Source organism: Strigops habroptila, chromosome 1, assembly GCF_004027225.2.
Source record: "Strigops habroptila isolate Jane chromosome 1, bStrHab1.2.pri, whole genome shotgun sequence".
In the NCBI taxonomy this organism is placed as follows: Eukaryota; Metazoa; Chordata; class Aves; order Psittaciformes; family Psittacidae; genus Strigops; species Strigops habroptila.
This window is the reverse complement of record NC_044277.2, coordinates 141,238,267-141,300,240: the sequence shown is the minus strand read 5'-3', so window position 1 is coordinate 141,300,240 and position 61,974 is coordinate 141,238,267. Positions and strand designations below refer to the sequence as shown.

Below are 61,974 nucleotides of genomic sequence, written 5' to 3'. Positions count from 1 at the left end.
CACCTGCCATACAACAGTCATACACTGCCAAGAAGCCTGGCCAGTCTGCTTTATTCAGTGGACAAGCCCTAATTGCTTAGCCTGGCACAACATGAGCCACCACACAGCACCACATCCAATTCCAATGGCTTGTGGCACAGTTTCTCAGGGGTACAATGCTCCAGCACAGCCCCAGGGGCAGCTGTGACCACCGATTAGTTCCAACATACAACAGACGTACTTCCATTCAACTTCTGTGAAGAGAGGAGGGAGCGACCACTCTGTAGGCCTCTGGATGCCTTTTGTTCCCAGTTTCACGCTGGGAATGTGGCAGCAAAGAAGAGACCATGAGGCTGGGAGTTGAGCAAAGCACTAGACATCCTGGATACAAATTGTCTACTGTCCTGCCTGGTGCTAGAGAGTGCTGGAGGGGTGGGGAGCAGGAAGGCTGGGTGTATGGTGCTGCCTCTAGCTGTGTATTGGATGCAGCTTCATCCAAGGGTACATGCATATCAGGATCATCCAACAAAGGACAGATGCCAGTTTTAGTACCCTTCTTGCAGCCTGTATGGCTGTTGGGTCTGAGCACCTGCTTCAGTGCAAGCACTTGTAGAATGCAAGCATCCAGTCTCATCCTTCTCCGTTGTGAATTGGCCATCGCTCCTCAGAGCTGCAAGCAGTGACACAGACCAAGCTCCCAACAGCGACACCACAGTCTAGGGCATGGCTCAACATCCCTGATCCACTGGTGTTTCAATGTCTACTGAAAAGAGATGCCACAGCTGAACACAATCCTGTCCTAAACTTCACAGTCCCAGAGTTCTGTGACACCCCAGCAGCCTGTGTTAACCAGAAAGGGAAGACTTCTTGTCCTGCCCAATTACACCAGTATGCTCTCAGCTGGCACCGTCTCTGGGTCTGCTGCTCTCTCAGTCTGTATGCACACATGAATGTTATACGACAATGACACTTTTATTTTCGATCACTGGCTATTCAGAGAGGAAGTGGTAGGCCGGATACTACTTCTACCCAGTGGAAATCAGGACAAGTTTGGTGTACTGGGAAGGAAGAATAATAGAATGTGCTAGGACCCCAGTACCACACTATTAATAGTCACTTGTAAACCCCCATCACAGTTTCCCATTAAAGAAAACTTTTCTTGAAATGCCTCAAGGCCCAAAGCTGAGGGATGCCATGATCCCTCCATGGAAGTCATTAGAAATTGATGGTAGAACTCAGCACTTTGCAGGATCAGGCCCCTGGTGATAAATAAGGCGGCTCTGAGCAAGAAAGCCCACAAGATGACTTAGTAGATAGACAAGACTGCTTGGAGAGAGGCTGGGAAAGAGGTAGCCTGTGGGACGACAGTCCTTTGCAACACTTCTCGTGGGCTGAACACACTTGTTTAGTCCCAGTCACCACTGTCCTGGGAAGCAGGAAAAAGCAGCTCTCAGTCTGCTCCATTTCTACCTATCACCAAGTTGCTGGGAAGGAACCATCGAGGATACAGCCTCTGTGCTTTGCTTGGTGACAGATTTCACTACAAAGAAGCCTTTCCATGGACCTCCTAAGTTTGGGACATACAGATCCCCTTCACTTGTGCAAAAAGCAAGGATTAGCCAGTCCTAAATAAAAGAAGGGAAAATGTAAGAAAGGCAAGGAGAGGAGCTGTGTTTTTACAAATGGGTTTCTGCACTGGCAGATAATTAGCATTTGCACTAATTCAAATATTTAATATCCAAAAGAATTACTGTTGCATAAAACGCAGTTGAGGCAATTTTACATGTAGCTTATTAGTGGTAATGGATTATATGAAACACACAATGTTTAAAGCAAGATATGAAGCCAGCAAGATGTAAATGTAATTTTATTCTATTCTTCCTCTTTCCCTTGAAGTGAAAAGGGCTTGCTGGAGACAAAATGGGGATTACTAAAGTAGGAGAAACTGTAAAATGGCAAACTAAACTATAGCTGACTTCACGCAATGATTAATGAGAGAGATACAGCCTTCTGGTCATGTGCATCTTACGCAGCTCTGCTTGAATGGCTGCTCTACTGGGGAGCAGCTTACTTATAAAACAAAAGAAATGGGAAGAAAATGGGAGCAGTTCATATAAACAGAAATTTGTCTAATATTTGTGAGGAGTTAAAAAAATACAGTATTAAGGCCGTGCATTTTTAAATCTGTATCTTAAGCGACTGCAGTTTCTAAGGTAACAGTTTAGTGGGACTCAAATTAAACAGAAACTGCAAGTTGTCAATGCAACAAATTATTGCCTCGTGGATAGAGGCAATCAGGATCCCAGCTGCCATTAACAGTAACAGTATTTCACTTTCCCTCCCACTGTGTTAAGAACGTTCCCTTTAAATAGCAAGTATCTCTGAGATTGTAATGAACTGTATTTCATTCAAAAAAAAAAAATCCAAAACCTTTTGTTTTCTTTCTTCAAGATCCAAGAGCTATGCAAGTATACAAAAAGATGATTTAATGGCATATAAGATTCTAGCTGGCTTGTCTGTATTTAATCATTACCACCTCTTCCTACCACTGTGTTCAAGATTCAGACAATTCAGTGCTAGGGTTAAAAGGAAGATAGCATTGGTTAGTGGCTAGTGCCATCTTGTGAACAAAATCCCAAACACCCTTCCTTTTTAGTCAAACTAAAACCCACCCTTTTTAGTCAAACTGTACCTACGCAGCAGGGTAGAAGGGAAAAAAATCCGAATTTTGCACAAATAAGTAACTTCATTACAAGAGCTCTGTATTTAGGCATAAAATACGACTAGGCCAGATAAGAGCTTGACAAAGTAGGGACAGTCTATAGAGAAGAAAGTTATTTTACAGTACAGCTGATGGTAAGAGAAGCTTTTCCTTTTTCACTGCATTGCAAACAATACCTCATGTTAGCCTTACTCAAGAAATACACATCATGTCAGCCACAGACTTTGCTAACCAACACGGACAGACAAACTCCTTCCTTTTTTAGGTCAGTTTCTTTTTTAAAACCTGTATTTCTTCTGTGCCTGGCCTTCAGGAGGAGAAGAGGAGAAGGTTGCATTAAAATTCTTGAATATGGGGGGGTTATGCTATAAATCCAGCACCTGCCAAACACAGGGATCACAGACTCTCCAACCTCCCTAAGGACTCCACAAGGCTTGGATTTGCAGTGTTCTGATCAAGAACAGAATTGAAAGACAGAAGAGTTTAGGCAAAGAGCAGCACTGCAACTTCCTGTAACATACTATCATTTTTATTACCATGTCTGCTCCTGGCACCATGCAATTGTAACTGAAACACTTCTGCTTAAAACAAAAATACTGATTTCGTACCTCATGGATTTTGAGTACCTACTTCATCAGTCTTTATTATCAGGTTTGACTGTATCAGTGGATCCTCTTTCCCCAACACCTAGGGTCAGCAAGGGGAGGGATGCACTAAATCTCTCATCCTAAAATCTAAGAATCAACTTGTAAGATCATCAAGTTCAACCATTACCCCAGGACTGGGACCTCCAATCCTCTGGGACCTGCCCACTAGACCAAGACTGCTGATAAATGGAGAGTGGCTTAGTGAGCTCCTCTGCCAGCTCCTTCAGCACTCTTGGGTGGAACTCATTGGCACCATAGACCTGTGTACCTCTTAAATGGAGCAGGAGGTCACTAACCCTTTCCTCCTGCACTATGGGGACTTCAATCAGCTCCCCATCTCTGTCACCCACCTCAGGATGTGCAAGTCCCTTTGCCATCTTGGAGTTGCAACAGGTCTCAAGGAAGTCAGATGACATTTTCCCATTGACTTTGACAGAAAGAGCCTTTTACCATGTCCATTTGCAATCTGGGAAAGTACCTTCCAGTGTTGTCCTTTCACTCAATCTTTTACTTTTCAAGGATGCATTGTGGTTACCTCTTCATCTCCTAGATTTTGGAAAACTTCATGGTTGTAGCAGTAGGAAAATAAGATGACTTACAACTCACACCAAACATAGCTACTGGTTTCTTATGTACCATTCTTCAGTCCAAGATTCTTCCCACTTCCTTACAGGGCAGAAAGTGAGAGGCAAGGCTTGAAATCACCCAGGAAAACAACAGCAGGGTTAGGAATGTTACTCTTGTCTCTCAAATTGCAGTGACAAGACATTCAGGAACCATATTTTCCTTCATCAGAGTATCTCTCATTAACAGAGGATCTGCTCTGCAGCTAGATGGCTTGCTATTTAGATACTGAACCACAGTATGGGAAATAATTTCTTCAGCCTCATATTTACAGTAATTTCAACTTGAAGTAGGGAAAATATTAATCCCCTGTCGTATCACAAATGGGATGTCTGTCCTTCCTCTTCTTACCCATCTTGCTTAACTGAATGGTTACAGATTTTAGGACAGAGATTGTCTCTTAGTCTCCGTGTCTACAGCATTCAGAAAAATGGTGTCCCGTTCATAGGTTTCCAGATATTGCCACAACAAGCATGCACTGAACATTTTTAAAGGGGTTTGTTCAAAAGAATCCTCTTTGGAAGATGCCATACGTTGAACTTGACATTTGGGCTCCATTCACCCTGGTTTCAGAGACTCGCCTGTAGTCCTGTACATTCTACCATTTCAGCACCTTATATTTCTTTCCTTCTCCTGTAATATGCACCATAAAATATCAATAGCAATAAAAACTTAGCTGAAGTAAGGATATATCATGTCAAAAGCTCCAAGAAATGTCAAATGAAGACACAAAAGTGAATTTTCTCATACTTTACTCATATTTATGACTCATACTTGAATCATTTATGAACACAGTCAACAGTAACATATTCTCAACTCTCTAAAAGGCTACATGAAAAAAACTGTATCATCGCAGTATTAGGCAGTTATGCTACTGCTACCTGTGCTACAAATCCATTTGAGTGTCCCTGGAGCAAAGTCTGGCATCACACATCTTTAGTTTTATTTGATATTTAAATATGAATAATGCCACTGTTGCAGCTTCAATGTATTTTTATGTTCCTGTGAAATTTACTTTGATAATAAAACAAGTAGAACAGAACATTTATTGTATTTATGCCGTGTGGGAAAATGGGGGAAATTAGAGACCCAGTCCCCCAAAGTTCTACTGTAACACTAAGGAAACCTCGGGGTAAAACGCAGCTGCTACTCTGAGGGTCGATGCAGTTGGATGCACAGGATCTACCTAGTGGGAATTCCCCAGGCAATCCTATAACCTTGGCATATGCTGAGAGACACTGACTGGAGGGTGGAGCAGAGCAAGGGCCCCACGGCCAGGCTCTGTTACAGTCCCTGCAGGAGCGGGAACGTGAAGGCACCATGTCCCAATGAACCACACAGCAGCTGCCAAACAAGGAAACTAGAGGTGTATTTGTAAAAGCAAAGTGAGAGGATCTTACACTCATCAGTAACAGTGTGTGTGACTGGAGCCACTCCAGCTCCATATGCATGGAGGTAAAAATGGAAACTTGTGTGAAACTATGGAAAAGCCTGGACAGAGCCAAGGGCCTCCTACAAGGTCAGGATGAACAACACTGCCGAACAAAGAACTGAGAGCAGGAGAGGAGGCAGGTTAAGAAACAGAGCTAATGAATCTCTAATGAAAGACTATCCTTGAAGCCTGGTACATCCTGGAAGCACAAGGACATGGTCAACATACAGCTTCACACGTCAGCAAAACATGACTAGGGTGTCCTTTCAATGGAAATGATGTAACCTCATGCAAATTCACTGGCCACTCTGTACATGGTGGGAGGGTAACAAGGAGTTCCTGACCTGAATCAGATTGTATGAATATGTGAAATTAGGAAAGGGAAAGCAGGGAAGGCTCCATCGTAACTCCTGGGAACAGTTGACAGGCTGAACCTGTCCTCTCCCCCATGGGGATGCCCACTGGGCAAGAACTTTATCTTATGCACGCTCAGTAACTAATGGTAGCTGTTATGAGTGATTATAGCCTGGTTGTGTATCGCTTCAAGCTCATTTTTGAAGACAGTCCCTATCACTGGCAATCCACGAACCTTAATTTGTCACGATTTTATATTAATAAAGAGTGTTATTCCATAAACTGTCAGTGTTGGTCCTTCATGGGTGCCAGGAGCCGCCGGCAGTGGATAACATGAAGTGGGCAGACCTGCTGAGGGGTCCTCGTGATGCTAGTGGCGTGTTTCCCTGACCAAGTCCATTGAATTGCTCTCCAATCCAGCAGGACTGTTCAGTGAAGGGTCCCTATAATGGGATGCTGACAGACTGGTTGGCACAAAGATCTCGACTTTCCTGGGGCACTGATAGACAGAGCAAACACTAGGGGTTGAGAAAATCTCCCCCCTTTTCATGTGATGTGCAGTAAGCACTCTCTGTTCCTTTCCCCCTATCCTCTTCCATCCTGCTTTTGAATACTCTGATTTTAGCAAAACAACAACAGGTCTGTTACTTAAAAGAAAAAGGCTTCTCTCAGATGATAAAAATTCCAATTAAGTGTCATTTTTCACACAAATGTTTGAAGCTGAAGTTAGAAAAAAGCCAACAAAAAAGGCATATCAAAATTCTTAAATTTCAGATGCACAACAATCCCATACACATGAAGATGTCATTACCCCACTGAAGAGCAGTTTCTCTGCTATTCAAAATCTACAACAGATATCCAAGGGTCCAGAGAAGATGACTGTAGAAAAATACTGAGTGGAGCCTAGACAGTAGGTAGACTGTGCCTTGTCTACTCTCGGACCCTACTACCCTCAGTTATTCCTGTTCTAGGTTCTTTGGACACTACAGGCATCAGAAACCTGAGCTGGATTTGATATGGTGCTTCCAGTTTAAAAAAGTATAACACAGCACAGACACCCCAGAGGGAAAACTCTGAAAAAGCAGTGGAGTGACAGTGAAGTATAAAGTTTCTTACAAGTCAATGGAGAAAAACAAATGTGGATTTATCTTTTCAGTCATACTGCCTTTCCAAATCTTTCACTTCAAATATTCTACAAGCATGCAATGATCTTCAAAAGCAACCAAATTTTCCAAGGATGAGACCTAAGACATGCTGGAAGATGGGAAAATGTTCCCAAACATTTAAGTTCTCATTTAAGTAGAGGTACACAAAATCACTAGATGTTTGGAAGAATCGCATAGTCTTTTTCTTGTGTCATTGTCTCCACTGATTTCACAGCAACAGTATTTTCTCCTCACTGCAAACACAATAAATGATGCAGATCAGCCTGGGAGGTGGGAATGAAAAAGGTTCTCTAATGGAACATCTTACCTGGCTAATAGCTTTTATCTTTGTAAGCAATGCCCCTGTGTGCCACATGCACACACACACACACCCCCCAGCACAGGCTCACCATCTGCCTTGGTTCTAATAAATGAACTCACATTACAACATACTCATATCCTGAATCTACAGCATCCAAGGGGCAGATGTTTTTGCAGAATGTATAGCTAGAAAATGTATGCTCCCAAATGTTTGAAGAGGCTTACAATCTTCCCCAATACCAACAAGCATAACCAGTGAAAAATTAATCATAGCTACACTATTGGAGGTAAAAATCCATAAACAAAGAACTATTCTCAGTAACTGTACCTTAACGTTACCTCTCCAATATAAAATTCTGCCTCCCAGATAGTCTTGCATGAATTACTAATTTCACACCCATACAGATGTCACTCTTCTGCCTGTCTGTAACAATAGTCTAGTTTTGGAAGCTGCAAGCTTTCATTCCCATAATGTCACCTTTTAGATGAACAACTTACTAAATCATGTGTTGTCCATGGCCTGTGAAACTCAGAAAACTTTTTTTCCTCAGAAGCTTAAACATAATCTTACCTTTTTTCCTTCACATTCTGATGCTTACACTGATATCCACTCCAAATATATATTACTTTTTTTCAAATAACTCTCCCAGTAAAACGCTTTCTAACTGGTAATTCTTATCTCTCAATATATGCAGATGTATAAACTGTACAACAGATCAAGAAAGAAAAGAACATCAGTTAGGCCTATAAATGACCTTTCAGATGTCATGTACCAGTTTTCTCCTATGAGACCATGGCTGTGTGTTTTAGAGTTGGCTGCTGATACTTACAGATGCTAGAGTTTCAGGTCCCACTTTTATAGCGCTTTGTTTCATAGAAGTGATGCGCAATCAACCATGAGAATGGTGTTGTATTAAATGCTTAAATATTCTGCCTTTGGAACCCAAGAAATCTTCAGATACCTGGAAGATGCACAGAAATAGCCTTTTAGCTATTTAGTTGTGATCCCACTATTTTAAAGTTCAAACGGATTTTCTCTGTAGCTCGTATTACTAAGGAAAGAAACCCATGCATACAGTATACACACAATCCATGTGTGGATTTCTGTCTGGTCTTAGCTTGTTGTCAAACTCATTGGACAACATCAAACAAATCTGACAGAACAGTATAGGACACGAAATGTCAGAAGACTCGAAAACATATTTCTGTAAATTTAATGAAAATAGCCAAAAGACAAATCTTACTCATGTCCTCACTGAGGCACTGCCCCATTAACATGATCCCTTAATATAAGCTGCCTAATTCCAGAGGAGACATCAGAGAATCCCACACTCGAAAGTGACATTTAGGATTCCTTTATTGCAGGAAAAGCTTTAACCAGAGTTCATAGTTTATTAAATATCAGTGAATGTAGTTACAGCACACATAGTAGCTTGTTCGTGCAAGGTGCACATGATTCAGTGCATGTGTATTTTTTTTCAAGTCCTTATTTACCCTGATTACTACTTCTCCGTAAGGACAGTTCTTCCAGTAAGGATCGTAGGTACAGGTATCCTTGGCATGTGCTATCTCCGGTAAGCTTACATGAACTTGGAAAGGCTGAAGAGTTGGGGGGGATGTATCTGCTTTACTCAGCACTACAACAGCCACATGCACCCCATCAGTTATTGTGTCTCGCATGATGAGGCAAGGATTTCTTAAAGCTGACTCAACTTCCTCGAACTTTACCACAGTTACAAAACCTTGCAATGATTTAGAGTTCACAGAAGCAAGAGGCATAGAGACCTAATAAAGCTTTCTGACTATTCATCTCAACATAACATCTCTTTCATGACAGCTATAGCTGAAGGCCCTTCTGGCAGGGGCACTAATGCATGCTACTTTATTTTCCAGGTCTGACTGGAAATGAGACTGTATGAGAAATAAAAAAAATTAGAAATACTGCTCTCAATTGAATGTGTTGCTACACAAAAAGCAACAGTAGTTCCTCAAGCAGAAATACACAGAAACACTGAAGTTACAGCCAGCCACAAAAAGGTGTATTATTGTTCAGCAATAGTTCAGTGTAAAAATGAAGTCAATTACTGTCTGCAGCTACGTCTATTGGGTTGACTCAAATTTCCTAATTAATATTTTTAATACTCGCCTATGTTTCATTTCCATTTGGGGATGTCCAGTTCAGTGCACTTGCCCTTGCATATGCTGACAATTATATGACAAAGTGACGAGGTGCCATGCAAAGGAATCGTTCAGTCTCATTTATGTGCTGTACACTCTGAAAGGACCAAACACCCAGTTCTGTAAGGCATTTGGTGTTTCAGGGTTCAACCCCACTAAAAATCAACAGAGCTCAGGCTACATGCAGTCATTGTAGAACTGCTGTATGGAAAATTAACATTTGCTGAGGGAAGCCACAAAATGATTAGAATAACGTTATAATTGTTATAGCCCTTTTTAACATATTTTTAAATTTACTATAAATGTTACTAGATATTTATTACTAGCATGACATAAAGTGCTAATGGGTTGTGCGGCAGGGGCCAACAATGCATAAATACCCAGGATAATACTCTCCATAAAAAAAGGAGATGTCATGTAATAACCCTTCTCAAAGAGTCATTAAAAGAATTGTGTGGTTTAATTGCTTTTTCCTCTGAGGCCAAAGTTTGATGATACTATAAATCCAGCTTCGGGGCTCATGGTATCAGACCAAGAAAACAACTGTGGTGCCCTGACACAAAGCAATGATCTGCTGCAGATTTATTTATAAACATATCAACTGAGTAAGACCTCTGGCAGTTCAAATTTGTTAAAAAAAAACCCCAATAATAAAAAAGACAAAAAAACCCCCCCAAAACCCCCAGCAACCCTGGTTAACTTTGTAACATTAGGCTTTATGCTGGAAAAGTTATTACTTCTTTCCCTCCATGCATTAGACTGCCAGCATTAGGAGTGCTGAAAAAAAATCATCACATCCTGTGGCTAGTTTGTCATCAACAGAGGCAAATACCTCTGGTCCATGTCAGCAACACACAAGTCCAGTGGAATGACAGCCTGAGTCAATCGATCATATATTAAAATATACTGCAAGAGATGAAATCCCTACTCAGAATAGGGCCACCCTCAGATAAAGCCACAGGTTGCTCAAGACCTTTCCCAGTCTATTTCCGAGTATTTCCAAAGACAAAGGTTCCATGATCTCTCTGGGCCCTGTCCCAGTGTCTGACCTCCCCTTACACACACAAAAAATTATTAAAAAAAAACCAAACCAACCAAACAAAAAATCCCAAACCCCCTTATTTCATTGGAATTTCCCTTGTTGCAACTTGTGTACATTACACAAGATCAGCACAGCCCATTGCACAAGTGACTGGATACGACTGAGCTTCCTCTGCTGTAGACCAGCTGTTCAAAATGCAGGTTAAAGATCCAGACACGGCTTTGTGATCATATCATCCAAGAACAAAGAAGTTCTGAAGTGTAAAGCACGAGGGCTGTTGAAGGGAAAGGAAGAAGTTCCTTCAAGCAGTTAAATCTGTGGCAGGCTATAGTGTCAATCGAGTGGCTTTCAGCAATAGAACGGCAAAGACCAACACCTTCCCTGTGAGTGATGGAAAAGAATTAAGACCTCTGCTCATGAAAGAAGCAGCTGACTACCCTTGATATAAAAGAAAGTACTTCTGATTCACCAATTTCTGTTTCAAATGGGAAACTGACTTGCAAAACTTCAACTATTTCTGCTCATCAAAAGAAGAACGTCTGGAATTAATTAGGGATAAAGACAACCTGATCCTCTAACAACTTTCGTCAAGCACGAAATCAGATAAATTAGGATCTTATTTAGGATATAAACATTTGTTTACATATCTAAATGCTGAGCACATTAAAAAGATACCATTATTAAAATATCAAAGCAGCTTACATTATACCATTCACTGAGTTTCATTCCTGTATCTGAAACATTATATGCCAAAGTCCTACAAGTACTGAAAGCACATGAAATACTGTAACTTTAACAGGCCCCCAAACCCCTGTAAAGTGATAGGAAACACAGGATACTTATTTAAAAAATATTTTTAATAAAAATGGAAATAACAATTACAATAACTAACGAAAACTAGTGCTTAAAATTAACCATATTTAGTGTGCTCTATCTGATCCTCTGCCAATGCTGCACAGGATTTACTTTAGAAGCAGGAATACAGATACTGAACTGCATCACTAAACCATCTTAAATTTGAATTAGAAATAGCATTCATATTTCGTATCTGAGGATGTAAACCAACAAGAGGTACTTGATGCAGCCATTTCTGGTTTACCAGAAAGATGAGCACACACAAGGAAAATCTATGTGCCAGCCTCCACTTCAAACAAGCAATGTTGTTGCTAATCAGCCAGAACTTGTGTCTTACTGAAAGGCTTTTGAAATTTGCTTTGAAGAAAAACTCTTGGAACGCGCAAGTCCTCTTTCCTATTGACGGTTTCTCGTCGCACGTATTCATTGACCACTTGCTCATATCCCTCAGCCTTGAAAAGCTGAGACAAGAACTCTGGAAAAGAATTTAAAAAAATAAGATGAAATATTATGTTTAAGCTATTTTTAAAACACTAGTCAGCATTTATATAAGCATATGTTCTTATGTGTTACAGCATGAAAATCAGACAGGCCTTCAGACTTCAAGCTGTTCTATGCAGGCAGACTGCTGAATAAAAATCAGTACAGATCTCCTTTAGAAACATCAACCCAAGCAAAACAGCTTGCAAATCTGGTGGTAGTGCAGGCTTATATCAACCTAAGACACATGAAGTCACATACACTGGCTGTAAATAGGGTGTTCATGTAAAGTAGAGGACCCACATCAATGAAATATAAACAAACAGCACCTAATTGTGGATCTACTCAAATCTCATTGAGAGGAAATTGCACACATTCCATAACACAAAATTACAACCATGCCTTCATCTACAAATTTAATAACATTTCAAACAGTGGAAGAATGGAATTTTTTTTCCCATGGAAGAAGTTCAGTGTTATTGGAGACAAGGCATATTAATAAATAAGCATTATTCAAATCATCCCAGGCAGCAATTACTTGGTGTACCAGTGTAGTGCTAAACAAATGAAAAATAGCATGGGTTGCAAACTGTGAAGAAATGATGGGAGTCATGTTTCCAGTAACAAAAGAATTATCAAGCATTAAGCAATATTTATATGAAAATTAGTGAGATGAATGAGATCATAATGATTAAAAATGGGAGCAGAGGTGGTCCATGAGACAGTCACAGACCAGCCCAAAGCAAAACAATTGCTAACACGAACAGTGTAAGATAAATTTTCTCTTTCCTCCTTCCTTCTTTCTTCTCCCTACCTCAATTCTTTCCCCAAAGCAAGCATGCAACTAGCAAGCAATTTCTCATTCAGAAACAATTCTAACACACTATAAAAATGTGATTTAAAATTCCACAGCTAGGTCAGTCTCTTATTTGTTCCCTTTAGCATCAATTCTCTTTGTAAAAGCTAATTGTTTAAACAGAACTAAAAATCACTTAATACGTAGTAGTTCTAGAGATGCTTCAATGAAGCTGTTGCACAGCCACCACTATCTTAGATTTCATCATTGTCCTACAGAGAATAGAGAGAGCTCAGATAAGGTTAATGGGTTTTATATATCAGGAGCAATTAGGTAACACTTTGTGTCATAAAACATGCATAACATTTACTTCACTCCAAATCAGTCTCTTCAGTGCCTGTATTTTACTTTAGAAGAAGAACAAAGAGCTCCAAAGAAATAAACACATGGCTCTTATTACGCAATGTCCTACACTTGATAGGAGGAAGTCACTGAAGTTTAGCATGAAGAATTGGGAGTTACAAGACAAGCTATAAGCCCAACTCATTGTGAGACTTTATGCAAATTCCTTCATGTCTCTCTGCTTCAAATTCCCCACCAGAAAACTGCAATTATTCCCTTCCTTCCTAAATCATTATGAGCTCTGAAGGAAAACCTGTTTAAGTGCTGTATCACATGGAAATGGTTTTGCATCATCTACATTAAAAAACAAACAAACCAACAAACCAACAGAAAACAGAAGACAGAGTGACCACAGCTACTCAGTGCTATTTCAGCAGGATTTGTGCACAAGCTTCTCAGTGCTGTAGTCATGGTTCTGCTTTAGAAGTCACCAACTTCTTTAGTAGATCTTACACACCAGGAATAGCCTTGCAAAAAAAACCCCCAAAAAACAATGCTAAGATAATTGCTTAGTTGCTTCTTGAAGATGGTCAGTTCTGTTACTGAACATTGGTCTTCTTCCCTGAGGTAACAAACCTGAATGGAATTCTGCAAATTCAGAAACTGCTTCTCTTGGCACATTATAGCACATACAAAAAGCTTTAATGCATTAAAGCACACACAAAATGCTTGTTAAGCAAGAAACTGCTCCAAAATTCCTGCCAGTCTAGATAACCTCTTCCTCCCAAAAAGGATGGCAAATGAAATACACCACGATTTAACAGTTCATCTGTGTAAACAGAACTTCCATGGACATGCTGCCAACTCCCTGAAGCAAGTTTAAACAGAAGATTCACAGAAAACAAAGCACTCTACAGCGTATCTTACCTTCAGTAAAAAAATATGATCTTGTCCCATCTTGTCTAACATAAAAGTTTTCTCCAAGTTTGCTGCCAGATTTAAACCTGAGCATTGCATGATCATATAGTCCATAGTCTCTGAACAACACACACTTGCCTGGTTTTAATACCTGTCACATAATACATATATGCTTTAATAAGATAAATGGATTTAGCCATATATATATATACATATATATACTTGTATACACATACAGACACACACACATACAACTAAGACAAGGTATCCTAACACATTCAATACAGAAGTGATATATATACTGAATTCATTCCCTGTGCAACAAAAAAGTTGCACATAAACTGGACTTTTGGCTCTTAAATACATTTCCTTATGAACAGTAGACTACAAATAGTTTTAAGATATCTGTTCAGGTGCTGATCTGCTAAATAAGCTTTTTTTAATACTCTTGAAACTCAGAGGAATGAAGAAAATATACAGTATAACAATAAAAAATTAAGTCCTAACAGGGCATTTTCTTTGTTGGGTAGTATACAGTCTAGCACCTGATTTTACTTAATGATTAACAATAAAATTTAGAATACTATGACATTTCTTTTTTCATGTGAGAAGGAAAAATGTTGCAATATAATAAGAAATAAAAAAGGAACAATTTAGGAAAATGGGTTGCAGGTTTGGCGCTTTTTTAATTGCTCTTTGGTAAAGAACTAAAGCCATAAAGAGTTTAATATGTAGAAATACATGGTCATTGGCCACGCTGACTTTACACATTTGATGCATGCAACTTTTCTACCTCATCAAATACCAGCTGTATTTGTTAGAGTAAAAAAGGAGTACTTGCCACTTGCAAATTTGTGCAGAAACCTACAAGCCAGTTAAATGAGCCAGGCATCTCCACAGAGAAAACAATAATTAGCCTTTTCATGTGCATGAACTAAGAACCAATCCTGACTTTGAAAAACATCTGGAGAGATACCAAAAAATCCCTTTTCAAACCAAGCAGGATAGCTGATAATATAACCCCCCAAATACACACATATGTATAAACAAAAAATATGTTGACTATTTCCCTCTGCAGTCAATATATGACATCTCAGGGAAATTCAGAACAATCACAATTCAGGTTGTTTAAACCACCTTCTGGATGGGCCTACCCTGGCCTACTGACTAACAAAGGCAGCCCAGGGAGATGAGTCTCTCTAGATTAATGTTGATTTCTGAACCCCACTTCTAAATCACCACAGATCAAGTGTGTTTAATAATAACAATAACATCCTAGCTGCAAGTCACTGAATCTTCTGGAAGTCAATTTTGGTTCACTGTCACTCACACCTTATCAACACAGACATTTCTGCAATCCATAAACATTATTTGTAGCATACAACCTAGGAGCCCAAGTAACAGGCAAAGTATCTTTGTTATGTTGATGGCACACATTAGGCCAGAATCTGAACAACTTCACAATACCAAGAGAGGAAAAAACCCCTTGTAAAACTTATTTTAGTCCCATATACTAGGTGAACTAACTAAATACATCCATTAAATATAGCATTAAAGATCACCATTACAAGAGGAGTTATTTTTTCAGAAGAAAAATGTACTTTCAAGCTAAAAACAGGGAAAGTGCTTTAAAGGCTGTAAAATCAGCTGGTTTTACCTTGTAAATGTTCTTCAAGACAAGATGCATTTTGTCGGGATGAATGGCAGAAAGCACAAATATAAGTGTGACAACATCCACAGAATTTGCTGGTATATTTTTTAGAAGATCATCTTTGGTAAGATCACACTGGAACACTTTACATCTTTCAGTACTGTATAAGGCATTTTTCTAGGGAAGTGAAAAGAGTACACTTTCATGGAAAATGAGCAGCATTTGTTCTTGCAAAAAAAAAAAGTAAACTTGTCAGTAGACAAAAAGAAAAGAAAGAAACAAAAAGAAACTAGTCAGTAAAGCGACACAAAACATGGTGGCAAAAGGACATTCACTTCCAACAAGTGACTAACGCAATCAGCAAGCCTTTGCTGCCTACTACAATAGTGAAACTACAACTAGTAGAATAGTCTGTTCTCAGGAACTTGAGAAGGAACACATGTTAAGGCAACTCAGAAAACAACACTTCTGTTTTACTGCTGCTTCTACTCTTTAACAATACAGAAATACTATTAAAATAATTTTAGTAATTCCAAGTGATCAAAGTACAGCTCTTGAGCCACAAGTAGACTGTAAATGGCTCATGTCACGTAACCTGCAGCTGGGCTGCTCTAACCCACGATTTTGCTGGTTAAAAGGAAACCTGGTCTTGACAAGAAAGAACTTCAGCAAGAGTTGTGGAGGCAGATACCACTAAGTCATCCAAAGCCCAGGGTACACACTCAGCCCAACCTAATTTTGCAGTGCAGCTGTGGCAACTCAGGGAGCTGCTCTCCTCTCCTGTTTGCTACACATATTTCTTCCCATCCTTCCCATGAGACATGCAGTATGTGTCCTGTGGTTCTTAGTGACAATTGTACCACAAGAGAATGATTTCACATAACAGATACATTGAAATTTACCTGTGATTACAAACTTAATAAACCAGGGGGCTTTTAAGGCCCAAAGTCCCCACTAGCCTTGCTGGAAAACTTAACTTTGCACTGGAGTACCACCTACCTATGAATAAGTATAAACACACCTATTTCTAATCAGACTACAAATTTCCTTTACAGTAACTTTCATAGCTCCACAATATCAAGGGCAAGCTTCCACCACAAATTTTGCTTGTACTGCACAGTCAGCAAAGACATAGTAGTTCTCCCAAAAACCATAGTCTTCGCAAATCCTTCAAGCAATATATGTGCATTACCATAATGCTACAATTTGATGCTAAAAAACCTGATCTTGAGCAATGATTTGGCTTCTTGCATCAGAGCTCCACTGAAATGGATCAGTCTCCATTTTTTTGTACAAGCTATTCTACCCTTTTTACAAAAAGGAAGGCAAGAGAAGTCTGTCATTCCAGGTATGTGCAATTTCAGAAGCTTATAAAGACACTCTAAAAGAAGTTCGAAATATCACACCAACCTTCACATACTCAACAGCTCTAGGAGAGAAATCACAGGCATATGCAAAAATATTCACATCTTCTTCTAAGAGTGGAAACAAGCAGTTCCCAACCCCACAGCCTGCTTCCAGAATGGTCAGTTTCTGATCTGCAAACTGGGGAGAAATAAATCCAAAGGAAAGCACATCATTTTTGTTTTCCTCATGATATGAGCAGAGACACTGCTCAATCAGCATTTTACAAGCTATAATCAATTTTAATTACCATTGATTCAAAAACCAAAGTAGGCATCCATTTGATAATCTGACACTGCAAAACAGAAATCTTGATTTCTGCAAAATTATGAATCTTTTTAGAATACATTAATATATTTCTTTAGTCATCTAGCCTTTAAGTAACCAACAACAGATTGTTGTACCATTTCTCTCTTGTATTTCATTGAGCTATAATGAACACCAGCTACACCTGGCTATTCCGCTTAACTGTGTTTTGCAGCTAGCTTGTAATTCTGGATGCTTTTCTTTAAAGTAGTGTTCTGAAGTGCACCAACTTGCATCTGTGATCTCACATCACAGAGACAAGTTGTCTATTTAACACACAACATTCCAGATTTTGTTCTTAGTATCCAGTATGGGCCAATTATAAACTGAAACCAAGCTGATGCATCTGATTCTGAGGAGGTGTCCTAGACTTAAACCACAACAGGAGGTATCTTTGATATTAAGAGAAACTACACAGGGCACTGCACACTTAACATGTGACAGCTCTTATCCTAATGGCTTTGTTCTAAGTATTATTAAATCATTTGGAAACAATCAATCCCATCTTTTACGGAGGAAGTGTATAGATCTCACCTCCCGACATCCTTTTAACTCTTCAAACTCTCTTGTTGTCCAATGTCTGTCTTTGAAGAAGTTGATGCTGTTTCTTTTGTAAAATAAATCCCAGTTCTTCTGTGCCTCTTTCTCTAGTTTTAATTGTTTGAACTCGGACACTAAAACCTGATCTTTTGCCAGTTTCTCAGCTTCTTCTGGGCTAAGGATTCTTGCACCATGGCCACTTTCTTGGAAAGCACCATCTTCAGTAGATGTTGTTACTATATTTAAGCAATTGTCTGATGTATTTTCTTGGAACATCCTAGATTCTTTCACACAAATATGAATGTCAAACACCCAAGGGTGATTTTCTTTCTTTAGTGTATGTTTCCATCACTTAACTTTGGTAGGATCTAGAAGCAGAAGAAAGAATGAGAAAGAGTTGCAATGTGCACTTATGATTTTACAGTGATCTATCCTATCTGATGGACTGTAATGTCTCCAGATTTCTCTTATTTTCAGAAGTCCTCTATCCAAACTAAGAACTGCATACAACTAATGTCACACTAATGTCAAAGTTAAAGAAGACACTTAGAAACTGCTGGGCTTCCCTCTGCATTCTAGAAAGCTACCTAACAAAAGAAAGATGGTGCAGCTCTAAGCTTATTTTCACTAAAACTGACTTTAAAAGGAAAGCAAGGGCTTTGTTTCTTGTTAACCCCAGTCAGAACACCTCATAAAAATAGTAACAGGTGTCATTTGTAAGTCCCATTAAAGTAATGAAACAAACTGTATTCATGTTAGCATCTCTTCTTCCTGCTCTCACCTCTGTGAGAGAACACTGGTGACAACATCGGCACTTATAAATCACCACGTCACTCGAACAAGGGAGCAAATCAAGTACTGTGGCCAAAATGCCTATAGCAGGCCTGCGTCAGCATTTCTTCCACTGCCTCCTCCTGAGGATCCACACCGGTTTTAACAATCACAGGTGGGTTTATATTCAGCAGTTAACAAAAATGGAGCAATGAAAAGAGTCCTGCATAGGCTGGGAAAGGATCCAAATTTTATCTCTGATGTTAAACTAGTTCTGACCCCTGCCTTGCCACAAACATGCAGATCCTGGATCTGTACATGTGAATTAAACACTGCATCATCCAGTAACTGCCAGGGAAGCCCAGGTAGCCAACACATGCTACTTGTGTATGTCAGTGCTCAGGACCAGGCATTGGTGTCATTGTGCCAAAATGGAAATAAGACAAAAAACAATACCCTAATGCAAAAAAAAAAACAAACAAAAAAACACCAAACCAAAAAAGAAAACAAACCCCCCAAAACCCCTTACATGATACAAATATAAAATAAAACGTGTGCAAATGAAATAAAGAACTGTCAACGTTTTGTCCAGCTTCACTGGAGCAGACATCCTTGTTTTCCTTCAAAAACAACAGGAAAAGGTTGCAGAGAAAGGTTCCCCTGAAAGAAAGTCTCCTCAAGAAGACCACATTTTCCAAATAGAAGTTTAATCAGCAAAATGTCCACTATAGGCCTGGCATGATCAATGTTTATATCTCTTCATAAGACAAGCTAGGAAAAAAAAAATCCAAGCTCTTTTCACTTGACCCGTTTACACTCAGAAAACGCTGAGGCAGGAAGTTAGCACGATGACAAAAACACTTTTAACAGCCTATGCTTAGGATAAAGGCCCTTTTAAAGATGTTTAATGCAGCCCTAAGACCGCAGACAATAGCCCCCGCTGCCCCCACAGTCAAACCGGTTTCCAGGCAACAGCTACGAAACAGAGGGGCCGCGTCCGACGCCAGGAATACCCCGGCAGGGAAGGACCCCCCAACCCATCCCTGCCGTACCCTATCCTATCCTCCCTCCCGAGGGCGGGGAGCGCCGGGCTCCCACCTCTCCTCTCAGGGACGCCCCTCCCGGACCTGCGTCCCCTGCGCGGGGACAGCAGCCCCCCTCGGCCTAGCAGCCCTTCTCAGCCCAGCGTCCCGTCCCGTCCCGTCCCGCCTCGCCTCGCCTCACGCCGCTGTATCCGCCGCCGCCGCCGCCGCCGGCGGCCCCGGAGCAGTTTCCCGGCTGCACTCGGCCCCCGGAAGGGCACGAGGCGGCAGCGCACGGAGAAGAGGAAGGGACCGGCTGGGCCAGAAGGGGACGGGACTGGGGCCATGAACGGCTCAGCGAACTCGCTGCTGGACAAAGAGGAGCACCCGCTGCAGCTGGGCGAGAGCTTCGAGCGGCGGCCCAAGGCCTTCTTCCACACCATCCGCTGTGAGCACCACCCCGTCTGTCTCCCGGCGGGCCCCGCCGCGGCCACCTCCTCCTCCCCTCTCTCCTCCCGCTCCCCGCGACCCGTCCCTCTGCTGCCTCCCCCGTGCTCCGGCGGCGCGTTTCCTTCTGCCGCACTCACCGCTCCTGCCGGTGAGCCCCCCGCTCCTCGCACCCCTTCCCGCGGGGCGGCCCGGGAGCGGGCGGCGGTACCTGCCCGGTGCCCCGCCATCCTCTCCAAGGTCTCCCCCCACGGTCCCGCCGCGGCTTCTTACTGGTTAATGGCCGTCCCCTCCCCGCCAGTGTGCGTGGCCCTCCGGTCCTCCACGGCGAGCAGAGTCGCTACCCGGCCACTGCTTCGCGCCGCCACCGCAGGTCTTCGTCCCCCCTCAGCGCCCGTCTTCCCTCCCCGCTACCCCCGCGAATGTTTCCCCACAAAGGTGTCCCCCCACGGCGGGCAGCCTGAGCGGAGATGGGGAAGGTGGATGTCGGCCGGGAGCGCTGGTGGGGAGGCGGTGTGAGCGAGACAGGCCAGGGCAGGCGAACAGCTCGCCAAGTTTGTTAGGAGGCGTATGTGAATCGCTTGGGAGCATAAAGCGAACTCCCTCGGTGAGGAGGCGGCTTGCGATTTTATTTATTATTATTTTAAATGGTATTTGCAGGACAAGTCGCCACAGGCTGGTCAGCAGCTAAAACACCCACAGTTTGAGTTTTAGCTGGCTATTTCGTGGTGAGGCAACATGTATCCCAGCAGCCCTGTCCCTGGCTGTCCCGACTCCAGCAGCTGTAATAAGGAAAGCAAGCAGAAGCCACTCAGACACATACAGTACTGCCCAATAAGTGTTAGATAAATGTTGAGGTAGAGCCTTGAGCAGTTAGGAAGTTTCTGAATCATTGGAAGAATATGTGGGTTTTTTTAAAGATACCGTATATTATTCCGTATTCTATTTAGCACTGGGTACGTTTAATTTCTTAATAGAAAATTGTTTAGAAGAGAAGCTCACTCTCTGTCCTTGAATTCTTTGGGAAGAAATTGCTTTTTCTTCCTCTAAATCAGGATTTAAAATGAGTAGTGAATCACCAACAGTAAATGAAAGTAGTACTAAACTTGTATTTCAGTAGCTTTGTATTAAGGTAGGAAATTTATACAGTTAACAGTAGGATTTTTTGTTTTATGGTGCATAATCCTAGGCCCAGCATCACAGCCCGTGTTCATATGCTACGACTAAGGATTTTGGTGATATTAGTCACCTGAGTGCGACTTGAAAGAACAGCTTTCTAGATGGAGCTGTTACTCAAGCAGATGGTCAATGATTGAGGCAAAGCTGTTTTGCTCAATAGTAAATTCTGTCTCATGGATTAGCACTGAAATTTTGTGTGTTTCACCCCTTTGGTTATACATAATTCCATGATGCTGAAGAACACCATACCAAAGTTTGGTACATTTAACTGTTTGTAAATAACACTGAACAGTATTATCCAGCACTAACATACTAGCAAATCTCCATTTATAAATCAAAATTTTAAAATATCCGAACTATGAAATGAATGAAGTTGTTGTCTGATAGTTTATGAATTGAACCCAAGCCATATCTAGATGGAAATACACTGAATTGAAAGTGCTTCAATAATCAGTTTCTTAAGGGATTGCAAAGCTAACACTTTTCTGACTACAACTGGAAGAATGCAGTTTTGTTTCAGAAGACTTTTCTGCGTGCTGTGTTTTCCATCCATGACTTTCAAGTGAGATCTCTTCATTTTGTGGTTATAATTTTTTTTTTTCCAGCTGTTAATCTGGACTGATTTATCTGGGATCTGAGCATTCTATTGTTCCCATAATCCTTTTCACACAAAGTGCAGTAAGAGGATTTTCTTAGGCTAAATTTGTTTCGGCCTTCTTAAAATATTTCAGTCCGTAATGTTTATGAAATACTGTGCAGAAAAACTGGATTATCCCTGTAAAACACATCTTAAAAACATTTGGCTTTTGCAAAAAGAACTGTGGGTATGTTTGGAGGGACACTTGATCCAGGAAGATTAGCCAAGCGCGTACGTCTAGTAGGCTAACCAAATGAAAATGGTTTGTTAAGTGTTCGTTTAGAGTAACAATATTTTGCTGATATCACTAGCACTTCTTTCTTAAGCTAGTGATTGCATTGTCAAAACTCTATCTCTTTTTGGTAAAGACACTAGATCTTGTGCAGCTGGTTTGTTTTATTTGGCAAGCTTGCACATAAAGTAGGTGGGAAAAATAGCTAGAAATAGATTGCGCAGATGAAAATTAAGGGTATGATTTGGTCTGGCAGTCAAGGCATGAGGATTAAGTCAAGTGTGCCTGATTCTGCCTGTGGTGCTGTCAAACTAAAATGCAATTAGACATTAACATCGTCTTAATGAGAATTTATTACAAGATGGGGTTTTGTTGGTTGGTTTTGGGTTGGGGTTTTTAGGTTGGTTTGGGATTTTTTTTTTTTGTTTGCAGGTTTTTTTTCTGCAAGTGTGCTTTTCATAGTGGAATTATGTTTTACATTTGTTCTGAGATATTAATTTCTTAACTCATGCAGTAATTAAAAGCCTTGATTGTGAATATAATTGCACCTCCTTATATCCATATCCAGAGATGCTAAAATTGGATGGAAACCAATTTTAAAAACAAACAAAGCAAGCCGACTTATATCTGTCTGATCTTATTTTACTTTGTCTAAATCCTTTGTCAGAGTGTTACTGGTTCTGATAGGGGTTTGGGACTGGGGGGTTTATGGCTCATCAACACAACAGAATAACGAGCGGAAAATGCTTTTAGGTTAAAATGTTCTTAGTTCAAATAAATACACTAAACAGAGTGCCTTGTTTGGGAGACAAAGCATTTTGCATTTAAAATGCATCAAAAATAGTTAAAGCCAGGGTTAGTTTAAAGCCAGTAGTGTCTCACCATAGTCATGCTTTCTATCTGTAGTGGCTTTGGAGCATGGAGCTTGCTGAAGTGAGATCAGCACCTTTTTTTTTTTTCCTCATAAGTGAGATATGAGGTCTCCTCTACTCTTGAGGAGGTAGTGTGGAGGCAAGATAGCTGTTAAATAGACAGAAATAGCAAGAAGACTTAATGAGTTGGTATCACTAAATTAGTCTTGGTCACAGAGAAAGTCCTCAGCTTTGGAATTGGCAAGAGCCATGCAGAGCCCTCGGTCTTGAAGTTGATACTCTTTTGAGATGCATGGTACAGTTTTACACTTGCCTGCAAAATTCAGTGTCAGTCAAAGCCTGGGGTTTGGAGTAGTCTGCTTTTGGGCTTCTAACACAAGGTCTAGAACCTTATTTCCATTTTAAAAAGGAAGTTCAGAATCTGGTATTGTCATATGGCTGGGGCACATTGCCACACACATTGTACTGGTGTGTTATTCCACCCCTGCTGTAAACACTAGCATGTATTTTAGCATTCCCTATAATCACAGTAATGTGCAGTAACTCTTTGCAGGGCAGGATGACACTTCTGAATACTCTAAGAAATGTAATTGTAATTGTTTTCCTCTTTAGATGATTTTAAGCCAGCATCGATTGATACATCTTGTGAGGGGGAGCTCCAAGTGGGTAAAGGAGATGACGTAACGATCACTTTGCCACATATTCCAGTAAGTGTGTTATGTATGTCTTTGTTTACTGTCCAAAAAATTTGCATTGTAGCTACAGTCTAATATAAATGCTACTTTCACTTTCATTTTTATTAATAGAAATGGGTTCAATAATTGAGCAGCCAGACTTGTACTGTGTTACCCTAGGAAAGGGCTGTACAATTGAATCGTAAAGGGTTATATTTGTAAGGTTGCAGTCCATTCTTTACTTTTAATTTCTTCCTTCCTACTCTTCCTTGAGTGACTATAAGACTTTTACTGTTAGCTGAAGTTCTGTGCCTGGTTTCTAGCCATTTTTGGTGCAATGGCTTAATGAAGAAAGGCTGAGTAATTTGGACTTTAGTCAAGGTTTGATGTTCAGAAGTCACAGGTATGCCTGTAAGCATATTTTTCCCATTACTAAAACCTAGAATCATAGAATGGAAAAAATGTTAAGATCATCCAGCCTGTTCTTGCCATGGGCAGGGACGCCTCACACTAGACTGTGTCACCCAAGGTTCTGTCCAACCTGGCCTTGAACACTGCCAGGGATGGAGCATTTACCACTTCTTTGGGCAACCTGTGCCAGCGCCTCAGCGCCCTCACAGGGAAGAACTTCTTCATTATATCTAACCTGAACTTCCTCTGTCTAAGTTTGAACCCATCACCCCTTGTGCTGTCGCTACAGTCCCTGATGAAGAGTCCCTCTCCAGCATCCTTGTAGCCCCCTTCAGACACTGGAAGCTGCTCTGAGGTCTCCACGCAGCTTCTCTTCTCCAGGCTGAACAGCCCCAATGTTCTCAGTGTGTTTTCGTATGGGAAGTGCTCCAGCCCCTGATCAATCCTCGTGGCCTCCTCTGGACTTGCTCCAACAGCTCCATGTCCTTCTTATGTTGAGGACACCAGAACTACACACAGTGCTCCGAGTGGGGTCTCACCAGAGCAGAGTGGCAAGATCCCCTCCTTTGACCTGCTCATCATGCTGCTTTTGAAGCAGCCCAGCATACGGCTGGCTTTCTGGGCATACAGATAGCATAGAAAGTTCCATGCCTTTATCTTTATGAGTGGAAGCAAGGGGAGGTCGGGCCTGGTGAGTGGCAATTAAGTGATTTCCCATCCACTTCCTCCTGAAATTATGCCAGAAAGATCTACTGTGTGAGGATGATGGTCAAATGGCAATAAAACAAGTGATTAAACTGTTTATAGGTGCAGCTGTTTTGTAATTGAAGGTTCAGTGGTTTCCTTACCAAAACAAAGTGCTTGCATGCTTGAATTGGATTTGTTTGTTAGCTGGAGTTAATGCTCTATGTCAAGCCAATAAACCAGAACCCACAGACATTGATGGGTCTGCTGCTAGCAGGGGGGCAACAGTCAGTTTGGAAGCTGTGTGTTAGATCCTTTTGGTATTGTTTATTCTAGCATGTTGGTGGGTTTACTTGGTAGGTGATGGTACTGTGACAATTCTCACTGAATGAGGCTTTAGCCTGCTTCTCCCCACTCCTGTTTTTTATACGTTTTTGATCACGCTTAAGTGCTCCAGGAGGTCATATACTGTTTTTTGTCTATAAAAACGATGACCATGGCAGTGCTATTTGAGAGCAGGTAACAATACGATTAATAGTAGAGGCATTCACCTTGGAATGATTTGGAACAGTGTTGTTCATTCATTTTTTTGTGTTGAACAACATCACTTGTAATGTCTCTTTCAGAATCTCTGTACTCTTAAGTTTAATTTTATTGTCTTCCCATGAGTATGAGCAACTTTAAGCTTATTGTATGCTTTGGAGGCTTAGGCAGCTAACTGCACTCAGTGCAGCTACTGTGTGTGTATTGTTCCAAGGCAAGTGATGCCTGTGTTCTGGACAGAAAGCTGGAAAATACTAAACATACTGGAAAAGAGTGAGAAGTTTTGAGATCATTTAATCCTGACAAGATTTACTGAATTTCTTGGATTCTGCTTTTGGTTCTCAGTTTTCCAACAGCTGGATAAGATTCAGATTCTAAGTTGGTTTTTGAAATTGCTTGGTCCCTGAGGATATCCCCAAGAATTTGTTCAGTGCAGGTATTTTGGTGTCCCTTGCTGCTTGGATAAATTGAAGTACATGTGGATTTAGTGGCTTTAGTGTTTGATAAACAGTTTTGGTTGGAGAAGTGAAGAATTCCTGTTTATTTAAAAAAAAAAACCCCAAGCTTCAAGCATGAAAACAAATTGATTAAATGTCACCTGTTTCACCTACCACCTTCTTTTCTCCTGTAATCAGCAGAATCTGTAAGCCAGTGTTATTTAGGTACTAACATAAAACCTAAACATTTAATTTTATGTAGAAGGATGGGACTGTTAATTTGCTTAAGCAGCATTCCATTTCTGCTTATTTCTTCAGGCAAAATCATTCTTTGCTGAGGTAGGAGGCTTCTGGGTAGCAGAATGATAGCAACAAACTTTGATCAATTTTCCTTAAATTTGTCCATTATACATCTCTTCATTTAGTTGTCAACAGCAAGCAGGATTTGACTTTCAGTTTGCTTTTTCTTCTCAGCAATGTTGCTTTCCTCTTTTAAATGCAGGATGCTAAAAATGTAACATGCCTTTGAAGACATGACTTTCTTGAGACATATTTTCTGAATCATATCTCTATCTCTTACTGATCTTTGTTGGGAATTCAGATTTTTCACCCTTACGGTTCTAAACCCATTTTAAATTCAAACATGTTCTATTTTTAGCAACATGAAGAAAAGGAATTGCATTCTGAGTGGTTAAAGTATGATATTCCTTTTTGCTACTCAGAAAAAATCTGTAGAAGAGCGTGTTTTTTCCTTTTCTCCTCAATTTTGGTTGCTTTCCTACAGCATGTGCAAATGTGCACATGAACATTTTCTTTTTAAATTCCTTTTCTACAGTAGCTATGCATTACAGAGAAGTCTGAGCAAGTTTCGCAACTGAGAACATACTTCTCTATATCCCCCTTGAGTAATAGGTCCTTTTCTGGCATGGCAACATGTGTGTCCATGCTGCTGTGTGCAGATAGACCATGGATTCTGCACCTGACTTTGAAGAAGACAGCTGTTCTTGCATAGTTAGTGACAGTTGCTTGTAATGCACTATGATAACACTGCCCTTTTTTAAAATACAAAGCAGTTTAAATTCTTTTTTAATTGACCACATATTTCTTTAGGAAACAGTTCTGCTACACGAATAATTGGAATTTTATTTCTTAGCCAAACCTAAGATTTCCAGAGCAGAAATGTCAAGAAGATTTCTGACACTTGTCAGGGCCAGCTATGCAAATTCAGTGACGCTACCATTTTGGGAATGAGAACTGTAAATAATGGCAACCATGAAGAACATGTTTTGTCACTGCAGAGACACTTAAAATGATGAAAGGCATAATATTGCTATGAGAAAACATCTGATCTACTGCATATAACTATTTTTCCCTTTTCATGAATGAACATTTTCTGTAGGAACTAAGTGCTTAACCTCTTGGTCAGAACAACACATATAATCACTAAGAGAAATGAATATAAACTTTTGAGTAGGGGAATATAACCAAACAAATGTGTGCTCTTTCTTTGATACCAGGGTTCGACTCCACCAATGACTGTATTTAGAGGAAATAAGAGGCCGTATCAGAAGGACTGTGTGCTTATTATCAACCATGACTCTGGGGAATATGTGCTGGAAAAACTTAATAGCAGCATTCAAGTCAAAAAAACAAGGTAAACCTAGGGACAGGGCTGTTGATAGGATTAATTTTTGCTGAAGTTTCTTTTTCAGACTGTCTTTTGAACCAGAACTCAGTTTTCTTTTGTTTTGTAGTGATGTTTAATTATTAAACCTTATGGGCTTTACATGTCGATTTATCTTGCCTGAAAATGTGAACAGGAGTGTAAATTCAAGAGTAAAGAATTTGTAAATTCTCCAGTGCTGAAAGAACATAATTATAGCTTGCAGTTAAGCACCTCCCATGATTCGAAGCTTTGGAAGCTGCCTGAAGGATGGGATGTGTTTCAGGAATCTGTAGTTAGCTGAAAAAGACAATAGAAATATTAGGCTGTCTAAAGGATTGCTGAACTTTCTAGGTTTGTACCCTACAGTTTCCTGTGGGAGCCATGATCTTTAATAATACACTCCTAGGGAAGATGAAACACTCATCCCTGTTTTGGATCAGTAATATATAAAATAGAACACAATCTAAAGCCTCCAAATGGGGAGGGGGGAGAGGGGACGGGGATGGGCGGGCACAGGGCCTGTAGAAGTAATAGTTATGAGATTTTGCCTAGAAGAATTGCTAAGGCCAGAAATTTACTCTGACCCGATATTGTTTCTTTGCTGCACAAACACTACAAACTGTGTAGCTGGAACATTTTTCATAGTCTTGCTGCTCGGCAAGTACCTGAAGTCTCTGGATTATGTTCTTTCAGTATCACTGGACCACAGGCTGTTGAAAGGGAAAGCAATTATTCAATTGTCTTGTGAAGAAAAGCTCTTAAATAATTCTACAGGTTTTACATTTTAAAAACCCCACACGTTTATTGCAGGGTAGAACTTTTAGCTGCTAAAACTACTAGAAATACGAGTTGCAGCTCATCAGCAGTTGGCTGAAAGTTAGCCAAGAACACCTTGAGTTCGAGGCAAATGGACCGTAACACTCCTGAATCAGTGATGTGAAAACTCATCCATGTGGCATTCATCTTGTTCAGTGGATACGAGCACATCATAGATGAGATATGAATTCCCAATTTAAGTTCTGCTGGACTTTGCCCAGGTGAAGCTTAAGTCAGAACAGCGCAAAGTGCAGGAGGGCTTAGGCTCAGTGGGGTGTTTGGATCCACCGAGTTTTGGCTCTGTGAGGTGAAAAATATTTCCACTTTTCTTAAGCAGAGGCAGGTTAGTGAAAAACTGGGGATCCCTGTTTTGAGGAGTAGTGCTTTGCAAAGTCATTCACTTGTCAGCATCAGAAGTGTCTTTTTTTTCATGGCTACTTTGATCTTTAATGACCTGGTGACACTCTGTGGGAGCAGAGTTTTTAGTGTCAACATCCTGATGACATTAATGGGGGAGTAATTGCACTTGTTGTGCATAAAACCTTTTGTAGTTCCAAGAGCATAATTAATACCGGAAACAATCTTTTGCTTTTACCTTTCATTTGAGGCAGTGAGTATATACCCAAATCCTCACTCCTATTGTAAATGTGGTATCTAATAGCTGCCTTTCAGTGATGAATGAAAAAGTGGTTCTGTGCTTAATTTTTGAGGTTGCATCTACAATTCAATGAAGCACAGAGATACCTGAGATAGTGCTAAATGTGCTAGTTCAGATACCAGAAGCAGGTTAGGTGAAATCCCAGAAGTTCCACATGGACTAGTTCAACTTGTTTTTCAGTAGGATGAGCTTAAAGGCACAAAGTGTCACACTGCTGAGCTGGGACCCTCCTAGAACTGAAACTAAGTTCTAATATCCACATAAGCTGCTTCCATGCTACACTACATAAAGCCATACCCCAAAAGGCTTTGGTGTTACATGATAAACTACACCACAAACTTTAATCTCAATATGGTTTGCCACAGAAGGACCTGAATAAGTAGGTTTTATTCTGTTCTGTTTTGGTTTTCTGCCAAGGATGTTGACTGTCTGACAATATCAGTCACATCACTGATTCAGTAGGAGGAAGAGACACTTGATTTCAAGTGAAGAGCTAGGCATAGCATTATTGTGGAGACTATTTCCCACTAAGGAACAGCTTAAACTATTTTTAAGGGATAATAGCAAATGAATGAAAACCAGGAATTAAATGCTTTTACATACTGTATTTAGCAGGAAGAACAAGTGTTCTAGTCAGATTGACCTCTAAGAGAGTTCAATCTGAGATGATTTAATTGCAAGTAAGAAAATTGTTTCTTTTGCCGTGATTTTAAGCAGGATTTTCTTATGAGTGGATCTATTTCATCATGTACTTACTTTAAATTACTATGATTACTTGTTCTTTTTTAAAAAATACAAATACTAATTGCTAAATTACTAGATACAGATTACTAGATGAAATACAAATACTAATTTACTAGACCATCTTTAAGGTCCTTTCCAACTCAAACCATTCTATGAGTCTATGAAATTAAAGTCTTCATTGTTCTTAGAGCAGCAAATTTGGCACTGCTGAACCACATCTGGATTTGAAAATTCATTTTGTAAGAGTTGCAGTGTAGCTGTATATGCTTATTTGTCACTGAAAGCAAGTGTTGCATACAGAAAGCTGTAATTCAATGTTTATCTTTACAAAACAGAGATTTGTACAGATGATGAATTAATTCAAGGATATTGAAAAAGCTGAATATAGTCACATAGTACCATTGAATGACTCTGGTTATTTTTTCAGAGTGGAAGGTAGCAGTAAGATCCAAGCCCGAATAGAGCAACAGTCTGCCCGAGCATCTCAGCCTCCTTCACAGTTCAGAGCCCCAAACAAACCAGCAGTTGGACCTAAAACTTCTCCTTTGAAAGATAATCCCTCACCTGAGCCTCAGCTGGATGACATAAAGAGAGGTAAAGAAGGGTTTGTAGTTTCCTGAGGGTTGGTTGGTTTTGTTTTTCTTCTTTATAATAAAAACTGTAACTGTGCAATTTATAAAAACATTAGAATGTTCAGGGATTAAAAGATGTTACTTGACAGCTGGTTTGTCATCTTTATATCTCATTTTAAGGCATCTTAGTGAATTATTTATACTGTTCTGCCAGCATAGATATTTATACTGCAGTCTTCTCTGGCATGAGAGAACTTCCTCTTTCTGGATAATTTTCTCTCTTCCAGGCTATTCCTCTGTTCTTAGAAGACAAAATAAGCGTAAATTCAGAAACCTGTAGCTGAGTGCTAGACGAGTTGAATGAGTGTCTTAGGCAACAACAACAACTAAAGCCAAGATCTAGCTATGCAGTCAAGTAACTTGGACGAAAGTTATTCCTACAGTGAGTAAGTTTGGAGCCATTTGCCAGTGGGTTGGAAGGGCTGGGTAGCTATGTTCCCATCACAAGACTTGGAGCTTGTGGCATGCCAAGTAATGCTAATAGGGGAGGGATGAGAAAGTGAAGAACCCTGCAGCTTCTCCTTTACCGCAGCCACTCCTCTGCAGCTTTGGTCACATCTGCCATATAGTTGCTCTACTTCTGTTAACGTACTTGGAAGAGATGATGGCTCAACTCAGTCTCATGCCCCAGCCACGCTTTGTCTTAGTATTTCACTGTGGGCAGGGCACACTTTCTTTGCCCGTGTCTTTCCTTTCATACTGGTGTGATACCTGATTTTGCTGTGGATTACACGGTCAGAATGAGGGAGATTTTAAATTTCAATTTGTATTTGGGTCTCTTGTGTTTGTCTGGCACCAGATGCAATTATTTTATTTTAAGATTGTTCTTTCTGTCTAGGTTTGTTGGGTTTTTTCTGGGTCTCTCTTTCGTTCTCTTTTTTCCTCTGTCCCATATAGCTTTTTTTTTTCCTGTAGACTTAGCCTATATTAATTGCCCAGACTATGTTAATTACTTAGCAGGGTATTTTTTTCAATTCATGGTAATCACTAAGTGACATCTTTACTGCTAAGCTATCTGTGTGTTTGCATAAGTGCTGACTGGTCTCACTCTTTCACAGCAGTAGTATTATCAATACCTGGACGTGGTCAGCAGACAGAATCAACATCTGAGAGTCTGTTAGCTACAGTTCCCTTAGCTGCATTGCCATTTTTATTTTCTGTGTAATAGGTAAGGAGAAAGATAACACATGATATATCAATTTAAATATTGAATTAGTTGTGAATTTTAAATGTGGTTTGTTGTTTGTTTTTTTTTTTTCTTGTAATAAGTTACTTAACCTTTGGGGCACTCTTTTGTATACATACAGCAATTTGTAAACATCATGCTGTAGTAGAGTGATTACATTTGTCTGGTGTCACATCTGTTCTACAGTGACCATTTTCTAGTGGTCTGAAATATGTCATATTGTTTAGAACTGTCCTAGTTTGTGGGGTTTTTTTTGCCACCTGATCACCTTTTATTGGAAAGTACCTCCAAATATATAACCTGTAGAGTTCTATTTCCAAACTCAAGCAAAAGAACACCTGACTTGTACTAAAAATAGGACTTCAAGTTGGTGTTTTATAGGGAGAGTTGTTCAAGGCCCCAGGAGAACACAAATACCTGAGCAGGAGTTTCTTTGCTTACCGTATATACTCTTTATAACTTTCTCCTAGCAGTGATTATCTAGAACATTAGCATTACTAAACCATGTATATCATAAGAACCTACTTTGGAAAAGTAGAACTAAAATGACACCATTCTGCAATGATAATAATTAATAAAACTTAACGGTAGAAGCTGTGAGGTAATCTTCAGCCCTGTCTTTTATGAACAAAGACTTATAAGTTCTGAAGAGACTGTTCTTTCCATTCAAGCAGTAGCTTTCTGTTTAGGGTGAAGTACCTCCTATGTATGAAAGAAAGATAAACATAAAGCTGAAGTCCTGTGAGGTTTTTTTGTAATGGACACAGCACAGAGCTTACAATCTCCAAAGGAGATGGTTGAAAGGATTTCTGGTGCTATGACACTCTCTTGCACCCAGTATACCCTACTTAAGAGTGTGGTAAGACACACAGTCCTCATGATGTTCAGTAATAGTTTTAAGGTACCCTCCAGCTGCTCCCCTTTCCAGGCATTCCCATAGCTCCCCTTACAGAGGAGCTGGGAAGTGAACTTTCAGGTAGGTCAGCTCTCTGTCCCATTACACAGCTAGCTCTCTGTCCCATTACACAGCTGTTCAAACAACAGTGGCCAAGGACAGAGGCAGAGCATGTGGGAGCTGAACCAGTCATTTCCTTCATGCAGAAAAGCCTTTGGGAGGCTGTGTCTAGGGTCCTGCACCAGAGGAATCTTTTACCCTATAAGCTTTTATATTGTCCTCCTACCTGAAAGGAGCAAAAGAGAGGGTAAGAGCTTTTTCTGTTTGAAGACTTCACTACATCTGATAACATTTCATTAAGCAGTGAACATTTGCACACATATACCACAATGCAACCATTTATGTGCCTGAAATAATCAGCTTTTATGAGACATATTTGACCACAGCAAAAATGTTTTCAATAACATTGACATAATTACAGCATGTTGGACTTGGGAGGAAAGGGCCGGGGGGGAGGGAGGGATAAAACCCACAGAAACATTTCTGGTTTGGGAGACTGTAAATTCAGTGCTTAAAAATCGGAGCAGATCTTGTTTACCTAAATGCAGCTGTGGTTGGTAGGGATTATGCCCTAGTGCTGTGTTTGTCTCTTAAGGACATCTCAATCAAACTTTTTGCACCTCAGTGTAAAATATTGCCTCTTCTAGCTGTCATCTCCACATGCATGAAGTGCCAGTATTAAGTTGATTTCTCTCCACCTTGCATACCATTATTAACAGTAAGCATTCTGCTATAGGCATACAACCTTATTCTCCCTAAAGCTGAAAGACTTTATTTCCAAAAGTCCTTGGTGTTCTTGCAGCCCAAGGTTAGAGCTTTAGTTAAAAATTCTGTAGAGCCTATTGGAATCGAGAACCTATTATTGGTTCTTAAGTAGTAAGAACACTTAGAAATGATTATGGAAATAAGTTAGGGCATTTGATACTGAATATATACAGACGACATTCCTGTTGAGAAAGGCTGTTCTGTTTGTGTAATGATTTCTGACCTTGAATTTTTTTACTCTAAAAACTGCATTGACTGCCAGTGTAAAACAGTAAGCCCTTTTGTTTTCTTCAAAGAAAGCCTACAGTTGTAGCATGAAATGTGCAAAAGTTAAGGTTCCCCTAACAGTGTCAGTCTTTTCAGATGATACAGACTCAATTAAGGCAAGTGTTCAAAACTATACTGTATGAAAAGCTTTTGTAAAAGTAACTGCTGCACATTCTAACTCTTGTCATCTTTTAAACCTTTAAGGCACATCAACATCAGGCATTTGCATCTTACGGTGCAAAAAGATCTAGGAAAGGCCTAACTCTTGTTGTTCAGCTTGGCATATATGTACACATACACACGCACAACTATTTTAATTGGAGGCACTGCAAGGAAATGTTTAGCCAGGGCTTCAGTACCTATAACTGCACTAAGCATAACAGGCAAATAGGAAAATGCAAAATCAGTTTTAAAACACATGTAGTTTTTCTGTAGAGCTTTGGTGTCATCATTGGCTTAGCCACTGTCTTTGACAGTGTGACACAAGAGGGTTTTGAACAGGCTTCCTTAGTCATCCTGCTGGAGTTCTGCCTAGCAGATTTGTAGTGATGCAGCAGCCGCCATAACATTAGTGAAAATCATTACTTTTTTCTCATATACACAGACGAGGTATTTAGAATTCTGGGCTCAAGGAATTAAGAGACAAGAGAGACCTGAAAGGAAGCTGACAGCCTGTGAGGCAAAAGTTGGCCTGAAGATGGGCTTGGACTAAGTTTCCACCAGTGACCACTGTCACTAATAACACCCTTAACTTCCCAGTCCTTGAAGCTTGTGACACTGGTGCTGTTTTGCTTTTCCTGCCTGTATTCAGCATAGTGAGCCTTACCACTTCTTCCAAAGCATTCTCCCTTTCCCCCCTCATAATCAAACCTCTTTCATGGGCTCTTAGTTTTCTGCAGAAAACCCTTACTTTTCAGTCTGACACTAATCTCTAGCTCTGTTTAAAATTAGCTAGGCTAATCTTCCTTTCCCATTCATCAGACCATTGCTTACTTCATTTATCTTCTTGCCTGTTGTATCAAGTTCAAACTTCTTGTTGAGATTTTTTTCCTAGTTCTCTTAAGTGCATTTCTTGTTGCATCTTTTCCCTATCACCACCAATGGCTCTTAGATTGCTTCACCTTCTTCACACTGTTTTATATGCTGCTTTCTGGGATGTTATGTTCTCAGCCTGTGTGCCAACACTCTTCCATTTCAGCCATAGACTAGCTCTATAAGCATTACTTCTCAGACATTTGTCCTTTATTAGACTTGTTTACCGAATCTTTCTGCAATAGGAACTGTGGTCTGTATGTGATTGTGCTTGCTAGAATCCAGGATATTTCTAGTAATGTATTATTAACATCACTATAACTTACAACTCCATCACTAGAAGTATGTGGAAATTTTATGTCATTAAGCTAGGGAAAAGAATCTTAAACCCAGACATTTTGAAGTGAAAGAACCCTTATTCCTGTTTACCTTTTTAGCTTTCCCCTATGAATTTCTTAGCCTCGAACACTGGGAACATTTGAAGTCCTCGATATGGGTAGACTTATCCTACCCATAACAGAACAGTACCTTACAGGTGCTCATTTGCCTGTCGAGGAGTCGAGGCATGAAATGGATTTTTAAAGCCTGCATCACTGTGTTGGAAGGGAATAAGGGAAAAAGATACTACAGTACAAAGTAATATCTTCTGCTGGCCTAATCATATATTCTTCCTTCCTCTTCCAATGGTCTCTTAACTATGTCTTCATGATGAAAGAGTAATTTTTAAGTGGCATACTAATAAAGTACAGGGAGTACATGCAGTCTAGTCAGGGATCTAGATTTAGGAAGAAAGTTAGAGGAACAACCACACTATCCTTAATACCCAGCTGGAGCTAGTCATATGGTTGTTCCTTTCAATGTGCCTTCCTTGCCTCTGAGTCAGTATAACTACAGCATTTGAAATTGAGCTCTGAACTTCGAAATTGAAAAATAGTGGGTTTAAAACTGGCAAAAGAAAACTTAATTTCTCAAACCAATACACGCTGAGCTAGAGGAACCCTCTCCAGCAGATAATGTGGAGGCTGAAAACTTAGCTGTTACTCTATAGTGTTAAGCAGCTCAAGGAAAATGTGCCTTATTAAAAAAGGAAAGAGTTCTAGTTGCTCAGACTTGCTCCTGCAAGGGCAGGAGATAAGAAGCATTAAAACTGTGCCATTTTTACATAAAGGAAAGACTCATTTTATGTGATCTGGCTATGCCATACACAAGAAAGATGTCCCAGGCTGAGAAGCTGGGGTTCATCTTGCTTTGAAAGACATCTGACCTATGGTGAATTACTCCTGGCATCAGTTCTCCATTTGTCAGGTAGAGATGATATCTCGTCTTTCTCTTCTTTCATTCATGTCCCTTTAGCCTGTGACTTCTCCAAGACAAGTGCTGAATTTTAACTTTGTGGCTGTGGAACTACTAGCACAACAAAAGCTTATATTTTGAGGGTTTCACATCCTATGCTTAACATATGTGTTCTCTTATGGAAACCTGCTTAGGTGAATTGAGTCATTAGATACTTGACTTCAGGTGGGTACAAAAGAATTGTCCTCTAATAGTGTTTAGGCCACTTAAAATTATTACAAATTTTAACAATATGGTATGATTTGGGGTGAGTTACCATAATAGCTGTTTAGTAACCAGTTGTTCAGCCAAAACTAGCTATTGGAGCTGTCACGGTGCTGTCATGGTATTCCAGTGTTTCTTTGCACTGGAAACTGTGAAGTGGGGTGTGTCTGACTTGAATAGCTTCCCAGTTTCAGAGTAGTCTCTGTATTTCCCTGGCTACTTGTAAGCTCTATAGCAGGTTAAAGTATTATTGCCACTCCCTACCATGTGAATATTCTCATCTGCCCCACTGCAAAGTTAATCTGATGTCATCCATCTGCTTCTGAAGTTTAAAATGAGACGTGTGACTTTGCGCTGGAGCAATTTCATACGTATCCAAAGTCAGGGCAGTATTTGTTGTGATCATGTGCCTATGTCCATCCCTACCCCCTTTTTGTGTTTTCCAAAAGCCTAAACACCACTGATACCTAACAATTTAGATTCTCCCACCTTAAAATGCTTTTTAAAAATGGGCTGGCTGTTGGCCTGTAAAACTCAATCAGAAAATGTACTTACTACGTATGTAGAGCAGATAACCCATCAAAAAAAAAAAAAAGCAAGAAGTGTTTTCAGGAGTGTAAAGCATATAAATAATAATAGTGGAAGTGAAGGTTTTATGATACTGACCTGAGCTGTTGCTTCTTTAAATTTAGCTACAAGAACTGAATAAAAAGGTTTTGGGAATTTTGTTTTTCCTTCATCTCTTTCATGTGAGATATTTTGATGTGGTAAATTACACTTGACAAAACTATTGCATTTTCCAAAATTCCATGGGGCACTGTTTATGGTTTCAACCAGATGAATGTCCTTTTATTTCAGAGCTAAGGGCAGAAGTTGAAATTATTGAGCAGATGAGCAGCAGCAGTGGAAGCAGCTCATCAGATTCAGAAAGCTCAGCTGGGAGTGAAGATGAAAGCTCCAGCAGTGAGGGGGAAGAGCCAACACAAGTTTCCCCTTCCCAGCCACCGCACCAGCAATATAACAACAGGAATGCTATTGCTAATGGCACCAGCAGGTCACAAGGAAGCAATCAGCTCATGAACACGCTCCGTAAGTAAAGGCTTGTGTCTTATTACTGTGGGAAGCTGCTTGAGAGCACTCCTTTTCTTAGCATGTTAGGCTAACTCCGTGAAGTGCAGTTTGCCAAATAGGAATCCCAGGGAGTTGCACTGGCTGAAATATGTGGGCAGCTTTTCTGAACAGAGGGCCAAGACCTCTCTGAAGGTGTGGAGATGGCTTCAGTTTGGTCTAAAGTCTGTGGGCATCAGTGCAATGGCCCCCATTGACCATGCTGAGCCTTAATTCAGGCATCCAGGAGGAATGAGTGGGCAGAAGAGTCATCATTGTGGGAGGATCTGGCGCACCAGAGAATGGGAATTATTTTAATGTGAAACCACAGATTAGACATAAATAGTGGGATTGGCACATAACGTCAGTTAAAGGTCTGTATAGAATCATGAATGGCACAAGGCTGTCCTGTGGTCATAAATGCACAGTCTCTATGGTCTTCATTATTAGCTGCATTGCTTTGTCCGAGTGTTTACTTTATATTGCCTGTGTTCGTCTCAGCTGCATTTTCACAAATACCACATTTTGAAGGGAAATTTAAAGTGACATGTATTTGGTTAAAATATTACATCTATGGTGTTTGCAAGCATTGAATCAGTACAAACTCACCTCCACCCTTTAAAACGTGTAAAAAACATTTTTGAAACATAGTTTTGTCCCATGAGACTCTCTCTCAGGGGAAATGGTGTACATCTCTGTTGCTCTTTCCTTACGCTGGATCAGGTAGATTTTAACTTAGTGGAGTTAAAATACTGTATTTACAAGAAACTAGAACTTAGCTGTCATAAATAGCTCTGAATTCCTCCTGAGGTATACTTGCATACGTCTCTTGGCACCCATACAAAGGAAACTGGTGGAGCTTAAGTACAGATAAATGTAAGGTTTCCAGCTTCAAGAAGACAAGTATGTTATACAAACAATACTGCAAAGGCCTGCTGTAAAACTGGAGAGGCCTGTTGGTCTTCCTGTCAGTAACGAACATCTAAGTGAAATCCAAAGTTTGACAAAGTCATTAGGACTCTCCATTTGCCTGTTTTTGGTTGTGAGCTGCCTCTTCCCTGCTTCTCCTGGGCCATGACAACAATACTGCAGAAGTTATTGAACATCAAGAAGCCTCTGACTCCAGGAGAATTTGGGAGCTGGTCAAAACAAGGGTTTTGCTCCTTTTTTCAGGCAATGATACTTGTCTTTGGATTTCAGATCCTTTTGCCAAGGATTAATATGTCCTTGAGCATTCAAATCACTGGTGACCATCTACATGCGTAGATGGAACCCAAGTTCTTGTTTGATAAAAGAGGAGAGGAGATGAAGAAATCCAGGGCATAGGCATTGCATTGCTGCTCAGCAGCTGTTTGGGGCAGGGCAATGAGAGAATGCTGGAAGAGCTAGGTTTAGTTACCAGAACACAAGCATTATTCTGCCTCCTTTTAACCCCTCCACCTCACCAAATCACAAGTGTTCTGCAAAACAAGGTCTGAGGCTGTAGGTTTGATCCATATCCTGGCTGCCTTTTGTCTGATCTCTCTTTGCACTTCGGAGGGGGGCCCTCCCCAACACAGCATGTGTCAGCTTAGTTCAGCCGATAGCCTTGAGCTGTGATGGCTTTAACATTCCTTTTGGTTTATTGACATGTGGGGGCCTTGCCTTGGCTACCCAAATGGTCTTAAAGCAAAACAAAAAATCTATTTTAAAAGGGCTGAGAAAGCCAGGGAATTCCCCAATGCCTTGTCCCAGCAACTCCATATACAGGAGTTTGGCTGGTAGAGGCTCTGGAATGCCTTCCACAGCTGCTAGCATGGGGAGTGCTATTCTCCCACCAGTGAGCAGCTTTGGTGGCTGTGGAGCCAAGGACACTCCATCTGGCCTGGATCCCACTGTATATTAGCCCCATGAAGCTCTTAATGTTCTTGGGCATGGAGTTCCATTAAATGACAGATGATGTTTGCGTTCATTTATCATGTTATTATTATTTAAATCTTCCCGTGTAAATGTGACTGTTCTTTGGTTTGCTTGCTATGAAGTGTGAATTAACACCTACTCACTTGCTGGGTTTTGTTGGGTTTTGTTTTCCATAGGAAATGACTTGCAGTTGAGTGAGTCTGGGAGCGACAGCGATGACTAGAGGCTAAGCTTTTGCTGTTTCTGTTACTTATACATGAAGAACTAATTTACCTTGAAGTGACCATTGCCTATGAAGAGGAGCTCGCGCAGAGATAGTTCCATGTGTGGAATTCTAATAGAAGAAATGCATAGCCCTGCAAAATAGCAGATGTCAAGGGCTGTTTTACTTTGTGAATTAAGTGTATATTTTATGTATATTCTTATTATTTTAAAGCTTTAAATAGATATGTACAGTGAGTAAGCAAATATATGTTCCTATATTACTGTCCATCATCTGTCAGTTTAATGTGTAATTATATGATGTCCTCCAAAAATATCTTGTTTGTAGAAGATATTCAGCCCATCATTACTTTGTGGGGGGACTTTTGTATATAGGATGAGCATGAGCCAACAATGAGCTTAAAAAACCATGCAGGAGCTAATGTGTGCACTGAAATGGGACTGTCATAAATTAAGTTTCAATACCAAGTTGATTGGTTTGGGACTTTTCTAATGTTGTTTTTTTATTATTATTATTATTATTGCTATTTATGGTTGATTTAATGGACTTACTTTTAAACAGCTGGAAAATAGGAATCATAAAATCATGTTCGTCACAAACCTTGCTGCACCAGTGCCTTATAAGCAGTTTTTCTTAAATAGCACTTTGATTCCTGCCACCTTTCCTATAGGAAGCAATACTGAAACTTCCTCAGATAGCTTTTGCAAACAAGAGCTGTATTTCACATACAGCCAGCCGTACTCTGGGGGCAGTTAACTCTAGCAAGATAAAGGATATACATCAATCACCTGAACGCTTCCAAATAAGAACTGGATCAGCATTTTCTCTTGCAACTGAAGTGTCTCATTTAACTCAGACATTCAGACCTAGTCTTCCGAAATATTTAGGAGCCCAATTACCTGTGAAATTGCAATGTTACAAATACAAGATGTTGGACTTACTGAAATTCTAAGACCAGAGCCTTCTTTGCAGTTCCTGGGGAATGCAGAAAGAAGAGATGACTACACAATTAACTGTGAAACAGCGGAAGTCTCTCTCCAACCACAGTTGTCCAGGCAGACTTTAGTCTGTATTGTTTGTTGGACGGGATCTCTGTGCTTGGCAGGAGTACACAGGACATCAAATATTTACCTAGGATGAAATTCACCCCTGTTTAAGGGGGTTTAAAAGGTGCTCAGTTGGATTATCATTAACTTGGTTTTGTTCATATGGAAAATGAGTGCCACAAGCAGCCTCTTAGAGCTTGAACACCAGGCTGACTTTTTATAACTAAAATTAAACTGGCATAGGACAAGCGGCACCGCAGTTGTGGTGTAATCCAGGGGAATGGGAAGCTGAATTGGATGCCTCTCCGTTCTTCCGTGTCTTTGCACTGCTTTTGTCTGTTCATTTGTGTTTAACTGGTTTGTTTACTAAGCTCTTTGCTTTTTTTTTTTTTTTTTTTTTAATTTTAAGGTGTTGAAGAGCAAGGGGACATTTGAAAGGAGATGTTATTAAATGGTTTATTTTTTTGCATTAGATACATATTTAGGCATATTTTTGCATTATTGTACATACATTTTAAAATACTTGGGGTTTTTTAAAGTGTTTTGTGATGTGGGCACATGTTTTAACAGACAATTATTAAAGATACTTGATGTAAAGCCATAATTGCTTTCCTGTTTTTTTTTCACTGTGTTTCTCCTCTGACAATAAAAGTGCTCTGGTTTAACAAGGTGGTACTAACTTGGGATTTTGTGCAGGTAGTTGGTAGTCTAATTAATGCTAATACTTCTCCTGACTTTTCCTCAGCTTAAGATCTGTATATGCAGAGAGACATTTCTCTGATGCCATTTCCCCATTACTGGAGTTTATTCCCAACTTCCGTTGACATTATTTGCGCTTAAATGGAAAAGCAGCAGTGCAGCATTTTCATTAGCACTCACTGGCTGCTCATGAACTCTAAAATCCAGGACATGTCATAGGAAGTTTATTAATTATGTGTGAATAAAATATGTGAAAAGAGGATAAGACAACACCAGTCTACATTGATTTGAATAGCCAATTTAATTATGGTTTAGATCAGCAAGAGGGGAAAGCTTCATTCAGATAATGAATTTCTGCCCTGCTTTGTATTTGTACCCTAGGTCATGTTTCCCTGCTATCCTTCCCTGAAGGATTTCTTCCCCTCGCTGGTTGTTGGTAACCAAATCAACATATTTTCACACAACTACACCACTTTTAAACTACATTTGGCCATCCTTTGCATCCCCTGGAGGTACCTCGTACCAAGGGTGACCAACCTGTTGTTCGTGAGGTGTTGATCCGTGCACCCCACACCCAGACTACAGCATCTGGCTGGTGAGTTACTGCAGTGGCCTGCAGCCCACTCATGGGTATAAGCACATGCGTAACCAGCCTGTCCCTTCCCTGCCACTTTGTCCTGAGCATCCCCTGGCATATCCTGCCAAAGAAGCTCTCCAGGATCTCCACCCCTCCCACAGCTCTCCTAGGTACATAGAACTTCTTTGGTGAAGGTGAACCATGCTAAGGAATAGTAAACATTGCCTATCTGTTCCTATTAAATGGTTGTTCATTTGTTCACGATTTGCAGCAAGTTTTATTCAGATGGAAAGTGGGAATCCAAATCATAGAATCACAGAATGGTTTGTGTTGGAAAGGACCTTAAGATCATCCAGTTCCAACCCCCTGCCATGGGCAGCGACACCTCACATTAGACCATGTCGCCCAAGGCTCTGTCCAACCTGGCCTTGAACATTGACAGGGATGGAGCATTTACCTCTTCTTTGGGCAGCCTGTGCCAGCGTCTCACCACCCTCACAGGGAAGAGCTCCTGTCTTATATCTACCCTGAACTTCCCCTGTTTCAGTTTGAACCCATCACCCCTTGTCCTATCACTACAGTCCCTGATGAAGAGTCCCTCTCCAGCAGCCTTGTAGCCCCCTTCAGACACTGGAAGCTGCTCTGAGGTCTCCACGCAGCTTCTCTTCTCCAGATGAACAGCCCCAGCTTTCTCAGCCTGTCTTCAAACAGGAGGTGCTCCAGCCCCTGAGCCTCCTCTGGACTTGCTCCAACAGCTCCATGTCCTTCTTATGTGGAGAACACCAGCACTGCACACAGTGCTGCAAGTGGGGTCTCTTGCAGAAAAGCAGTTATTTAGAATTCTTTTAATTAGCTGGCAGTATCTCACATGCTGGAGAAATAAGGTGAACTAAAACATGTTTTTGATTAAACCTGTTAATGAAGCAAAGTATTCCTGGTTATTCTCGGTAGGTTCTAATCCTGCAGGATTTTAGCACTAGCAGATCTTACCACTTTATGCTAATTTTTCCACGTAAAGTAGGAAAATTTTTATATGCCAGTTAGACTAACTGTGAATGAACAGTGCATATGGAATGCAATTACTGAATGAACTGAAACTAAGTGAATATTTCTCCGCATCCATGGGTGAGCTGCCTGCTGGCTGTGGCGAGCTCAGCCATTCAGGACAGCTCTGGTTTCTGTTGGTTTCTTCTGCTCAGTGACTTCATCCATTTCATTGGTTTGACTTTCCTTAAAACTTCACCAGCAAACATGGCCTGCTTATGACTTTTCCCGTAACTAGTATTGCTTTAGGAATCAATAATGATTTAAATTAACTGGATTAGATGGTTATAATTTCAAATATTGTTACAATTTTTTTTTTTTTTATGAAAATGCTTGGTTTCCAAAAGGACAGATTCAGTCACCCGCTTGTCTGTGTTGGACACCTTAAAATACGACGGCAGCAATGCTCAAGCTCGTGTTTCAATTTTCAGTCATGTGTGAAAAAGCTTCCACCCACCTCTGCCTTTGTTCCACCACGTTGGGCTGAAAAGCCCTACAGCAGGCATGGCTCGAGTCATTCCAGCTAAACCACCAGCATGGTCACCTTTGGGCCAAAAGTGTCCCAGTCCCCTGAGAGGCACCATTTGCAGGAGCATGCAGCACTACCCTTCCCTGTTCACCACAGCTTTCCCCTCCAATCATGTGTCTTGGCTGAACTGATTTGACAGGCTGAGAACACTGGGGCTGTTCAGCCTGGAGAAGAGAACCTGCGTGGAAACCTCAGAGCAGCTTCCAGTGTCTGAAGGGGGCTACAAGGCTGCTGGAGAGGGACTCTTCATCAGGGACTGTAGTGATAGGACAAGGGGTGATGGGTTCAAACTGAAACAGGGGAAGTTCAGGGTAGATATAAGACAGGAGCTCTTCCCTGTGAGGGTGGTGAGACGCTGGCACAGGCTGCCCAAAGAAGAGGTAAATGCTCCATCCCTGTCAATGTTCAAGGCCAGGTTGGACAGAGCCTTGGGCGACATGGTCTAATGTGAGGTGTCGCTGCCCATGGCAGGGGGTTGGAACTGGATGATCTTAAGGTCCTTTCCAACACAAACCATTCTGTGATTCTATGATTCTATGATTTTATGTAGAAGGCAGACTGATAGGAAAATGTTTGTTTTCCTCACCATTGCTTGGAATAGCTCAAAGCTTAAGTGTGGGTAGTACATCTATTTTGAAGATACTGTGCCTATGTTGATTTGCACAGTTAGCTTTATTATAGACTAGCTATATGCCTGTTTATAGCTATGTATAGAAAGAGTTTGCTTGCAAAGCTTTATAATTTTTGTCCTCCTTCAAAGTCCATTTATTTCATAGAATCATAGAACGGTTTGGGTTGGAAAGAACCTTAAGATCATCCAGTTCCAACCCCCTGCCATGGGCAGGGACACCTCACATTAGACCATGACACCCAAGGCTCTGTCCAACCTGGCCTTGAACACTGACAGGGATGGAGCATTTACCTCTTCTTTGAGCAGCCTGTGCCAGCGTCTCACCACCCTCACAGGAAAGAACTTCTTCCTTATATCTAACCTGAACTTCCCCTGTTTCAGTTTGAACTCATCACCCCTTGTCCATTTGCTACAGTCCCTGATGAAGAGTCACTCTCCAGCATCCTTGCAGCCCCTTCAGACACTGGAAGCTGCTCTGAAGTTTCCACACAGCTTCTCTTCTCCAGGCTGAGCAGCCCCAGCTTTCTCAGCCTATCTTCATATGGGAGGTGCTCCAGCCCCTGATCATCCTCGTGGCCTCCTCTGGACTTGCTCCAACAGCTCCATGTCCTTCTTATGTTGAGAACACCAGCACTGCACACAGTGCTGCAAGTGAGGTCTCACCAGATCAGAGCAGAGGGGCAGGGTCACCACCCTTGACCTGCTGCTCACGCTGCTTTTGATGCAGCCCAGCACATGGTTGGCTTTCTGGGCTCAAGCACACAGCGAAGCGAGTTCATGTTCAGATTCTCATCAACCAACACCCTCAAGTCCTTTTCCGCAGGCTTCTCTGAATCATTTCTCTGCCCAACCTGTAGCTGTGCCTGAGATTGCCCCAATTGAATAATGATAATAATTTAAAAAGTTCAACAATCCATGTATGTCTTTATTTTATTTCATTTGGAAACTGAAAGAAATGTAGCCTGGAGTTACTTGTAATGGAGAGCACTTCTTTTAAGTCATTGCCTGTGTTTCATTGTTCAGTGTGCTACGCGCTTCCTGCTAGCTGCTGAGTCAGAGAGATCCCATGGAGAAAACATGTACCCAGCAATGGGCATCCTGATGGGATTGAAGGCTTCTGGTGGCAACTCTGAGGCTGTCCGTGTTCAGCTCCTAACGTTGAAGGATGATATCTTGATTCTACCTGGTTATTTACAGTTTCTAATGCACACACAAATACATGTAATATCAAGGGAAAAAGAGCATTGCTGATGCTTGCCTTAAAAACAAAAGCTGAGATTCTGTGGAATCACTGGGACAGACATGAACTTAAAGTAAGTGAATTGTCATATACATCACTTCCCCAAACCCTATTCTCAGAAGATAAGCTCATGAATGACCTAATAGTTCGTTAGTTAGCCAATAACTACCTCTGTTTATGTGAGAAGGGTGGGTATATAAGTTGAAAGGTCTCTCTTTAGCTATTTCTTCCTATTGCCACTGCTTACACCCCCTTCCTTTCTTTCCTGTGTAATTCCATTATTTCTAGCACATGTATGCTTTCTACCGCCAAAGTCCTGAAGGAAAGGGGGTGGCTATTGAATGCAATGTACACATGTGTGACCCTTGCTGTAAACTTACTTGCGAATTACAAAGACCTTGTGAATGGACCCATCTTGTTCTCCCTCCTTGGCTTTGTCTTTATTGTGACTAAACAGTATTCCTTTGGACAACAGGGAAAGAAAGGGCAAGGAGTGAGAGGGTGGAAGACCTCCAGCTGCTGCCGCATACATTGAGGATGCTCTCTTGTGAAGCCATGGCCTAAGCTAGCCTGACTTGATCTCGAGGCACCATTGTAAATAAAATACACAATTTGCTGCTACCAATGCCCTGCGGCTGGGAGGAGAAAGGAATGGAGGTTGGATGAAAAATGAGTTAAAAATATCTTGCTAAAGGGATTAGTGCAAGAGATTTGGTGAGATGTTTGGCCTTGCTAAGTTTCATTTAGCTCTGCCAGTGAGTTTCTGTGTGCTGTGCATGCTGGGCATGCCCATGTCTCTCTACTTTTTGGGCAGATGCTGGCAGAAGCAGGAGCTAGAGCCAGGCTGACATAGTTTTCTTCTATGTGCTGTTGGATTTAGTTGAACCATGTGTTCTAAAAATGGCACTGACAACCTAAATCAGGCGATTGATGGGATAACTTGGAAGGAATCATATGAATTTGACTTGAAATCCCACAGAATCCATAGGTTCTCATACACCTGTGATTTTAATTTTCCTGAACATTTGTAAAAACAGGGCTTTCTGAAGCACAGAGTGAAAAAATGCACTAAATATCATGCTCAAGGTTTTACATGACAATGTTGACCTGCGTTTCTTCCCACACCAGCTAGTGTTGTTGTAGGAGCCTGTGTGAAAACCTCTGAGGCACACTTGTACAGGGCCTGCTCAGAAGGAAATGTTCCCTGTGTGTTGCAAGTAAGATGTAATTGTCCACTTCTTTGCAACCCCAGCCAGCCCATAAGTTCTGTCATCACCCCTTTGTATCTTGGGAGTTGTCTTTTTCCTGCATAGCTCTGATACCTCCTTAATGTTTTCCTACTGCCAGGCATTATAATCACTAACAAAAATTGACAAGCATCTGCTCAGGCAAACAGATATCAAATACTTCAGTGAGAAGCATGGGTTTTACTCCAGTGCTCCAGTAAGTTCTGGGAATGTGACACTCTGCTAGGAACATAGAGTCTGCAATACAAGACCTGGATGCTCATCGCGTGTAACAAAGATGGCCAAAACTTGGTAAGTATATGGGACATGTACCAAAATTTTCAGTTACACTAGAGCCACAGGCTGTGCCCTCTGTGTATGGGGAAGCTGAATGGGAGGAGAGGTTTGGGAGTGGTTTGCATGGGGGAGATGACAGCAGGACCATTGATGGGACTGAGGTGGAGAGGACATGAAGGTGAGTGTCCATCAGTGATGCCAGCCACAGAGCCCTGTCAGCTGGATCACACAGTAGCCGCGCCATAGCACAGCACAACCAACATGAGAGGTTACTGGCATGGGGGAGAGGCTTTGAATGCTTTGAGAGATGATGGTGGTTGTCATCCTCTCTTTCATGAGGTGAGAAGTATATATATACACAGTCACTGCTTAATTAGGGAAGAGAGCTGGTTGCTTGGGTCTGGATAGTGGAGAGTGAACGTGGAAGGGAAGGGTAGGGATGGAGACCACTCAGCAGCAGCAGGCTCTGGTGGTTCCCTGCTCTTTTCAAAGGAGAGCTAGTGCACCTTAAGACTAGGGAGGTCACCAGTTCCCACTGGGAGAAAAGATACTGATGATTGAACCTGATCCCCAAAGTGACTGGACACTTCCAAAACCCAGCTCTGAAGTAACTCTGTCCTACTTCAAATTAATTCTTTCAGGCTTATGCAAAGGCTGACATGCTTTACCTCAGGAAGGGAGCCAGATTTTTCTTCCATGCTGCTGAGGTTGGACTCAGCATCATAAACAAAATGGTGTAAACAAGAAGATAAAGTCCCTGTTTAACATTAGCCAGTTAAGATACCAAGTTTGGTGGTTAGTTAATCCTGCCAGTGAACTTGCTTCCCAAATGCCATCAAAAGATTTTAAGGTATGGTAAATACGCTGCAGCTGTGTTTACGCTAGCAAGTCATACAGCCCAGGAGCAGATCCATAACGCAGAAGAGTGCTCAGATCGCAATGTCCACCTTTCATCTAAGGGGAATCCACTTCATGCCCTCTCCATGATGCAAACTGCAGCAGAGGAAGTGGGGATGATTGGAGCATTCACTGTGTAAGTGCTCTCCTGACCTGAGCTAACGCGTAGGCACCTTGCGTGAACTGGCCCTGTTCCAGCTTCTCTGCAAAAATACTGGGATAAGAAACACATTAGGAAATATTTCTTAATCCCAGAAGCATAATATTAGGTTTTATACAGACATTCTCAGTGTGGCATTAATACATGAATCATGCTGAATAATAACACATGATTAAAAAGCCGGGACTTAGCCTTTTCATTTTTTTTTTTTTTTAAATAACTTTTCCACAGGAGAAACTTGTATTTTCACCAGCTTCAAGCACGAACAGCATTTCTAGGTAATGAACACAAATCTCCATCTTAGAAGGTGCTAAGGGACTCTGCCACATCAAAAAGGCGGCTGTCAGCAGCAGAGCTAGGTCCAGGCTGCAGATTTTCTCATCTACTCCTAATAGCAGCCTCATGCCCACGACATCAACTCAACGCTTGCCTGTGCAGGAAGGTATCCTAGCAGACCGATGTTTGGAAGCAGTCTGAATTTCAGAGAAGAACTTTTAATTGCAGATGAATGACCAATGCTTTTTGTTTTCAGAAGCTTAGGCTAAATTTGGGAAGGAAGGAAGGGGGGGAGCTTCCTTTGCCACGGGGTGTTGACCTGGCCAATGTCACTGCTGTCGCTGTCTGCACTCGGTTTTAAATTGCTCTTCCCCTAAAGCAAGTAACAGAAATAAGTGATGCTTACAACATCAGTGTGGACCTACTGACAGAGCAATTGCCACAGAAGTCAGAACAAGGTCTGGGCCAGTGACCGTGCTTGGGAAAGGACCCCCAGGCTACAATGTGCCAGATACTGCCGTATCTTCATCAGTTCACACCAGTGCTTGTACCAGTATCTTTTTCCTCTCAGTAGACAATATAGTCAATTTTCCTCTGCTTCTCCCAGCCTTTAGAAGGAAAATAAATCACTGTAGTTAAAATCACAAGTCCTCATAAAAACCTGCTTGTGCCCAGAAAGCTAAGTATCAGAGCTTGCCTGAAGCTGAGGAAGAAGTGGCATCTTTCTCAATAAATTTACATCTCTAAATAGATGATAAGTGTTGAATCAATTTCCATATGTTTAAAATAGCAGAGCATTAAGGATTCTGGCACTTCAAGCAATCAACTAATTTGGGACTATTATGAGAATATCTTTTATACTAGTGGAGTGATTCATCTGAAAATCAAGCCAGTCTGCAGGCCTGTGCCCTTTCAGTATCATAAAGGGTAGCAAATTGACAAAAAACTCCCGCTTGCCTGAAGAGGTTATGGTGCCTTTTGACATCCAGGTCTTTACAAAATCACCTTTCAGCTCTTAATAAACCAATTCATAATATACCTTCCACTTGGCTTGCCTGGCATGGTCTGCTCATGGCTACACAGATCCAACACGAAATAAGAGTGTTGGCAGATACTTCCTGGTGAAAAAGGCAGGAACTCTGATGTACCAGGAACTCTGTGTCCAAAAAAGATGCCAGGGCAGAAGCTGTCCAGTGCTCTCCTCCCAGTTTCTCCCATCCCTGCATTCAGCCTGGGCTCGCTAAGCCTCGTCTTTCACACGTCTGGCTGGCTACTTGCTGACCCTCAGCTGGCTGGCCCTAAACAAAGTTCACAGCTCTTCCTTCCTACTATCGTGTCTGTATTTGAGATGAGTCATACCATTTCCAAACAGGCACTGAATATTAAATGTATACACAACCCGTGCTTCAGGAAGTTTCAAGGAAAATCAGCTTCTTTCAAAAACAGCTGGTGTTGTTTTTACCTACATGGAGAAGGACAAAGGCTTTGGGCTGGGCTTTGAGGGTCAGAATAAAGGGAGGATGGATGAAAATATCTATGGAGCTTCATGTGACGCGATTCGGCCTCATGTGTCATGTTTGTTGAGCCATCAAGTATTTCCATCCTGATTTGGTACACTGCACAAATGTAATGTGCCATTGCTTTAGTGAATGCATAGCACTATCAAGCCTGGAGACACTCCACTATTAGTGCACAGCACCCAGCAATGTGCTGTGATACTGCTGGTCTGGGTCTGAAGAGCAACAGAGACTTCAAAACTACCTGCCTGCAGGACCAGGAAGTATATTCTCCCTCACATTTAGCACATGATCTTCCTACTCCTAAAAAGCAGGGACTTGGAGGAGGACAGATTTGGGGATTGTTTGATGACTTTTTAAAATGTAAGTTCATATTTTGGAGCACCACCAGGGAAAGCTGATAATTAGCAAGTGGATTTTGCATAGCCCAGATCTTCATCACTTGCTTGATTTCTTATTGCCACAGCAATAGGATGTTCAACCACCGACTTCAAAAGGAGGATGTCAGGATTTGTGGGAGCAGCGGGATCTTCATTCTGTACAGATTTTTAACTAACATTTTTTTGGTAAAAAAAACTTAACTGGAAACACTTCTAACTCACCTCTACAGCATCTTCTTGGCTTGGATCATTCTTCTGATCTTCTTGGATCAGTTTTCTGGCTCTTTTCTCAACTCCATTTACCATGGCGATGGGTTTAAAAAGAAAAGCAGCCCAAAGCAAAGATGACAGCCAGAGCTATGTTCCTCATTAAAGACAAGACAAACCCAAATTCCTGTCTAGATGCTCTGGAAAGTTGAGTATCCTCCAGAGTGGGGAAGCCAGGTGGGGAACAATTTCCAAGATACCAGCATGTTGGTTTCTGGACTCCAGCCTCCGAGGATGGGGTTGTATGCTCAGGGAGGATGTAGCACCCAATGGGTAGGCTGGAAATATGGTAGCATCCAGGAATTTTTCGCTTTTTAGTAACCTTAATGTAGATGCTCAGCAGTTAAAAACTGGTCTGCTGGGCAATAGTCACTCAGCTTGAGCCCCTGGAAGAACCTACTACTGCAGCAGGACGTTTAATGCTGTTACAGGCTTGGTGAAAACATGTGGAGCTGCGATGGTGCAAGCACCGCTGAAAGCCCTGCATTGACCAGGCAACAGTTACTGTGCAGTGCTATTCCTCTGAAATGAGGTAGCAACATTTCCCTGATCTCGTGATGGCCTGGATTGGGGTGATGGAAAGCACTGGAACTGCTGTGTCCTGAAGGGAGATGGAAATGGAAGTGCATCCCCACAGGGTAGAGGGAAATACCTTCCCTGTGGTGCGGTTTCCCTTCTAAAAGCTGTCCTTTACACAGCAGACAGCTTCTTGACCTCCCCTCTTCTCCTCTCCCAGGAAGACAGCTGCTCCTCTTATGTGGCCATCCTTTGGGGCATGGATGCTCTTGGGTATTTGGAGCAAGTCAGAAGCAAAACCATGTGTGTGATTTATACAGTATTTTGGAAAAGCTGAGGCATAGTTCAGCACTGCTGTATTTCTACTCAAACAAGCAGTGAGTGCTTCTGCTTTCAACTTGCAGAGAGGCCGAAGGGTGTCACAGGCAGGGCATCCACCTCATGTCCACACTGCCATCCCTTGGCCCCTGGCTTTCGCATGATGGCCAGGGCTGCCAAGCATGGCTTGCTCTGCAAGCAGCACTTCCTCAGGTTGCTTTCTAGCATTGCCAAAATCACTGTCCTTTACTGGGTTGTTTTCATAAGCTGCTTTGGGGATACAGGTAGCAGGCAAAGAGACCTATCACATGTAAATAAACAAATAAGCATGGCTGTCTGGTTTGAATGGCTACACTGTCAGACATGACAAAGGATTTTGCAGCACATGCTGCAATAAGGTATTTAAAATCTCATTCAAAACCTGTCAACTTCCCTACTCCACAAAAGGGAGATAATGAACAGCACATACTTCAAAGTGACGTTTTAAGGACTAAAAAGACATTCACATGGGGCTTTGAAAATGCACATAAATTGCAGGTGTTAACACTCACACCTCATTTATGTGAAATTGTGTCTGCTTGCAATGCAGCCTTGACCTCTCCTTGCTGCTACAGGCCAGGGTGCTGCAGCCAGGAGGACACAGGGAGGACAGAAAACAAGGCCAAGTCTTGGGGAAGCACAAAGAGTCAATGGGGTTGGGGTTGACCTTGGCAGCAGAGTGCCACGGCAGGGGAGGTACCTGCTCGGACAGTGGCACCCTGCCCACCGGTTGCAGGCAAGCTGGCAATGTCACATTTTAGGAGAAAGGTCTGTATTCTTCTATATCCTATTTTCAAGCTAATTATGTAAATACATTTGGGGAAAAACCCACCACCAAACACCCAACACTGAGTGATGAAGCTGCAAAACCCTGCACAGGACTCACAGCCTTGCCAGCTTCCAGAGCCCCGACAGCCTGCGGTCACATTTGGGTTTCTGCAGGACCCCTGACTCCTTTGGGAAATGGCAAGTGGTTTAGGATTTCCTTTTGAGCTATTTAGTGTTGCCTCATTTTCCCCTGGCAAAAGGTGGTGCGACGGGACCAGGGTAAGTACGTACAAGACCACCCTCAGATTCTGGGATGTGAGACATCTGGGTGAGTTGTTTTGTTGTTCTTAACACGCTTTGCACAGTCAGAGCACAGCTCCAAGTTCAGCGAGGGGTGCTCAGCACTGCTGCTCCAATACCATCCCCAAGAAAGAGGGCAATATCCAGAATATCTACATGGAATAAATGAAACATCCTTTGGTGAAAGAAACAGCAGACAACCACATCCCCCTTGCACAAAGGGGCTGAGTTACACTCACACAGGTACTCGTGTCGCTGGTATCTTCTGATACTTCAGTGATCTGCTTCAATGCCAGGAGAGGTTTTTCTCTTTGGTGTCATTACCACCGAGCTGACGATTACAGTGAGGCTGGAAGGGATCTTAGAGCTCATCCAGTTCCAACCCCCTGCCATGGGCAGGGACACCTTCCACTAGAGCAGGTTGCTCCGAGCCCCTGTGTCCAACCTGGCCTTGAACACTGCCAGGGATGGGGCAGCCACAGCTTCTCTAGGCAACCTGTGCCAGCGCCTCAGCACCCTCAAAGGGAAGAACTTCCTAAGACTTCATCTCAATCTCCCCTCTGTCAGGTTAAAGCCATTTCCCCTTGTCCTGTCCCTACAGGCCCTTGTTCAAAGCCCCTCTCCAGATTTCTTGTAGGCTCCCTTCAGGTACTGAAAGGCTGCTCTAAGGTCTCCAACGCAACTGAACACCACTCTGGAGATAAGCAACAGCACTTGGGCGTTATTTAAAGACCAGTGTTGCCTTTGTCCATGTAAAGTCTTCTACCCACTGCCATGTATACGCTCTGTGCTACCTGCTTATCTCTATGAGATCCTGGGCTTCCAGCCAAAACCCCACCTAGGTCTGAGGGGATTTGTTTTCCTTTGTGGCACAGTAGACACCGATGCAAATCTAAGGCCCTTTCTAAATGCTGGTCAGCTCTCGTATCCCACATGCCTTGCTAGACGCATAGATAATCACTTGGGATATACCGGGAAGAGTAATGTGAACCGAACCACAAAACCCTTGGTCTCCAGTGTCATTGGCACAAACCCTAAGTCTTTCCAACGGGGCGAGTCCCCCTGCGCTGGGACAGCGCAGCGCCTCGCATTTAAGTGTGGCTTCCGCAGAACTCGGGGCACCGAGTTCTTTGGGAGGGGAGGCACCGATCTTTGAGCCGGGTCTGGAGAGCCGCAGGGGCGCAGTGGGGGGGCGCGGGCCCTGCCGGCAGCGCGCTCCCGGTGTCCCCCCCCGCTTCCAAGTTGCCAAAAGGCGTCGAGCCGATTGCCTGCAGCAAACCCCGTCGCGGGCGGAGGCTCTCCCGCCCCACCCCCCCGGCTCCGCCTCTCCGGTTGCACGGGCGGCTGGGCGCGAAGGCGCGCGGGTCGCGGCGGCGGGGCCGGGGCCGGGGCCGGGGCCGGGGATGGCTTTCGAGGCGCTGGCGGAGGCGGCGGAGCGGTGGTGCGCCCGCACGCCCTTCCAGCTTATCGCCGCCGAGGAGACCGAGCGCCGCATGGACTTCTACGCCGAGCCCGGCGTCTCCTTCTACGTGCTTTGCCCGGAGGCCGCCTGCGGCGACAATTTCGTGAGTGCCCCGGGAAGGGGACCGGAGCGGGGGGGGGCGGGGGAGTCGGTCACGGGCGTGTGTGGGTATCCGTGCGTGTGCACGAACGGGCGGGCAGCCACGGCACCGCTTGGGGACACTCCCCCCTCCCTCCGTCCATGCGTGTCCCCGGGGGGCGGGGGGATGCGGGGTTAGAGGGCGGGGGGTGCCGGGGCTGCGGGGGCGCACGTCGTGTGTGCCGGGGGTGGCGGGGACGGGCCGGGGGGATCCTCCCCAGCGCGCACCACCGGCTGCAAAATGGAGTCCGCTGCAGGTGGGGGGCGGCCCCGCGGGCAGGGCTGCGGGCAGGGCCACCCCCACCACCCCGGCCCGGGGACGCTGCGGGCTCCGGGTGAGGGGAGTGGGTGCGAGCCCCCCCCGCCCGCTCCTCCTGCTCCCTGCGGGGGCTGCAGCTGCTGCTCCGCCGCGGCTCCATCCATCCATCCATCCATCCATCCATCCATCCATCCATCCATCCATCCATCCATCCATCCATCTTCCCGGGGGGCCGGGGCACGGCGCAGGGGCGGGCGGACTGGCAGGACTGTCACGGCAAATGGAGAATGGGCAGGAATAAAATGGAGTCAGGATGACAGGAGGGCCGCGCCCCCCCTCCGCCTGTCCCCCCCGTGCCCGCCGCGGTTTGGGGACCCGGGCAGGTGCCGGCCTAGCGCCTCCGCGCCCCCTCCCTGCCCCTCGCCGAGTTCCGCCCCAAGTTCGTGCTGAAAAGGCACCGGCAAAACAAACCCGTGGCTTTGGGATGGGGGGTGTGTGATGTGTTCCCCTCCCCCAAAGCCTCCCGGTGGTGAGCAGAAGTGCAGGAAGAGTAACCGAAAAGCGGCACCTCACCGCGGGCTTTGTTACCTGCGAAGCTTCAGTTAACTGCGACGAAATTGTTTAAAAAGCAAATAGCTCCTAGCACAGAGAGTTATTGTAGGAATGTTGTAGCTCCTTCCCTTCCCGGAGCAACTTTCATCCCTCGACCTGCTTGACAAATGTTCATTAATTCGCTTTCCAACAGGTAAGTGCTATATGGACCCGTTCGACAGATGGGGTCATGGAAACAAAGAGCAGTGAAGTGACTTCTCCAGGACCACAAATCCCAGCGAGCAGGACAGTTATTTATTGTGTCGGGCAGATTGTCATGCTGAATTATGGAAGAAGTTGTCTGGAGTTTAGTTATGCATCTGGCCAGGGATACACGAAACTTTCAGGTGCAGTCCCAGCCATGGCAGTGGAGCATCTCTGAGTGTGGATTATCCTGGTCCATGGTGGGACTAGCACTGCACACCCATCTTCCCAGCACCCATGAGCCTGTCAAAACCTGGCACTCATTCCCTTCTAGAGATGCCTGTGCTCAGGAAAGGCCATGCCTGCTGGACTCTTAAGCAGGGATACATACGAATCCAATGCAGGACTAGGCTAAATCTGTGCTTGGATGCTAATGATATCAGAAGTTGCAAAGAAAGCTCATTGTTTTTCTCAGACAGGTATTGTTTCTTTATATGCTGCTCAATAATTGAGCGAACTCTTTCAAAACAAAATCTTAAGTGGTTTCAGATCCTATTCCCATGCTTCTAACACTTGGCAATTTCTGTGGGTTTGCAACCACATTTTCCCCTCTTTTCTTTTTTTGGCAAATATTTTCATTCCAGGGTTGCTGTGGGAAGGACTCAGTCACCAGTAGTAAAACTGACCATGGGGAAGACTCCCCACCCAGAGTCACCAAGAGTAAAACTGAGCACAAGGACCAGCTCTTGTCAAGTGCAAAACAAACAGTGGAGAGCCAGCAGCACTGTTTTCTTCTGGGTTTTTTTTGGCTTTTGTTGTTTGGTGGGGTTTTTTTTTTGTTTTCAGTATTACTTGAATCACTTTTTGTGATAATAATGCTTTAAAGACAGGCATATAGGTGTAATCCTTAATCCTTTTCCCATTGATGGTATCTCTTCAGTGCGATTAAGGACCACTAATGAGCTGATTAACCGGCATCGTGTATGCTGCTCCTAGTGCACTGTGGGAATTAATTTCTGCTCCGAGCATGGCTGTCTTGGGGTTTTTTTGCAGCCATTTATTGTTTTGTTTGGGTTTTTTTAATGTTCCAGAAGGTAAGATTCCTTTCTATGAGCTAGTACAGGCTAAAGTTTATTTTAAAAAGACTTAATACAAGCTAGGGAACGATTCTCATTTGCATTTGAGCCTTGTTGCATGGCTCCAGTAAAAAAATGGGGTGTGAAAGTGAGTAAATATAAACAGAATTCACAGTGACACACTTTAGAGCCTTTTTACACCCTATGACTCTCATAAAGGAGCCTTACATTGAATAAGCATCTAGTGCCCAGTATTCTTGTTCTCTTTCTTTACGTCTTCATTTCATAACAGTGCGACTTCAAAAGCTATGTAGGATGTAGGAGGCGCTGGAGAAGTCTATGATAACCCAGTTGTAAGTAGGAAATGATGAGCATGATGAATTTAAAAGGGAGGAGGAGAAAAACATGGGAAAGTTGCCATGGAGAGTAACTCTGAATTTTGTATAAAATCAGGGATTCCAGATCACAGCAATCCTATAATTTTAATTTCCTAAAAAGGTATCTTTGGGCTAGGTTTTTAACATGCCAGGGATGCAGAAGACCCGTCCAGATGCCTGCTGGCATTTTCAGTACCACCTGGACATTAAAATGCCCTGAATCAGCATTTTAGATAGCTGAACTGTGTATAATTTAGCTACTGAGGCTTGTGGTATTCTCGAAAAATTAATTGGACTTGTATAGCCATAATCAATAGGGGTGAGGGTTGCTCACAGACTGTAATTTGTTTTGTCACCATGTTATTGCTGGTATTCAGAGTAACCAATAAAGCAAATAAATATATGATGCCACCTTGACACAAGATTTCCTTGCGTTTTAGAACAGTGAGTGAGTCTGAATATTTTTGGCAAGTCAAATTATCCTCACAAAGAAATCCTGCTACACTCAATAGGTGGGCTGGTTAGAAAGAGGTGGTCTAGCAAGTGACTTTGTCATTCAGCAACACTGAATCATCTAAAGGCGTGAGGGAAGGCAAACCCCTCCAGATGTAACCCTATGAATTGCCTCAGCTATGTGCTGTGTGTAGATGCTGATCAACCATGATTTGTAGTAATAGAACAAGGGATGATGGGATAAAACTGAAACAGGGGAAGTTCAGGTTAGATATAAGGAAGAAGTTCTTCCCTGTGAAGGTGGTGAGGCGTTGGCACAGGTTGCCTGAAGAACTGGTAAATGCTCCATCCCTGGCAGTGTTCAAGGCCAGGCTGGACAGAGCCTTGGGTGACATGATCTGGTGTGAGGCATCCCTGCCCATGGCAGGGTTCTGGAACTGGATGATCTTAAGGTCCTTTCCAACACAAACTGTTCTGTGATTGTATGATTGATTCTGTGATTCTAGGTCAGCTGAGGTGGAAGTTAGTGCCTATGTGATTTCGCAGTGACACAGAGCAACTGTGAGCAAAACTGGTCAAGCTTGGAGAACACACATACTCAGATGATGAGGTTAAATTGCGCGGCCACAGCGGAGCACTGTGGTCCACCAGTTTGCCAGCAGCCCGCTTCTCCCACTCCAAGAGATCCTCGGGCATCAGGGTTTTGCCAGGAAAAGCATCTCCGGATGTGCAGCCTCACTGGCTGCTCCAACTCTCTAAGCAGGAGCTGAATCCTCAAATTAACTTTGTTTTTATTTTGAGAGGCCAAAATTCCTCTTCCAGGTTCCTCTGGAGATGCGTGAGTCAGCGGTGAAACTCAGCTCTTGCACTGCCTTGGTGCAGTGCTGAACGTCCACAGAGAGCTGGAGATGCAGCTGAACTTATAGGTGCTATTAACCCTGGTCTTTATTGAGTTTTCTTGGGAAGAAGATGGAATTCCGAATTTCCAAATGAGGTGCATGCACTTACAGCATGTGAAACCTTTCATAGTGCATTTGTTGCTACAGACAAAGTTCTAAATCTTCTGCAGATGTGGAAATTGTTGGAAGCCTTACTTGCTGTTGACTTGCTATGCAAAGAAAGTCTCTTCAAAGGCTCAATGATCAAGTTACTCACTTAGATTTTCCCTTTGTGCTGGATCACCTTATTCTGCACTACTGCTGACAAATTCACACCGGAGTCTAAAACATGGTGCAGCTTGAAAAGAGACTAAAAACATGATAGAACAACATGGGGTTAACTTTTCTTGGGGAAAGAATTAGCTATTATTTATAAAAGGGTATGGCTTGGTTTTCATTTGTGTGGAAGATCCTGTGTATAGTTCTGGTAGTCAAAAGAAGCCACAATTTAAAGAAGAATCAGGATCTTAGCAGTCATAATCGTTTTATACATACAAACAATTACAAGAGGTGTAGCTGAGCTGCAGCATCCAGCTCTTGAGTTTGATGCAAAGATTAGAAGTAGCTAAATGGTTATTGCTAACACAAGTCTTAAGAAATCATGGGCCAGACCGCCAAAATCTTGAGGCTGTTCTTAAAATGTTATTTGAAAGTGTTCATTTGATATTTTAAAGAGGGTTCATTTGAGTTCACTTCATGTACTGTCTGCCTTTTTAGGCCATAGAAGTCACAAAATGCAGACTTTGTTTGTTTGTTTGTTTTAACAGAAGCTGAGATTTGGTTGTATATTTATAGGACTACAAGGCCCATGACTCTAAGATGGCATGAAGTATCATGAGACTTGTGGTATGTGCCTTTGAGAGTTGGCAAGACTGTAAAGAACTTCTTTTTATTTTCAGACTGGTTAAGAGATGACTCTGCTAATATGGAAACAGCAGAACCTACTCAATAAGGCAGGGCTCTCTTCATAACAAAACATTTCACTGTGTTTATGCTTGTAAAATGCAACAAGCAGCAAAGAAAATGTAGGTCAAGTGACGTTCATAGCAAACCAGTTACAATTTTTGTCTTGAAGATGCAGCTTAGGTAATATTAAGTAGTGTTTTCTTTCGAGAAGTGTAAAACTGCATCCCAGGCAGGTATTCTCTGCTGAACAGGAAGGTGACATGTAAGCCTTATGTTAGGGATTGAAACATCTGTCATTCTGATTCTTTCCCTGAATGTTAGGTAAGCTTCAGAGAGACCCTGCTCATTCCTTGTTTAAGCATAATCTACTGTTTATAGCACCATGAAAAGCTGCACATCACTTTCAGGAAAAGAGCTGCTCAAACAGAGGTATGAGTCTCAAACCGATTTTCAGTATTATGCTTTCTCTGTGTAGCAGACTAAGACAGTCCCATGCACAAAGTCTTCAAAAAGAAGGTCTTTAAAAGTATGCATTAGCTTGAGTTGCATGCTGCCCTTGTGTGCAAGAAGCATTATTGACTGAGGCTCTCGCCATTGCTCACCAAGTCTGTTTCAAACAACCTCATATCAGCAGAATAAACACCAATTTTGTGAGAGGCTCTGCAGAGCCAGGCTGGGGAACCAGTATCTCCAAAGCAAGAGCAAGACAAGAGGAATATCCTAAGTGAGTTTAAATGTGCTTACTCAGGAAGAGAAGATTCAAATCCAGGAGAAGTAAACTTCGAAACAGGGAGGGAGGCATGAGATGTTGGATGTTGTGAGTGCCTGAATGTCTCTCCTCAGCTCTGTGTCTAACCTGCGGGTATATTTTGCGGGTATATCTTTTCTTCTGCATCATCAAGAGAATTACACATCAAGTTCCACCTCCAGGGTCACATCACAATTCCACTAATTCCAGGAAGACAAAGAGATGCTTTAGCTCTTCCAGAGGGCTTCATTGAAGAAGATGATGCAGAAGAAGAAAAACCCCAATGTGTCTTCCAGGTCTGAGCAGGGCTGATGTGAAACAAAAACACCTTTACTAATAAAATGCATGTGCTCAAGGTGTCTGTACCCTTGATTACTGGTGCAGTCATAAGACCTTTTCTCTTCTGGATCAATTTCCCTGCTTTCTGATGTATCCGTGTTAATAAAATCAAGGTTACTTCTCAGAAGTGTGGCTTCTGAAACAGCCTGCAGTGCCCGTCCCCAGCACAGGTCTGAACTACAGGAGGCCCAGTGTGCTGTGGCAGATGTTTATAACATATCACCTTATAAAATCATGTGGAAAGGCTGGCGTGAATTCCTGTTAATGACTTTTCTTTCTTATGTTGCTGTTGGTTTTCAGCATGTGTGGAGTGAAAGTGAGGACTGCTTACCTTTTCTGCAGCTCGCACAGGATTACATCTCTTCCTGCGGGAAGAAGACACTCCATGAAATATTGGAAAAAGTCTTCAAATCCTTCAGACCTGTAAGTGCCTCTTTTTTACTTCTAAACATTGACAGTTACCTGTGACGTTTGATAGGGTAGCACTAGATGGAGCAAGGTGGTTTTTATTCTGCGGGGGCTTACATCTCCAGTCAGCTGTCGGGGTACAGGGGTGTTAGCACATAAGCTACTATGAGGCTTAGTAGCACATAAGCTACTATGAGGCAATTGGAAATTGTTTCTTGGAAGCCAGCTGCCTTTTTATTTCCGTCTCTGCGTTTAAGAGGCTGAGATTCCCACACGGGGTGGGAGGCCACTGCTGTGGCAGCCGGTGGGAGTCGCGTCCTGCTGGTGCGTGGCTGACTGAGGAACAGGATGCGAGTCAGTGCCCTGGAGCTTTGTGGCAGTTGTTTCCTGGCAGTGGAATTGGTCCGTTCTTCAAGGATCTGAGCAGCAAGAGTAAACCTCTGGGAAGCTGGAAGTATGGTCTCTTCCTAGTGTTTTTTTTTATTTTAGGGCTTCCCCCAAGTGGTCCAGATTTTGCAGTTAGGATGGCTACCACTTGGAATTCACAAACACCAGTTTGGTCGCTGCTTGAGAAGAATTTAGAGCAGAAGCTGGGTTTTGTGGGGAGTGGGCTTGTATTTTTCTGGTTTGCTGCTATTCAGCTTTCTCCGTCCTCGTTTAACACCAAGATTTGGGTCAAAGCCTGGATTTTGTCAGGAGGTGACTTCGGCTGGCTGGCTGTTGTCCTTCATTTTTGCACAGCCTCTCCTTTTGAGTGCCTGGGGCTGGATAAGGGGTTGGTGCAAAGCAGGGTGGAGGTTTGTTGCCAGAGCCATGCTCCCATGATGTCCATAGCAAGGCTGACTGATGGACGTTTTTAAACTCCTAAGTATTTAGAGTGAAAGGGAGGGCCTGGAGCTCTGGTATGAAGACACTGGCCTTCCCTGTGTTACACTCTTGCATTGCCTTGCCACAGACCACCACAGCTGGTTGACATAAAAGAATTTTTTTAGAGAATTAAAGAATCCTTTGAGAGACTGGAAATAAATAGAACAGATGCACACTTTTCTTAGAGGGGACTGGAAATCTGATCTGTCAGGACAGCTGCTTGTAATTGTGAAAACATACAAAAATATAAATATGTTTCCCAGAACAGTATTCAGCTCTTGGATCTTCGTAGCTGTTTTCTCCTGCTCAGAAAAGCTGTGTCTTTGAGGAGAAACTTCCATTGGTTTAACTAAAGAGGACTTCAAAAAGACTTTATTAAATCGGTACAGATCACTTATTTCATTTAAACCACACTTATTTTGGTGTAGCTTAAGTTACTGAGAAATTTGCTTCAGTCAAACCAAGTTAAGCTACTCCTCAGAATAAAAAGGTTCAAAGGAAGAGGAACCAATACACTCATTTAGTCTGGGCCCTTCATTAATCCATCACATTTCATCCCATGATTCCCATAACCAAGCGCATAAATTTTGGTTGAACTGTATTGTGTCTTTTCCAAAGACACCCAGTCTTGATGTAAAGTCTTCAGGTGACTTTAAAGGATACAACACTGCTGGGCACATTTTCTTCTCATCATTAGTAATGCTCCTGTGAAAAACTCTTTTGTTTAAAAGCTGCATCTTTCTGGTTTTGCTTCCTAGCTGTTGCATTTCATTATGCTTTTGTCTGCTCAAAAACTGTATCCTCAATTGTCAGAGTCCTCTTCCACTCTGTAGCCAAGTACTTCCGTTTTACTTGGATATACCACAAAGATGAAGTTTCTCAGATTCTCCTTTGACCTAGTATTGAGAGATTTGCATCAGCATAACAGAACCAGGTCATTTGAGGTATGGTTGTGTGCAGACAAATCTAATAAGGAATGTAGTGTAGTGACATTTTTAAAGTGAAGGGTGTTACAATAGATGTATGAAAACAGTTATTTTGCACACTCAGGCCTTTGCCGTAACAAACCCACTTTTCATCAGTATTGGAAAATTATTTCCTTAGCGTTACTTTGTGTTGCCCTTTCTCTGCTGGACCTGTTTGGCTAATGAAACCACCCGGTTGTCGGCATGGAGGTAACAGTGCAATTGCAGGGCATTTCTTCTCCACTCCCACAACCAAGTCTGCTGTCAGAAACCAGTCTGGCAAATTGCAAGTTGAAAAATGATAGTTTAGGTAAAACTGCAGCTGATGGTCAGACTGGTCTCTTCTGGGGCTACAGTGTGGGAAAGGACTGGCTGTTCATGCTGCTGGCCCCAGTGTTTTGGAGAAGGTGAGATCAGGGATGCC

At 42.3% G+C, this 61,974-nt stretch overlaps 3 protein-coding genes across 5 annotated transcripts in view; 2 read left to right on the top strand and 1 right to left on the bottom strand.

The window, feature by feature from the left end:
• Positions 1–11,280: 11,280 nt before the first annotated feature.
• On the bottom strand, positions 11,281–20,218 carry METTL6 (methyltransferase like 6). 3 transcript variants are annotated; one of them, XM_030510123.1, is made up of 6 exons: positions 20,117–20,218; positions 17,731–18,104; positions 16,897–17,031; positions 15,493–15,663; positions 13,845–13,986; positions 11,281–11,774 (listed from the first exon to the last, which is right to left on the bottom strand). In XM_030510123.1, exons 2-6 carry the CDS (start codon positions 18,010–18,012, stop codon positions 11,611–11,613), a joined length of 894 nt encoding a protein of 297 aa, XP_030365983.1. In that variant the 5' UTR covers positions 18,013–18,104; positions 20,117–20,218; the 3' UTR covers positions 11,281–11,610. The 3 variants fall into 3 exon arrangements, with proteins under 3 accessions (XP_030365983.1, XP_030365993.1, XP_030365997.1); XM_030510133.2 differs by lacking the exon at positions 20,117–20,218 and adding an exon at positions 19,727–19,788; XM_030510137.1 differs by lacking the exon at positions 20,117–20,218 and adding an exon at positions 19,635–19,655.
• Positions 19,498–40,799, top strand: EAF1 (ELL associated factor 1). The gene is made up of 6 exons (XM_030510147.1): positions 19,498–19,977; positions 23,509–23,603; positions 27,163–27,299; positions 29,957–30,123; positions 36,782–37,012; positions 39,106–40,799. Exons 1-6 carry the CDS (start codon positions 19,875–19,877, stop codon positions 39,150–39,152), a joined length of 780 nt encoding a protein of 259 aa, XP_030366007.1. The 5' UTR covers positions 19,498–19,874; the 3' UTR covers positions 39,153–40,799.
• A 12,330-nt stretch (positions 40,800–53,129) lies between these two features.
• The window catches only part of MTURN (maturin, neural progenitor differentiation regulator homolog), a 15,448-nt gene continuing 6,603 nt past the window's right edge, over positions 53,130–61,974 (top strand). Inside the window, exons 1-2 of the mRNA XM_030510108.1 lie at positions 53,130–53,444; positions 59,611–59,733. Of these exons, the coding sequence (XP_030365968.1) occupies positions 53,283–53,444; positions 59,611–59,733 (285 nt within the window). The 5' untranslated portion in view covers positions 53,130–53,282. The remainder of the gene's footprint in view (positions 53,445–59,610; positions 59,734–61,974) is intronic.

Coding starts and splice junctions, on each gene's coding strand:
- METTL6 (XM_030510123.1), bottom strand. CDS start 18,012: ATGTTCCAAGAAAATACATCAGACAATTGCTTAAATATAGTAACAACA. Junction 15,664..16,896: donor GAGCTGTTGAGTATGTGAAG/GTTGGTGTGATA, acceptor TCACTTCCCTAG/AAAAATGCCTTATACAGTAC. Junction 13,987..15,492: donor TCTTGAAGAACATTTACAAG/GTAAAACCAGCT, acceptor ATTATGTGACAG/GTATTAAAACCAGGCAAGTG.
- EAF1 (XM_030510147.1), top strand. CDS start 19,875: ATGAACGGCTCAGCGAACTCGCTGCTGGACAAAGAGGAGCACCCGCTG. Junction 27,300..29,956: donor ATTCAAGTCAAAAAAACAAG/GTAAACCTAGGG, acceptor TTATTTTTTCAG/AGTGGAAGGTAGCAGTAAGA. Junction 30,124..36,781: donor GCTGGATGACATAAAGAGAG/GTAAAGAAGGGT, acceptor CTTTTATTTCAG/AGCTAAGGGCAGAAGTTGAA.